Source organism: Erinaceus europaeus, chromosome 4, assembly GCF_950295315.1.
Source record: "Erinaceus europaeus chromosome 4, mEriEur2.1, whole genome shotgun sequence".
NCBI lineage: Eukaryota > Metazoa > Chordata > Mammalia > Eulipotyphla > Erinaceidae > Erinaceus > Erinaceus europaeus.
The window spans coordinates 35,911,240-35,983,328 of NC_080165.1; the positions used below are offsets into that span (position 1 = coordinate 35,911,240).

Genomic DNA, 72,089 nt, shown 5'->3' on the forward strand with positions numbered 1-72,089 from the left:
CTTGTACCTCAGTCTTCATCCATGGTGTACTGAGACCTCCACTCACTACCTTGCCAATACATAGAGTTTTCCTGTGTGACGTAATTGACTGTTGCTGACCATTTGTCATTTCAGGTGGTAAAATACAGAGTAAGAACCGGGACTTGTCTCCAGATGGGGAACATCCAGAACAGGACGAAGGTCAGACACAATGCCCTCTGGGTGAAGACATTGCCCAGATTTCTGAACAAGAGGCCAGGTTACAAAGAAAGCAGAAAAATGCCACAGGAGGTAGGCGGCACTATTGTCATGAGTGCGGAAAGAGTTTTACGCAGAGTTCGGGTCTGACTAAGCACAGGAGAATCCACACTGGAGAGAAACCCTATGAATGTGAGGACTGTGGCAAAACCTTCATTAGGAGCTCAGCACTTGTCATCCATCAGCGAGTCCACACTGGTGAGAAGCCATATGCATGTGATGAATGTGGCAAGGTCTTTAGTCACAGTTCAAACCTTATCAAACACCAAAGAACTCACACCGGAGAAAAACCCTATGAGTGTGATGACTGTGGGAAGACTTTCAGTCAGAGTTGTAGCCTCCTAGAACATCACAAAATTCACACTGGGGAGAAACCATACCAGTGCTACATGTGTGGCAAATCTTTTCGGCGGAATTCACATCTCCTGAGACACCAGAGGATCCATAGTGATAAAAGTGTTCAAAATCCTAAACCTGAGGAGACTTGGGAGTGTCAAGGTAGAAAGGGAGGTCAGGAGGAAAATGCTGAGGTTCCCATGTCATATAAATGTAGTGAGTGTGAGAGAAGTTTCACTCAAAAAATTTCTGAGGTTCACTCACTGAACCTCAGAAAATTCACATGGATGAGAAACCTTATCAGTGTGATGCATGTGGAAAAGGCTTCACCCGAACTTCATACCTTGCCCAACATCAGAGAAGCCATGTTGGGAAAAAAGGTCTATCACATTGATTCATATCTTCTTATATGCTAAAGTTGGTGCTCATTCTTCATTGAATGGATGCCTTCTTCAAGCCCTTCCTGACTGAGAAAGTGTCTGCTTGGGCGAGCTTTACATACCACTTACACTTCCTCAGGTTTTAAAAAATGTAGAGTCTGACTGAGAGGAGTTAGTCTCAACATCCTAGAAGATGAGCAGAAAACTTGTTTGATAGAAGGCTGAGAGTTGTTTGGAAGAGGTATAAACTTACATAATTTGTTCTTACTCATTACACATCAGTTGGCTTTAGGACTAGCTAATTACCCTCAGTGTGCACTTAGTGGTGTCTTCTGGTTAATGGCTGCAGTGTTAACAATTCATTTTGTCTACAGTAAATCCTCTACCAGTTTGAATGATGGAACAATGCCACTCCACTTTGTGCCTTGCTTATAGGTGCTACTAACACTTATTAAAAGTGCTAGTGAAATGATCTTTGTAACTCTGAAAATCCAATGTTTTCTTGACTTTGGAGGAACTTTTTTCTTTTTTTTTTTTTAAATTTCTTTATTGGGGGTTAATGGCTTATAGTCGACAGTAAAATACAATAGTTATTTTAAATGGATAACATTTCCCAGTGGAGGAACTTTTTTTTTAATATTTATTTATTCCCTTTTTTTGTTGCCCTTGTTTTTTTTTTTTTTTTTTTTACTGTTGTAGCTATTGAAGTCGTCGTTGTTGGATAGGATAGAGAGAAATGAAATGAGGAGGGGAAGACAGAGAGGGGGAGAAAAAGATAAACACTTGCAGATCTGCTTCACTGCTTGTGAAGTGACTCCCCTGCAGGTGGGAAGCCAGGGGCTCAAACTGGAATCTTTCTGCTGGTCCTTGCACTTTGTGCTACCTGCGCTTAACCCGCTGTGCTACCGCCCAACTCCCTAGGAACTTCTCATTAAGGCCATTTGTGTTTGTATAAGTACCTTGTGCTAACCGATCGCGCCACTGGAGCTCCAAGCCATTTGTATTTGTGTCTAGTTATCCGAGGTTTTAGATTTTTGGGTCAACCTGCATTTATTGCCAGATACATATATGATCATTAGGATTTAAGGCTACTTTATCCCTAGAAGTCCATTCTTTAGTGTTAATCACGTTATTCTACATTTATTTTCTTACTCTGTAGGAAATCTTTCATATTCTGGTAAGCAAAAATCAATTCACTAACTCAAGAGTAAAATGACTATGAGTTTTTGTTATCACAGACCCAGTTTTGCATTGTGTACCTGATATAAAGTTGAAGTTAAATAGTAGCAGAGAGAAAGAGAGAGAGAGAGAGAGTTAATATTTACAATTGGCCAAAAATAAGAATGGGAGACCAAAATCTCATATCCACTATCTAGGGGAGAACAAAAGCACAATGTTTCATAGGGCTAGGAAATGAGGAAGGTGAGCTTTATGGAAGAAGGGAAATATATATATATATATATATATATCACATCAGACTTTTTACATCAGCTGCAGTGAGACTGTATTATATGTGAAATCAGATCTCTTGACATCACCTTCACCCAGAACTAGTTAATGTGAATGTCAACCATAAAAGCCTAATGACTTTAGTGACATCTGAAAGGAGGTATTAAACACCCATCACTGGGACTCAGTTACATTTTGATATAATAAGTTCTGTGATGCTCAGTGGCTTCTCACCTAACTATCCTGGGCCTAACCAAGTGCCAAGACATCACCTGTGTTGCTCTTCTCCAACTTTGGTTATTTTTTATTTTTTACTATTTTCTCTTTATCTTTATTATTTATTGGATAGAGACAGTCAGAAATCAACCAGAAGGGAGAGATAGAAAGAGACAGAAAGACACCTGCAACCCTGCTTTACCACTCGTAATGCCTTCCCCCTGCAGGTGGGGCCCGGGGACTCGAACCTGGGTCCTTGAGCATATTGCAACATGTGCTCTCAACCAAGTGCGCCACCACCTGGCCCCTCTTCTCCAACTTTGAACCAGTTGTGAATTAAGTCTTTATTTTTTATTTTATTATTTTTTTGTGAATTAAGTATTATGCCAGCTAAGAATACACTTCCTAAGAGATGTTTATAATAAATATGATTCATGTTGTCAGAACTTACGGGTTAAGAGTAAAAAGATAGGATCAAGGGAAAACAATGAGGTTAAACACCAAGTACGGAGTGTAAGAGAAAAAAGCTAGGACATGGGAACCCTGAATATCAGACAAAAAATTCTACAATATCCAGATTACCAATGTGCCATTAATATATGGTTTGAGTTAAAAGTAAGACTTTTGTGAGGTTGAGCAGCTGGCTTAATGCTGGAATACATGCCTTGCATGTGTGAGGCCCTACATTAGATCCCCAACACCACCAACAATGGCATCGTGGTACTCTGATTTCTCTCTCAAAATCAAGCAAGCAAACAAACAACAACAAGAAAGCCAGCAACAAAACAGTCTACTGTTTTCACCCAAATCACCTTCTACTAAGTTAACCAAAAACTAGTATTTTCTTCATAGGTGCCTGAGTGCCCACTGCCAACTTCCAGTTTTTTTTTTTTTAATTTGCTCCCCTAAATGGATTTTCCTTCCAGTAAGATCCCTGACAGCTTTCTGTTCTGTCACCAGCATAGCTATCTCATCTATTTTAAGCACCTTTTCTGGATTCTTGCATTGAAGCATCGCAGGGATAGTGCAAGGCTTTTCCTACATCAAAATCAGTTAATTAATTCAATTTTAGCTCAAGAAATCGAGAGGGGAAGGGGAGTTGGGGGGAGAAAAGAAAAACATCTAGAGCACAGCTTCACTGCTCATAAAACTTCTTCTTGCAAGTGGGGACCAGGAGTTTGATCCAGTGTTCATGTGCACTGCACCTGCTTCCAATTCCCTTCAGGGTTTAATTGTTTTCATTCTTGCTGCATTGCAGTCTAATTGAAAACGTCTTCATAGGCTAGGAGTTGGCTCATTTGGTAGAATATATATTTCTCACCATGTAAGAAATAGGTATGTAGGGGACTTCAGTGCTAGAGCAGGGAGTTTGTCTTTTTTTTTTTTTTTTTTTTAGTTTAAATTGTATTCAGCCAACACCATAGCATCTTAGACATTTTATGATCAAAATGCTGTCTAGAAAACCATCTGCAATATTATGTGATTTCATGTATTTCTCTGGAATAGGAAGTGCAAGGGATTAACTTTAGGTCCTGATGCACACAAATCCTGATCTCTACCTCTACCTTCCAGGCCACTAAATCTCATATATTCCTATGGGATCAAGTCTACCATTGTGTTTAACTTCTCATTAACAAGTTAAACAGACCTGGAACACATTCTCATACAGTGGATGAGCCATATTAAATTATTCCTTATTGTAAATAAACCCGGTACTCAGAAAAGAAAAAATAAAGACTTTCTTTAGTACTTAAGAATGAAAAGCTGAGTAAAAGCAAGTACAAATGTCACACAACCTGACTGGGAATTTGATGAAGTTTCAATTTCTGTCAGCATAACTCCTCACACCTGGGGAAGGTCCACAAGAGGGAAGTGTTGTTAAGGATGCAGTTAACCTCAGGGTGAGCACTGAATAGAATCATCTGACATCATAAAAAGTTTAGAATCAAACCTACAATGCCATTCTTTAACAGTTACCAAGGATACCATGAAGACGAAGGAGTAGATATTCATAAAAAGGTAGAAGTGTCTAGTTACTATCTTCAATGTCACAAATTTCCTGCAGTGAAATTTCATTTTTAACATCCAGCACACAAATCAGTAAAACCTCTGCTGTTAATTGGGAGACTGAGGTTGCTGCAGTGGCTATCTTTTGTGGGTGGGTGGGTAGGGTGGTCTTCCTGATCAAGTGCTGACTGTTCACCCATGAAAGATACATTATTGATTAATCTCTAACCAGGGATAAACCTTTTCTCCCCTTCTTTCCCCCCCTTGCTATGGGCTATTTAGATATTTATAACATCAATGGTGAGTCATAAAAAACTATCAAAAGTAGCACTTAGTAGTTTATGAAAAGAGCTCCTAATCTGTTAAATTTTGAGTCACACCTGCAGTTGCCTTGGCAGGGCCAGACCAAATGATTTCATGGGCCATATATGGCCCATAGGCCACATGTTTCCTAACCCTGAATTAGAGGATCTTTCTATATAGAGAGTAAAGTCAATCTTTTTGGTTTATTATTTTATTTTATAGTAATCCACACACCACATAATAAGGGTGATGTGTCTTTTATCATACAATGGAGACTTAAGTTCAAAAACTAAATATTGTTCCCTTTTCCATACAGAATCTTCCTGGAAGGTATAAGTGTTTTTGTCTTAAATGTTGAATTTCCTGAGTTCAGGTAATTCACAAAATGAGAATGTACTTCAATAAAAATGGATGTTCATATTTTTATTGGCATAAGCTGCCTTTTAAATCATACTTTACATAGTTATTGTTTTCAAATATTTCTAGTAAATTTCCATGTAAATTTTGTATGTGTACACACATAATTAGTCATGTCTATATATTATATATATCTATATGGCATACCATATATATAATACATAACATACATATGTATATGAATTCCATATTATTTTGCATCAGCTGTCTTTTTGGCAGACATCACAAACACAAATAGGAAGTTAATAAATTTTTTCATCCATCCCTTTTTCAAAGTTGTATTTGCCAAAAATTAGCACAATGGCTCAGTTTCTATGAAGTCTCTACTGAGTCGTTCAGTTAGAATTAACATGCCTTAACATTATTTGGACCTTCTAATTACTTGTTACCAGTTTATGAAGCCTATTCTGCTTCAATAGATTACATCTTTGAAATGCAATTTTATTTTCTCGTCTCCACCTCTGTTCATTATTGCAAACTGAAATGATATGTGCATTGCGCGTGCACGCACGCACACACAGACACACACACATACACAGAAAAGATGTCTTCCCTAAATTTAAATATCATATTTATTTCCCATTATTTGTAGCTTCTCTGGTTTTTTTTTTTTTTGCCTCTAGGGTTATTGGTGGGGCTCGGTCCCTGCACTATGAATCCACTGCTCCTGGAGGCTATTTTTTCCTCTTTTGTTGCCCTTATTTATTGCTATTGTTGCTATTATTATTGCTGTTGTTGTCGGATAGGACAGAGATAAATCAAGAGAGGAGGGGAAGACAGAAGGGGGAGAGACTCCCTGCAGGTAGGGAGGCAGAGGCTAAAACCAGGATCCTTACATGGTCCTTGCACTTTGCACCACATACACTTAATCCTCTGTGCTATCCCCTACCCCCCAGCTTCCCTCTTTGTATAGGAAGGTTAGCTGAGGGTCTGGTGGGCAATGAAACCGAATATAGGGGCCAGGTGATGGCGCACCTGGTTAAGTGCACACATTACAATGCACAGGGACACAGGTTCAAGCCCCTAGTCCCCACCTGCAGGGGGAAAGCTTCATGAGTGGTGAAGCAGGGCTACAGGTGTCTCTCCCTCTCTATCTCCCTTTCCCCTTTCAATTTCTCTGTCTCTACCCAATAATATTAAAAAAAAAAAAAAAAAGAAACCAAATATACAAGAGTACATAGTCATTCTGGTTCAGTAAAACTCTGAAGATCGTAAGAATGAGTGAGGTTACTCTAAAGAATGGAGCAGTTCTGCTTCACCGCTCCAGAGCCCTCCCTACTTGACTAGGGAAAGACATAAGTAGGCTGGGGTATGGATCAACCTGCCAATGCCCAATTTCAGTGGAGAAGCAATTACAGAAGCCAGAACTCTTACCTTCTGCACCACCAAAGTAACTTTGATCCATACTCCCAGTGGGGAAGAAGTGATAGGAAGAAGAGGATAAGAGGGCTCTGAACTCCATCAGGTCCCAGAGAGAGGAAACGAAAAGGAGAGAATTATTTGGATGTAGTAATAGGGTAACGTGCGGCTTAGAGGGGAAGAGAGGATTGAACCTGGAAGAAAAAGGGGGGCAAATATGCACAAATGTAGACAGTTGCAGAGATGACAGTTATCCTCTATCTGCAACCTTTGGAGAACTGTGGTGATTTACAATGGAGGGACCTGGGATTCATAACTCTGGTGGTATGAATGTTGTGGAATTATACCCCTATTGACATGTAATTTTGTAAATCAATATGGAATCACTAATAAAAAAATAAAGAGATGGAAAAAAAATGGAGCAGTTCTGAATGTGAACACCAGCAGTACTGAATATCAAGGACAAACCCTTTCTTGGGAGACTGTATTTGAATGTAATGAAAATGAAGGGGCTTCCAGCACATATTCTACTCAAGGAACTGTAGCCTCCCAAGGCCTGAATGCAGGTCTGTCTGCAGGAAACAATGATAGCTTCTTCCACACCTCCTAATCCAATGCATGGCGCCTCTGGTAAAACTACAGGAGTTGGTACTCTACCTGATTTAACCTCAGGCTAGTATTCAGTGGTCACCACTTGTTTCAGTTTAGGAATTCCTGGACCATCTATTTCACTTGGGTTTTCATATATGTACATAAATATATATTTATTTTCCTTTTTTACTGCCCTTGTTTTTATCATTGTTGTGGTTCTTTATTGTTATTATTGATGATGTTGTTGCCAGACATGACAGAGAGAAATGGAGAAAGGAGGGGAAGATAGAGATGGGGAGACCTGCTTCACTGCTTGTGAAGTAAACCCCCTGCAGGTGAGGAGCCAGGGGTTCGAACCCGGATCCTTACTCCAGTCCTTGAGTTTTGTGCTATGTGCGCTTAACCTGCTGTGCTACAGTCTGGCCCCACTTACTTGGGTTTTCTATGTCACCCTATGGAAGTTGATTTTTGCATCCTGATTTTGTCTAGGGCCTTGACCTGCCAAGGGCCACCCTTGAATCCTGAAATTTAAAGATAATGTAGCTAACAAAAGAAAGTTATCTTCAGTGTGGGCCCAATAGGATGTCTAAAACTGACCCATGGGTGGGACAACAAGAACTCAGATTTTCATTAATGTCCTGAAAGTCAACTGCATATACTATGTGTTATCTTTAAGACTAGGAACTAGACCCAACAGAGAAGGACTTTCAATGTTACAAAATCTTTTGAATTACTGTCATTTGCAAATGGTTTTGATTCTAACCATCAGTCTGTATACTGGTTTGACTACACAAGCTGACATATAATTCCTTAAATGAAACATTACAGGTAGAGGCACTAAGTATATTTTCAACTTAAGGCAGAAAACCTAGTACAATATAGACTGAATAACTGAACACAACAGAACTATGCAGTTCTCTGACATGACATTTTGAAATTAATTTTCTTTTTTAATATTTTATTTATTTATTCCCTTTGTTGCCCTTGTTGTTTTATTGTTGTAGTTATTATTGTCACTGTTGGATAGGACAGAGAGAAACGGAGAGAGGAGGGGAAGACAGAGAGGAGGAGAGAAAGACAGACACCTGCAGACCTGCTTCACCGCCTGTGAAGCAACTCCCCTGCAGGTGGGGAGCCGGGGCTCGAACCGGGATCCTTATGCCGGTCCTTGTGCTTTGCGCCACCTGCGCTTAACCTGCTGCGCTACAGCCCGACTCCCTGAAATTAATTTTCTAAAGATCTGTTGAAAGCACCACTAAGCTGAAAAAGACTAGTGTTTTTTTCTTTTAAGACTCTAAGCTCTTACTGTATACAAATATTTATTTCTAATAGAGAAAGAAATTAAGAGGGAAGGGGGAGATAGAGAGGGAAAGAGGAAGAGGCACCTGCAGTACTGTTTCACCACTTGTGAAGTTTTCCTCCAAGTGGGGACTATGGCATGAACCTGAGTCCCTGAACACTGTAATATGTGCACTCTACCAGATGTGCCGCCACTCCTCCAGCTTTTATTTTTTTATTGCCTTAATAGTGTTATATAAGATTATAATAGGGACATAATTCCATACCACTCTCACCATCCAAGTTCTGTGCCCCCGGCCTCCAATGATAAGCATCATAGTACTCATAAGGTTCTAGAAATCATTTTTTTTAAGTTTATGTCTTAAAAAAAAAAATATATATATATATATATAGCCTTCAGTTGCTTGGGCTTGGAGCCAGAACTATGAATCCACTACTCCTGGTGTTTGTTTTTCCTCCCTCTATTTTATTCAGTTGGACAGAAAGAAACTGAGAGGGGAAGAGGAAATGGAGAGAAAAATAGACACTTGCATTCCTGCTGTAGGTGGGGAGTGGGGGCTCGAACCCAAATCCTTGCACATGGTACTACTATGTGTGCTTAGATGGGTGCATCACTGCCAGCCCCATGTCTCAACTTTTTTTTTTTTGCCTCCAGGGTTATTGCTGGTGCTCAGTGCCTGTACTACGAATCCACTGCTCCTGGAGGCCATTTTTCCCATTTTGTTGCCCTTGTTGTTATTGTTGCCATTGCTGTTGTTGTTGTTGGATGGACACAGAAATGGAGAGAGGAGGGGAAGAAAGAGAAGGGGAGAGAAAGACAGACATCACAGACCTGCTTCACCGTTTGTGAAGTGACTCCCCTGCAGGTGGGGAGTCGGGGGCACAAACCAAGATCCTGATGTAGTTCCTTGTGCTTTGTGCCACATGAGCTTAACCTGCTGTGCTACTGCCTGGCACCCATGTGTCAATTTCTATATTCCACATATGATAGAAACAATCCAATAGCTCTTTCATCTTCTTATTTATTTCAATAATCATAATCTCCTCTTGTCCCATCCATTTTCCCCAAAGGTTATATAATATCATCTTTTTAAGTTACTGAGTAGTACTCCATTGATATATGTCCTGTAACTTCTTTTTCAAACTATTTTTACTGGGGGGATTAATAGTTTACAGGGAGTATAGCTGTTGGTACATGTGTAAAATTTGTTTTCTGCAAAACACTCACCCCTACTCTAGGTCCTCCTCTGCCATCATGTAGGACCTGAAAGTGCCCCACCCCTCCAGAATCCTTTACTTTGGTGCAATGTCCTGTCACTTCTTTATCCAGTTGCCTTGTCAATGGGTACTGAGGTTGCTTCCATATTCTGGCTATTGTGAATAATGTAGTTATGAACATGGGCCATGGTGCATATGTCCCTTAAAATTAGTGTTTTTGTGTAAAAGATGATAGTGCTTTTAAAGATTCTTTGCAAACTATTTAATTTAGCAAATCAGATTTCCCCTTACCTATTAACCTGTTTTCCTAAGGACTAACTGAACATACTAAAAAATGTTTTAAGTAGGAATATGCTACTTGGCAAACTGATAAGATTCTGGCTTGTGGTTTACTTGGAAAGTTGGTAATTATTCCTGTCAAGTTGGTGTCTAAGGGATGAGCTGTGCTGTCCTTACATGCTGTCTTCAAAGAGAAATATCTGATAAGAGATAGTTCTGTTAAGAGATAACCCCGAGAGGCTGAGTGGTGGCGCACCCCGTAGAGTGCACGCTACCAAGCACAGGACTTGGGTTTATGCCCCTCATCCCCACCTGCAGGATGGGAAACATGAGGGTGAAGCAGTGCTGCAGGCATCTCTCTTCCTTCCTCTCTATGCCCCCTTCCCTCTTAATTTCTCTATGTCCTATAAAAATTTTTTAAAATAAATGTAAAGAAAAAGTTAACCTTGTGTTTTATATAATGAACCAAAAATGTGGCAAATTAAAACTAGGTTTGTGGGAGTCGGGCAGAAGGATCCCGGTTCGAGCCCCCAGCTTCACAGGTGGTAAAGCAGGTCTGCAGGTGTCTTTCTCTCCCCCTCCTCTTTCCATTTCTCTCTGTCCTATCCAACAATGGTGACATCAAAAACCACAACCATAATAATAATAACGACAGCAATAAAAAACAAGGGCAAAGGGAGTTGGGCAGTGGCACAGCGGGTTAAGCGCCCATGGCACAAAGCGCAAGGACCGGCATAAGGATCCCGGTTCCAGGGCCCCGGCTCCCCACCTGCAGGGGAGTCCCTTCCTAGGTGGTGAAGCAGGTCTGCAGGTCTGTCTTTCTCTCCCCCTCTCTGTCTTCCCCTCTTCTCTCCATTTCTCTCTGTCCTATCCAACAACAATGACATCAATAACCACAACAATGTTAAATAACAAGGGCAACAAAAGGGTAAATACTTAAAAAAAAGGGCAACAAAAGGAAATAAATAGTAAATAAATATAATTAAAAAAAAAAACAACTAGGTTTGTGTTCCTGTAATACCTTCCATTTAGTATAAGGATGTAGGCAAAAGCAACCGTAACACATCAGTTCTGTTTTTTTTTTACTATTACCCTGACATGGGTAGTATTGTGAACTCCACACATTTAAGACTTTTTTTTTCTTTTTTCATTTTTACAAACTACAAGGTATATATATATATACACACACACACACATTTAGGATTCTATTAAGGCTCAGCATCAGTGATTTTTCTAATAGTAAATTATAATTCATGTCTTCTTTTCCTTGTGTGCTTTAAATATATCTAGTATTTCTCAATCTCAGTACTACTGGACATGAAACTGGCTATTTTTATTGTGGGGACTGTCACATTTATATAGACTGTTTAGCAGTCTCCCTAATCTCTTATCTAATAGGTGCTAGTGATAATGTAACTGTCTACTGATGGTACAACCAAAAATGTCTTTGGACACTGCCAAGTTTCTCCATTTGAGAATCACTATAATTTCCGATATACAATCTATTTTGAGTTCATTTACAACAATAACTTTAATAGCTACATTTAAATAGTAACATTTCTATTTGTTTCTTTTGTATTATTGTTTTTAACTTATTTTGTATACAGATAGAGAAATTGAGAGGGAAGGTGAGATGGAGAGGGAGACAGACACCTACAGTACTGGTGCTTGAACCCTGGTCCTTGCACACTATAATGAGTGCACTCAAGCAGGTATACCACCAGCTAGCTCCTTTTTCTTTACTTTTAACTAATAAGTAAATCTGGCCAAACAAATGGAGTGCTTCAATGCCTGGGGAAGTAGATCTGGTGGAGTGCATAAGCTGAACATGTGAAGCACTGGACTCAAATAAATGATATTACAAATGACTTTTAAAAATCTTCAAAACAAAAACAAAGTAAATGGATAGATTCATATTTCAGTTTTCCACATACCATCCTGAAATTACTTTTTTTGGTCTTAATCTTAGATACTTGAAGTTACTGATGAATATGAAAACAAATCTGTGAACACATTGGTAAAAGAGACATATTTCTTCAGAAAAGCTCAATAATTCCCATAAATAACACCATAAACAATCCCATAAATAATTCCCATAAATAACACCATAATACAATAAAGTGACAAGCATTTATTAAATGCCTACTGTGTGCTCAGCACTGCACTAGGCACTAGGGGGTGCAGAGGTACAAATGTAAAAGTTGTTCCTGCCCTCAAGGAGCTTACAATTTAATTTTAGAAATAAATACAAATGTGACACTACAGTGCAGAATTCTAGAAAATAACTATAAAGCAAGATATTAGTAACTGCATGGGCCACAATACAAACTCAAAGGATAGGTTCTGAGGCAGCAAAGAATAAGGGAGGTTTCAATGTGAAGTGGCTTGACTCAGGGAGAGCTCACTCAGAATATACACAGAAGTGGGGTTTTGAAGAGAATGGTGAAAGTGAGCTGGGGTCTGAGCATGGGGTCTGAGCAATCTAAGTGAAAGGAATAGCATGAGAAAGGCACCGAAGCAAGGGCTTATAAGACCATAGTGGAAGGCTGCAAGAAGTTTGTATGTGATGAATCAAGTTGGACAAGCTAGAAAGTAAGGTAACTGAGGCATCTTGAGAATGAAAGGCAAAATAATGGAGAACCTGGAATACCACTGCTCTGGTAAGAATTATGAGGGAAATGGCACAGTGGACAAAGCATTGGACTCTCCAACATGAGGCCCTGAGTTTAATCCTGGTCATTTTTGTACCAGCTTGATCCTCTGGTTCTTTTTATCCTACTCATTACTACTAAATAAATCTTTTTTTTTTTTTTTAAGAGAAGAAAATGGTGGATAGTCATGTGAAAATGAAAAGTCATGAAAACTGAGTTGAGCAGAATCATTTTAGATGCATATAAGATGAAGATGCAGAATGCAAGCAAATTGGAAAAGACTCACAATGACCTTGACTTCATATGCTATGTATGGACTAACACAAAAGGCTATGAGGGACAAGAAAGGGGGAAGAGAGGATGGCAGGAATGTAAAAGATCCAGCTTCAAGAAAGACTTACAGTTTGGAACAACTTAGCAAGACTGGGATAAGAAATTCATAAGATGGCTTAGGATGACGTAAAAAAAAAAATAAAAAAGAAAGTGAAACAAAAATAGAAGAGTGATGAGCTCTGTTTTCAAATACCATGTCGAATAGGTACCTATGGAAAGTCTACACATTGAGCAATAACCTTTATGTTGGGAAATATTACATTATTAAAACACAGAAGATAAGTATAAATAATCAAAACAGGAATACAGAACAAACAGTGAATAAAGTCAGGATAGAGGACTATTCTGAAGAAAGCAAAGAAAACAAATGTTAATAAAGAAAAGCTAGAAACTTGAGAAAAAAAAAAACCCAGATAGGACTCCATAAGCTGAGTAAGAAGAGAATTCCTGAGGTGTAGAGGAAACTCAACAGTATGAAAGATAGCTCAAGAAGGACAAGAACTAAGAAAAGAACTTAATATTTATCTACCAGTGGTTTTGAGAATATTACATTGTGGTGCCAAATACAAAAGTCAGGAAGAAGTTTTAAGAATAGATTAATGAAGAAATAGGGTTGATCTGTTTGAAAAATCATGAAAGACAGAAAAAAAAAGAGAGTGGGAGTTGGAAACGGGCAATGAGGCTGAAGATTTGTTCCACTTTATACTGTAAATGAACTTAATACTGACATCTTATCTATCTGCCTGGTGTGTTGTATGGATATCTTTCCACAATACTATTTTCACTTGTCCAATTAAGAGAGAATTGCATTTGAATCTGTGTTATTGCCTTATCCTCCCAGTTAGTGGATTAAATGTTTTATGTGCACAATTTATCTTATTCCAAAAAATCAACATGATTGCAGATTAAAGATGATAAAATTATAAGTCAAAATGTCACTTTCAATCAATTTTCCAGTAATTTTAATGGATTTAACACTTTACTGCACTTTCCCTTCCCCCAAATCTCTTATTATCAGGGAAACATAATTTTTAAACAGTCAGTGGTAGGTATTCATTAGATACATGCATCACTGTGCTCAGAAGCACTGACTCAAGAATCATACTGAAGGTTAGAATTCCTGATCTATCACTTCACCATGTGATTTTGGTGAGCTCCTACAACTTTCTAATTCTTCTTTCTTCATCTGCAAAATAGGGGATATACTACCATTTGTCATAAACACAAGAAATACTTAATATAGGGTTTGATACACACAGAGTGCTCAATAAATGCTAGCTATTATTGACTAGAACCTCAGAACCAAGAGTAAAGTTAATTGCTCTGTATGACAATCAACTACCACATTTGAGTACTGCCACTTTGATCCATGAAAGAAGTCTTCAAAACCAAACATGTGGGGCGGGGGTAGATAGCATAATGGTTATACAAAGAGACACTCATGCCTGAGGCTCCAAAGTCCCAGGTTTAACCCCTTTTACCACCATAAGCCAGAGCTAAGCAGTGCTCTGGTAAGGGGGAAAAAAATTAACAAAACAAAACAACCTAATATGTCTGTCATTAGACAGCAAAAGTTACAGAAAAATCACTTTATCATTCCAGGTCCTAAAACAAGAAGCTGAGGATAGTAAAAAAGAAAGTATTGGTAAATAGTTCATTTTAAGAATACAAAAATAGTAGCTGCATTATAAAGGAATCTAGTGCATTTCACTTGTAGTTAGGGGCTTAAAATATGGTCCACTACCAGAAGTGGAGAACAAGAATGAACTTCTAGTTATGTCTCCAAATGACAGCCATATCTACTATTTTACTCAGCATGTTACTTGTGCTGAATCAACCTTTACAGTTCTTTTGAGTCACAATCTTTTCTCATGTTCAATCCAGAATAATAATAATCTTTATACTCCTATTGCTTTTCTTTGAAATTTTTCCAGATGTTTAGTAAATTAGTGAATCTGATCATTCTGGGTAGAGAGATGTTAGTTGTTATCTCTCCAGTTAATTAAATATATACTCTACCTAAAGAATTTTCTGTGGAAATGGAGATAAGTGTGAAAGGGTAGCATGTGTGAGGGTACATGTATATATGTAGTCTCATGACGATGTAACTATCCTGTGTGACAGTTATACCCATCATAGTACTGGCTTCAGGCAAAGTTACTACCTTACATGGGGCAAGGCACAATGAAACAGAGAACAAGGATTTAGAGACAAAGAGATTTACATGTCCTTGGCTTTTTTTTTTTAAATCTGATGTACAGGTGGCTTAGGAACAATACTCTATGGGGAGAAAGAGAAATTACTATTTTAAAAAGTTAAAAAAATAAGGATGATAAATGACAGGTGAGACACAATGACTCAAAGAAATAGGTGTAGATAACCTTGATTATGGCATTAAAGTGGGTAATTAGCACGCGGGTGTGTGTGTGTGTGTGTGTGTGTGTGTGTGTGTGTTTCCCCAGAAGTTATAGGGAAGAAAGTTGTGATCCAAACGGCAGATCTCTAAAATGTAAGACTATTTTTTTTTTTTTGCTCACTTAAATCAGTAAAAGAAAATCATGATTATAAGCATCGTTCATTTTAAGATAATCAGAGTTAAGCTGTTAACTTTTTCTGGAGTTTTTTTTTTTATTTTATCAAAATGTATATCATATTATCTGAGTAGGGTTAATGGACTGAATTTCAATTCTGAAAGTCAATTTGGAAACAGCCAACATAATCAAATAAGTCTGATGGAAAAGTGCATAATCAAATGGTAAAATGGTAAAAAAATTGTATATAGGACAGGTGAAATAGGTCACTTGGATAGTATGTTGCTTTGCCATGTATGTGACTCAGGTGAGAGTCTGGTCCCCACCACATTAAAGGAAGCTTTGGTGTTGTGGTCTCTTTTACCCTTTCTCTTTGTCTCTATCTTAAAAAAGAAAAATGAAATCAATAATAGTTTATAAGAAACTAGTAATTTTGTCATTTATCAAATCTAATAAATGTCAGATTTGTTTATATATGGTCATAAATAGGACCAAAATAAATCAAAATTTCAAAGTGTTTGAATAATAAAATAAAGAGAAAAAATTATATGTGATTCAAGCGTAATAAACTTATCTTGTATAGTTCATTATAAACAGAAATTCTGAATGTTCCAAATACTTGGAGGAATGGTAGCATTGTTAAGATTAACAGCACTACTGGCTAACTAGAAATGCTCAATGTAAATAACAACCTACCTTCTGGTGTGCTACCTTAAACCAGACTCGTTACTTTATACAATGTCTCACTATACTGAAAGTTTCAACGATAAAACACAGTGCTTGGTAATAACTTTAGCATTGTGTCTAATGTATTACACCAAAGTTCAGAAGAATAAGGGATTATGAATTGTATACTTTAACACAGCAGATTACCTTTGTGCCTATTAATGCTATTAATGTCAGAAAAAAAATGAGGATAAGGGAGTTGCTGAATCATCTATGGTAGTGGGTGCAGGGTAATGATGAAAATCAGAAACTACTTAGAGAATGTGCAGATAGATAAGAACCTAAGAGAACAGCACTATAATTGGTCAAGAGGAATGTGTATACATTTTTTGTAAGGGCTTTTATGTCTTCAAGTACCCATTTCCAATTTCTCCCATGGGATGCAATAACGAGGGTAGTGTAAATACTTATAGTATATAGTGAGAAGGTGGAAAGGAGAGCCAGAAGTCACCGAAAGGTATAACCATCCAAGCTCAAGAGCAGCCAGGCTGGGTCTCCACTCACCTCTTTCTCTGCATCATTCCCACAACCATCACTAATTCGTCCACTTCCTTTGCTGACACAGGTACTGAGACTGGGAGTGGTGAAGAATACGTATAGGCGCTCAGTGACTCAGTGGAGTCAGTGAAGGTGACTTATGAAGAAAAATTCTGGAGTTCTGTTAAAAATATAGCATTCTGAGTTTTGCGTGGGAACATGAATTTCCACTTACTATAAGGAACATTAGTATAAAATAAAATGCACACTTAAGCATAAATGTTAAGTGCCTACAAAATCTTAGACCTAGGATCTTAGAAAGTTAAATGCATGCAGTCCAGGAGGTGGTGCAGTGGCCTGAGCACCAGACTTACAAGCCTAAGGTCCCAAGTTGATCCTCAGCATTGCATGTGCCAGAGTGATGCTCTCGTTCTCTCTCTTCCCTTCTATCTTTCAATAAATCTTTATTAATAAAAAAGAATATTAAATTCAAATGGAGCTTCATACACAGAGGTTTTTCCTAACTCCAAAGCAGCTTCTTAGACCAAATTATGAGCACAAACACATCTTTATGGGAATATATGGAAGAAAGGGATCAAAGAATATGGGAAGAAGTAGAGGAACTAAGTAAAGTACCCTCTCAAACTTAAAGCTACTCACCCAACAAACAAAATTAAGTGCCATAAGTCACAGTAAGCAGCCTTCTCCAATACTATTTAAGTTCCAAAATGATACATCAGGCATTCCACTCCATCAGATAACTCCAAGATAGTTAATTAACCTCCGTCAAGGCACTCGGCTAAAACTACTGAAGTCTAACCTTGCCACCACAATTGATTGTGACACTAGGTAAGGTTACAAATGATGATCAACTTTCTGCCTTTTTACTACACTGAAAACTCTCTCACCAGCATGTGGTTTCTCTAATGTAGAATAATGCCCTAGTAATTACCAAAGTCTTTTCTTATACTCCTGTGGATTCAGATTTTTCTCCACTGTGGATTCTCTGATGTCGAATGAGACTGGACCTCTGTATAAAGGCTTTCCCACACTCATTACACTGATAGGGCTTCTCCCCTGTATGAATTCTCAGATGCTGAATAAGGCCAGTGTTCCCATTGAAAGCTTTCCCACATTCTTTACATTTATAGGGTCTTTCTCCAGTGTGAATTCTTTGATGTTCAATAAGGCCCGACTTTTGACTGAAGGCCCTCCCACACTCATTGCATTTGTAGGGTTTCTCCCCTGTATGGCTTCTCTGATGGCCAATAAGATGTGAGCTCCTCCTGAAGGTTTTCCCACACTCATCACACTCATAAGGTTTCTCTCCAGTGTGGATTCTCTGATGTCCAATGAGATGTGAACTATGACTGAATGCTTTCCCACACTCATTACATTCATAGGGTCTCTCCCCACTGTGGATTCTCTGGTGCAGAATAAGGCCTGCACTCTGACTGAAAGCCTTCCCACATTGGTTGCACTGATAGGGCTTCTCCCCGGTATGGATTCTCTGGTGTAGAATCAGGCCTGTGTTTTGACTGAAGGCTTTACCACATTCCTTACAGTGATAACGTTTTACTTTGTTGTGGATATCCTGATGGGAAAGAAGGGCAGACCTATAACTGAAGGCTTTACCACACACATTACATTGATAGGGTTTCTCCCCAGTGTGGATTCTCCAGTGACGAACAAGGCCTGAACTCTGAGCAAAGCTCTTCCCACATTCATCACATTTATGTCGTCTCTCTTGGGTGGGATTTCCTCGCTGCCTCTCTAATCTGCCCAGAAGGTCTTTAGATTCTCCTTGCTCAAGACCCCTGATAACATCCCCGTTGCATCTGACAGCTGCTTCTCCATGTGGTTGGATTCCAGTAGATGTTACCTGTTTTGAAGCTATTTCCTTGTTCTCATTCCTGGTTTCACCACCTGAAACAAAAGTATAACAAACATCAAGCTAACATTACTTCCTACATTTTATACTAGCACAGGGGGTGGGGGGAGGAAAATACAGTTGGTAAAGTGATAGGAAGTTTCCACCTGGCTCTAAATTATCTTCATAATATGTGGTGATATGGACAAGGTCAAACAGAAGTGACCCAGGCTAACTAGAAGTGTTATGAAGAGGGCTACTGGAAGAAGAACTAAAGTAGGGGTAATTAAGAGAAGCAGAAGTTATGGGGTGGGGCCAGATGGTGGTGCACTTGGTTGAGCACATGTTACAATGCACAAGGACCTAGGTTCAACCCCTGATCCCCACCTGCAAGGGGAAAGCTTTGTAGGTGGTGAAGCAGTGTTGTAGGTGTCTGTCTCTCTCCATCTCTATCACCTGCTTCCCTCTTAATTTCTGGCTTGTCTCTATCCAATAAAGATAATACAAAATAATAATAAAAAAAGAAGTTGTGGGGTGGGGGTAGGAAAGAATATGTTGGATAGTATGCCAGCTCCCCCCTGGATTCTGCTTAACCATATGCCTATATAGGGATAGATTTAATCCCATTCAAAGCTTTGGTCTATTTACATAAATCACTTTTACATTTACATAAAGCACCACACTCCCTCCAGGGCATTGGTGGTTTAGTGGTAGAATTCTCACCTGCTCCATCCCCTCTCCTTGTCACACCCTGATCCTCTCCTTGTCACACTCTGATTTTCACCAGTCACTTTTCGCTCCATCCTCTCTATATCACATCCTGTTTCCACCCTACTTGGAGAGTATAAAAACAGCTGCTCTTCTGATTAAAGACACTTGGAAATTGCTTTCCGGCTCCGAGAGTTCCAGAGTGTATCTCCTGCGAAGTTAGTGCTGCACGAGTTCCTGATCCCTCTCCCACACAGCAGCCTAGATCGGCTCCAGTTGAGTTCTCTCCAACCCAGAGAGCACTAGCTCGGGGGAAAAAGTACCCTCAGGCTATCCCGGCAAGAATACAGATCAAATGAGTGGTATAGAAATAGGCAAAAGCCCCTAGTCATTAAAGGGAGGAGTGTAAAAGATCTACCTGAAGAAATCTACGTAAAGGTCTTATGGGAAGTGAAATCAGATAAAACGAGTGAACTAGAGCTAGAGACATATTTCAATTTCCAACTAGCAAACAGACCAGTAACATTACAGATTGTATGATAAATCCTGGAAAGAATAACAGAAGTTTCATTTTAGACCTCTAGATGTCTTAACATTATATCTGCTTGGTGGATCCTGTTTTTAAACTAGACTACATCTTTTAGAAAGCTGAATGCTACTATGAATCTATAGCAAGAAGACAAATGGACAATTATAATAATAACCTGAGTTCTGCTTACCCAGGGAGAACACACTTCTTAAATTCTCTGGCCTGTTGTCTCTACTCAGATCCTTCTGTGATGAATTAAGAAGCCATTCTTCTTGAATTAGGGACACAGCCATGTCTTCAATCTTCTCCAGGGTCTGAAACAAAACAAGATAATCATTTCAGTGCTGGGATTATTCCACAGCCTCAAACCAGAGTATCAGCAAAAACCATTAATATTGAAGAGGATCAAGAGGTATGAGACTACCATGTAAAGAGAAGGAATAACTGGGAAGAAAAAAAATTGCACTAGGTTTCTTAAAGGAAAACTAAGGGTGGTTCTATCTCTATGCAAAATAATTTTGAAAAAGTTCTTAGGTGAGTATGACTATTGATGGTTCAGATGCCAAAAATACTACCAAGCAGAATAATGGGTCTTCATGATGATATGGAACAAGCTCACCTGGAACCCTGCCGTGAGAAGTGTAGCAGTCATCTCCTGGTCTCTAGGACTTCTTTCCTGGGAAGGAGCTGAACTTTGAGAAGTAGATATGGCTGAAAGAGAAGAGAGAAGCCAATGAATGAGACAAGTTCATGTCCGGTGGTCATGAAAGCCAAAATCCATTATAAAATTATTTGTGCTTCAGTATGTTGCATGCCAGGGATTTTACGTATGAAATGCTGATATCTTGAACAACAGGTCTATTACCTGTTTTTGTCCACAAAACACCTATACTTTGAAGTCCTACTTAGTTAGAAATTACAAGTCAAAGACATAAGTATACTGGTTTCTTCCTATGAATTATTTTATTACAATTTCTTCTTTACCATCAAGGCCATATATTATATATATGCTGTGGATGATATTCCTTTAGATATAGATTCCTTTAGATCTCCTGGTATACTAAATGAGAACCAATGCACCTGAATTAGCACGATTACATTTATGAAATGTCTGCCATGACTGGCAGCATTTAGACCTTACAGATTCCAAACAATACATTACCAAATTAACATAGATTACTGTGTCTTTAATAATAGGATTCAGAACTTTAGACAAGAATTATAGTCATGCGCTGAATAACATTTTTGGTTAGTAGTGGACTCACATACAACAGTGATCCCTAGATATACACCTAGTGTGTTGTAGGGGATACCATCTAGGGTTGTGCAAATATACTCTATGATGTCTACATGACAAGCCACTTAAAAAGCATTCCTCTGAACATATCCCCATTGTTGAGTGGCATGATTGTAATTTAAAATGTTTCTGGGGCCAGGTAGTGGCATATCTAGTAAAGTGTGCAAGTTACCATGCCCAAGGACTAGAGTTTAAGCCCCTGGTCCTCACTAGCAAGGGAGGTGGGGGGGGGAATTGTGAGCAGTGAAGCAATGCTGTGGATGTCTTTTTATCTCCCCCTTCCCTAAACTACTCTTTGTCTCTATTCAAAAATAAATGAATAAATTAAAAGAAATCTTAAAACAAAAAATCAAGGCAAGGGTCTAAAGTCATTTGTATACAATTCTAGTTACCTTGAAAAATAAAAACATTAACAGGGAAAAAAATAAAGAAAATAATGACAGTAAGAAGTAAATACAAGGGCTGGGCAGTGGTGTACCGGGTTAAGTGCACAGAGTATGAAGCACAAGAATCCCTGTTCAAGCCCTGGGCTCCCCACCTGCAGGGGAGCTGCTTTACAAGCGGTGAAGCAGGTTTTCAGGTGTTTATCTTTCTCTCTCCCTCTGTATCTTCTTCCCCTCCTCTCTCAATTCCTCTGTCCTACCTCCAAAAAAAAAAAAAAAAAAAAAAAAGACCACAGGAGCAGTGGTTTCATAGTGCAGGCACTGAGCCCCAACAATAACCCTGGAGGCAAAAAAAAAAAAGGGGGAAATATAAATGTGACTGGGGAAATATCCAATGGTTAGGTCATTAGACTTTCATGACTGAAATTCCTGTTTAATTCCTGACACTGAATGTATTGTAGTGGTACTCTTGCTTTTCTCTCTTTCTCTCTTTTTTTTTTCCCTCTTCCTTTCCTAAGTGAAAAACTCTCTTACACATGTAATAAATCTTAAAAAAAAAAAAAGAAAAACAAGATGATATCTTTGTAAATAAGCACATTTTATAATAAACTTATGGAAAAACTGAGTTGGAAGAAAAACATTTTAATTATACATGACAAATAATAGCAGACAAGGTGTTGTAGCAGATAGTGTTGGTAGAGTTCAATAGCCAGTACTGCATATGCCAGTGATATTCTAGTTCTCCTTCCCCCTATAAATAAATAAGTTATTTAATAATGGAAGAGAGACAAAGAGACATAACTAGAGCATCATTGGCCCATATTATACCAGGGAGTGACTTGGGTGTCCAACATTTTATCCACTTCCTGGGCCACTAAATAAACACATCTTAATTAAAAAAAAAAAAAAAAAAAGCAGGATTGGGGGAAATAGTAGACTGTTTATACAGAAAGACTTTCATGCCTGAGGCTCCAAGGTCCCCAGTTCAATCCCAAGAATTGAGCAGTGCCCTGGGGGAAAAAATAATAAAACAAAGTAAAACCCAATCAGGGGATGAGGACATGGCACACTCATTTGAGCAGACACATTACCATGTGCAAGTACCTATGTTCAAGTTACTGGCTCTCTCCTGCAGGGGGAGAATCTTCTCCAGTGATGAAGCAGTGCCACAGGTGTCTCTTTCTCTCTTCCTCTCTATCTCCCACATCCCCCAGTTTCTTCTGTTCTATCAAATACAAGAAAAAAAAAAAGACAAGTCAAATCTATGTATGTAAAACAAACGACCACAAGTTGTATAAATTAAAAAACATGAAATATTTTGTTTGCCAAAAGAAATTTTCTAAAAAATGAAGAAATGTCAAAAGAACACAGGAGCCAAACTGAGAGTCCTCTGGCTAAATCTGAGAAAATTTAGACATCAAAATAAAGATAGTGGGCCTGCAAAATATCTCTTTTGGAGAGAGCACTGCTTTGCCATGTGTGTGACCCAGGTGTAAGCCTACACCCATTGCACTGAAGGAAGCTTCAGTGGTATGGTCTCTTTTCTCCCGGTCTTTCTCTCTCTGCCTCTCCATTTTTGTGTTAAAAAAAATCTCGGGATAGCCCGAGTGTCTCCCTATTGTTTTGAGAATTGAACAGTTTTTCGAGGAACTTAACACTGACCAACTATATATATATAAAAAAAAAATCAAATTAATTTTCAAATAAAGACTGTAACAGAATATTTATGCAGTAAGAATCTATGGGTCCATACTTATTATTTCTTTCCTTTCTTTTTTTATTTTTTAAATTTTTATTTATTTATTCCCTTTTGTTGCCCTTGTTGTTTTATTGTTGTAGTTCTTATTGTTGGATAGGACAGACAGAAATGGAAAGAGGAGGGGAAGACAGAGGAGGGAGAGAAAGACAGATACCTGCAGACCTGCTTCACCGCTTGTGAGGTGACTCCCCTGCAGGTGGGGAGCCAGGGGCTGGAACCGGGATCCTTATGCTGGTCCTTGTGCTTTGTACCGTGTGTGCTTAACCTGCTACGCTACAGCCTGACTCCCTCTTTTTATTTATTTATTTATTTATTTATTTATTTATTTATTTATTTATTTATTTTTATCAGAGCACTGCACATCACTGGCTTATGTGGTACTGGAGATTGAACCTGGGACCTCGGAGCCTCACGCATGAAAATCTTGCATAACCATTTTGCTGTCTTCCCTGTCCACTCACAAAAATTTAAATAGGACAAAGAGAACATGCTCTTGTGCAGTAAAAATTAATGAAGAACAAATGACAGAATTAGAAAATCATTTTGTTATACTATCTTAGTAAGCACTGATTCAATTAAGATGCATTAATGAATGTTAAAGCTGGTGCTTTAGCAATAAAAGCTTGACGAGAACCAGAATATTTTGAAAAGACTCAAGAGAATCTTCCTACAAATTAATTGCAAAGGGCAAATGGTAACTAACTTCACAACAGATAACTTAACAGGCATAATCTAACCTAAATCTACCACTTTTTTTTTCTTAACCAGAGCACTGCTCAGCTCTGGTTTATGATGATGTGGGGCATTGAACCTGGGGCTTTGGAGCCTCAGGCCTGAGAGTCTCTTTGCATACCTATTATACTATCTACCTGTGTCCCCTAACCTAAGTCATCAAATATGACATTATCAATAATACAGCAAATTCCAGCTGCATTCCTGAGGACACATGATCACTTCTGGACTATTGTGCCAAACATAACACAGACTTAAATTACAAACCCATTCTATAAAATACTGAATATGTATTCTTAAAAAAAAATGTGAGGGAGTTGGGCGGTAGCGCAGTGGGTTAAGCACAGGTGGCGCAAAATGCAAGGACCAGCATAAGGATCCCAGTTCAAGCCCCCAGCTCCCCACCTGCAGGGGAGTCACTTCACAAGCGGTGAAGCAGGTCTGCAGGCGTCTATCTTTCTCTCCCCCTCTGTCTTCCCCTCCTCTCTCCATTTCTCTCGGTCCTATCTGACAATGACATCAATAACAACAACGATAATGACTACAACAATTAAACAACAAGGGCAACAAAAGGGAATAAATAAAATAAATATTAAAAAAGATGAAAATCATGAAAGATAAAAAAAAGGCTGAAAAACGAACCAAAATTAAAAGAAATTAAAGTGCCATGACAATTTCAAAGTGATTTTTTAAAATTAATTTTACTTATAAAATGGAAATATTCACAATATAGGATAAGAGGTACATTTTGATACACTCCCCCCCCCCCCGCCAAGAACTCCGTATCCAATCCCCTCTCTTGATAGCTTCCCTATTCTTTCTCTCTCTGGGAATATGGACCCAGAATCATTGTGGGGTGCAGAAGATGGAAGGTCTGGCTTCTGTAATTGCTTTTCTGCTGAACATGGGCATTGGCAGGTCAGTCCATACTCCTGTCTCTCTTTCCCTAGTTGGTGAGGGATCTGGGGAGGCAGGGCTCTAGGACACATGGTGGGGTCGTCTGCCTTCAAATTTTTGACTAGACCCTGGAGCCAGAAAGAATATCTTCGGGACAACAGGCAAAATATGAACTATGGACTAGATTAGTATTGTATAGATGTAACATTGCATAATTGCAGTAGTACTATAATACTAGCAAAAACTCCAAAAATACCTATGTTGTAAATATTGCTTGGAAATTGTGCAGATGCAGTCACATCTGCCATGTTGTCCCCTCAGGCTACTGCTAGTTCCCGTGAGAGTTGGGACATTCTCGAGAGTTGGGACATTCTCGGAGTGCCTGTTTTGCCATGTTGTGCCCTCAGGGCACTGTCTATTTCCCCTGATATTTGGAGTGCTTTGGTCATTCCTCCCCACTCCCATTCTCAGGAGAGTTATTATCCTATCCTGGAGTGCTATGGTTACTCCTCCCCCTTCCCATTCTCGCGAAAGCTACTCCTATAAAAGCCCTTATTCTTTTGCACCTCGCTCTCTTGCCAGCGCTTCACTTCAGTATTCAGACGCAGGAAAGGTTACTGCGTGAGGCGGCCATTTTCGCTACCTCCACGTGGCCCAACCTGCTTCTCTAGCACCCAACTCTGAGGTGCCAGCGCAAATAAAGATTTGTGTTCCCTCTTCGCTCCGGACCTCCTCTCTCTCTTCTCCGTAGCACACAACAACAAATATGACAAGATACACACATTTCTTAAATTCCTTTTATCTGGCAATGTGGGAACAGCCTGTATTTGAAGCCTAAATAAAGATTTAAATCTAGATCATAGAATTGATTGATAAACAGTGACTAGTTACTGGTTTTACACTTAAGGAATAAAACAGGTGTCCCAAATAAATGGACTTTCTTTTCTACTTTTCCTCCTCAACTTTAATGCAATTTTAGTTCTTACCTTTCTCTGGTGGTCCTTGGAGCAGTGACGACTTATATTGGGCTGCCAATGGTTGGAGCTGAGTATCTGGAAGTTTGCGTACAGATTTTGAATGTGCCGCTTCCTCCCAGAGTACTCTGTGTCCATGTGCAGCAGCCGGGACCTGAAAACAGTTAGATGGCTGCATTACAAGGAATTCCTTTGAGCAATGATGTGATCACAGAGGTTCAAGAACAAAACTATAAGAATATATGCTTGGGAGAAAGGTAGAGAATGCCATTTACTTCCCAGAGGCAGAAAGAAACAAAAATGCTAATTAACATAGAAAGGGATACTTTCTGTGCAGGAAAATTTCTGCTGATGATTCCCCTGCTATATAAATCACCAATATTTTGCACTCCTGAGACAAGAGAAGAATGATTTCAAACAGTACAGTTTAGTGGGAAAAACTTTATTTATTTTTTAATATTTTATTTATTTATTCATGAAGAAGGCAGAGACAGAAAGAATCAGATTACCACTCTGGCACATGTGCTGCCAGGGGCTGAACTCAGGACCTCCTGTTTGAGAGTCCAGTACTCTATCCACTGCATCATCTCCTGGACCACTTTTTTTAAAAAAATATTTTATTTAGTGGGAAAAACTTTTTGTAAGAAAATAGAAAGTTGGGAGTCAGGTGATAGCACAGTGGGTTAAATGCAGGTGGCACAAAGCGCAAGGACCAGCATAAGGATCTGGGTTCAAGCCCCTGGTTCCCCACCTGCAGAGGAATTGCTTCACAGGCAGTGAAGCAGGTCTGCAGGTGTCTGCCTTTCTCTCCCCCTCTGCCTTTCCCTCCTCTCTCCATTTCTCTCTGTCCTATCCAGCAATGACGACATCAATAGCTACAACAATAAAAAAGGGCAACAAAAGGGAAAAAATATTAAAAAAAAAACTAAAAAAAAAAAGAAAATAGTCTTATAGTCTCAGATCTTAATTACCTGATGACCCCAAAGAATAATTTAAACTCTTTACGTATCAGTTCCCAATCTGGCAAAAAGATTACAGTTATATGGAGATTAATTAGATTTAAAAAGATAGGACTTATTGTATATCCTTTAATAACATTGTTTCATTATAACTCTGATGAGAGAAAAAAAAAATACAGGCCTCATATGACTATCCGAGGACCTGATTTTTTTTTTTAATATAGCCATTTGCCTAGTCAATTTCCAGGGTTCTACTGACAATATTAAGTGAAGATTAATTGCTATATATCTTTTACAAAACCAAAAAGAATTCTACAAACATAAACCGTTCTATACTATATTATTTTTCTCATCTGCATACAGAAAGTGATCCTCAGTATTGATTCTCCCAATGTTCTTCCACCAGCTCCCAGGACTTTTTTTTTCCTCTGGGAATCTTTTAAATAGCATGCTTATTTCCTACTTACTGGCCGTCCTAATATGTCAATCTGCTTTTCCAAATCTTCCAATAGGGTCACCACCTCTTCTCCATTCTCTAGCTGATGTTCTTTAACTAGAGTCTGGAGCTCCTCAGGCAGAATGGTCAAGAACTGTTCAAGCACCAGTAGCTCTAAAATCTGCTCCTTGGTGTTCAAATCTGGTCTTAGCCACTGATGGCAAAGCGCTCGGAGTTGGATCAGAGCTTCTCGAGGACCTAGTGTCTCCTGGTAGCATAATTTTCTGAAGCGCAAGCGGAACAGTTCTTGGCCAGGAGGGTCATTTTCATGTAGAGTAGATTCTTGGTCCCAGCTCTGGTCTTCCTCTACCTTGACAATTACAAGGTCTTCAGGAGGCTGGTCTAGTGGGGCTAGGGCTAAAGATTTTCTTGCTTCTGCAGCCATTTAGGGCAAGGAAAGTTCAGGATGTTTGTTTCTACCACTTGAAAACAGAAGAATTCTTTATCTCTGGAACAGAAGAATATTTTGAGGGTCTTTTCTCTAAGAGTACTTCTTGTGGAAAAAGAAAATAACACAATGGTGTTAAGTCAAAGGTCACAGTAATTTACTGAGAGAGCTTAATAAGCTCCCTACCACAATATGGACTTCTTGGCTTAGTCACTTAAGTGAACCTCTCCACTGCTGCAGAAGTCGTTTCTAACCTTTTGTCCCCGTCATATTAATTAACTAGTGATTTATATGACTACAAGTTAATAGGAGTGTAATATGGTGTACATAAACACCATTCCCACCACCAAAAGACTGTGTCCCCTCCCATACCCCCCAATTTTTTTTAACTTGTCCATGTCAAGCCAATCTTGGGAATAACCTTCTTATACTTTCTGTTTCACTAAACAAAGTTTTAATCAGCAAAACTGAATTCTGTGTTTAATTTCAGCTCAGTGCTTCTCATTGAACTCCTTACAAAGGTCAATATCCTAGCTTTTGAGTGATTCAGCTTTCAGCCTGTCCCTCATTTCATCATTAGATGGAACTACTTCACTTATAATCTAGCTCGTTATTGTCAATGTCTTAACCCTCCCTTTTCTTAGTATTTATTATCCTATCTGTGATTTCGATCTCCCAGACTACCTCAATGCTAACTTCTTTCATGGGCTTTATTTCAAGGACTAGAATTCTCTTTGGTGTACTGATTGTACTATTTCGAAAGATTTGGAAGGTCTATCAATATTCGCAACTCAAAAGTTTAGTTGAATACATTAATGACCTCACATAACGTTATATAAGTAAAACTACATGTAGTGACTGCCATAGATATACCACTGGACTCTTGTATAAGTACCACATGCTAACTGATTGCACTACTGGAGCTCCTTTTTTTTTTTTTTTTTTAGTTCTTTTTATTATTTTTATTTATTGGATAGAGGAAGGGGGGGGAGAGACAGAGAGACACCTGCAGCCCTGCTTCACCATTCATGAAGCTTCCCCTTTGCAAGTGGGGACAGGGGGCTTGAACCTGGATCCTTACACATTATAACATGTGCGCTCAACCAGATGCGTCACCACCTGGCCCCACCACTGGACTCCTGGACATGAAGTCCCAAGATGATCCCTGGCATCACCTCTGCCATAGTAATGCTATCATTTTCTCATGAAAGAATCAACATTAAAAACAAACAATAACAACAACAACAAAAATCTACATAGTATGTAGCCTTTTGAGGCTGACATCTTTTACTCATTTCATTTGGGATCATCAATGTTACTTCATGTGTTAAGTTTATTCCTGATATAGATATACTTGTTTTTCTATTTCCCAAATGAGAGATAGGAGTTGTTACCAGTTTTTGATCACAAATAAAGCAAATATGAAGATCTGCATGTGTTTTTGTAAACAGATATTTCACTTAGGTATACATTGATAAGTGAAACTGCTAAATCATATGGTAAGTGCATGTATAACAATCTGCCAAACTGCTTTCCAGAGTTACTGTAACACTTCTCAGTGTGTGAAATACACAGCTGCTCCAAATCCTGACCAGCACTTGCTGTTTTTATAATTTTAGATGTAATAGGTGCATAGGGGGCATCTCATATGGTTTTAATTTGCATTTCCTACTGGTTAATAATGTTAAACACCATTTCATGTGCTTATTTGCACCATTTTATTTTCTTGTATCTGTTTTCGTAACTGACCTATTTTAAAAATTCAGGCTATCTTTTTTATTATTGAGTTTTGAGAATTCCATATATATTTGGATACAAGTTCTTTTTACATGATTTACAAATATTTCTACCATTTCATTTCTTTGACACTGATTTTTGAAGAACAGAATTTCAGAAAATTTTAAGTCTAGTTTTTATCAATTGTTTTAATTGAGGGAATCCGTGCCCTTGGTGTACATCTAAAAAAATCTTTGCTTAACTCAAGGCCACACAGATTCTCTTGTTATTCTAAAAGCTTTTTAGCTTTAGATTTTACAGTTAGATTCATGATCATTTGGTGTTAACTTATGTAGAATCTGACATAGGGATTTTTTGGGGGGAGTTTACTGATAATTGTTCCATTAACATTTACAGAAAGATCTTTACCCACTGAAGTGCTTGCACTTTTTTTGGGTCAAAAACCAACTGACTATATCCATGTGGTTTATTTTTGGTACTTCTATTATCTACACATCTCTCCTTCCACCAATACAAAACTTAACTTTTAATATTTTTGAAAGCAAGAATTAAAATTCCAGCAGCTTTTTTTTTTCCTGAATTGAATTTGGTTACAACCCCAAAGTTGTTTAAAGCGTTTCTTTTGTACAAGTATCCAGCCAACACATAACCATTTTCTGAATACAGTTGAAAGAACAAAATAATTTAACAACAAAAAATGTTTTCTATGGATATTGGGACTCCCCTAAACAAAATATCCTTTTTCAAAACGTTATTCTATTATGATAGAAATGCAAAACTGCTAACTGCAAATTCAGATCATTGGAAATAGTTGGATAAGCTATACACCGAAGGGAGCTTTTTAAAAAAAGAAATAAAAAGAAATATTGCAATGATTAGCGGTGATGAAAGAGCATCTCTACATAAGGTTATCTTGCAAAAAGTTTGGGGATGCGCACTTGCTGTCATTGCGGGGCGCGACCACGGCTCAGGGCCCTTGTCCAGATCCCGGAGGCCTGTCCTTGGCGACGGTCAGGCCTGGCCACAAAACGCTGGCTCCCTCCCGCCAGGAGCCACAATCGTACTCACCGAGAGCTCCAAGGGCTGCCGGGGAGGGGAAGGAGGTTACAAAAGGTAGACAGGCAAGGAAGAACAGAAAGGGAGAACCAACAGTTGTAGTTTGACCAGGTACTTGCAACCATTAACTTGCAAACCTACGGAGGCCCAACACCGGCCACCGAGCATCTTGCCCCCAAGGCACTTCCGGGAGCTCTCTAGGAATCCTGGAGGTCTGAAAGCTCTATGGTCCACTGATGGTGTGGTCCCTGGCATCTCCCTGGCATGGACTGGGAGCTTCATTTTCCATTCTTCCACTGTTGCCCTTTATAGGGGTACGCGGCTCTGGGGCTCAATGAGTGCCCTTAGCAATACCAGACCTTAACGTTACCTCTGCCTTGCGCATGTCATCTCTGAATGCTAGCCTGCAAGGGTGACGCTTGATTAATCTAACGATTAATTGACAAGAGTGACAGAGCCCACCTCCCACCCCCTACGCCCTGCGTTATGGAGGCCAGGGCTGGGAGAGCAGGAGGAAATTGGGAGTTATATTTGCTGTCATATTTGTTCTTCAAGTTGGCTATTAGCTTCCTCAGTTTATTCGTCAAGTAAATATTTATCAAAAGCTTACCACCTGCCAGGCTCCAAGTGGGGCGAAAGTGTGAAGAACACCTATACGAAGCTCGCAAAGTCCTCCAAAATCAATATTTTGTATTCTTTGTGGCTTCTCTCACATTAAAGTTCTGTACATTGTTTTTTCTTTAGAGGGGAAATTGACATTTGGCTAATTAGTACCACCCCCCCCCCCACAATGCATAAGAGTAATGAAAGAGTAGCAGAAGAAAATTAGTCTTTTTTTTTAAAGCTTTTTTTAAATTAGTGATTTAATTATGATTAACAAGATTGTAGTATAAGAGGTGCTCAATTCCCACCACCAGAGTTCCACATCCCTTCCACTCCACTGGAAGTTTCTTTATTCTTTATCCCTCTGGGAGTATGAACCAAAGATTTTTATGGGGAGCAGAAGCTGGAAGATCTGGCTTCTGTAATTGCTTCTCTGCTAAACATGGGAATTGACAGGTTGATTCATACTATCAACCTATTTCTATTTTTCCCTAGTGGGGCAGGGTTCTAGGGAGGTGGAGTTCCAGGACACATTGGTGAGGTTGTGTGCCCAGGGAAATCAGGTTGGCATCATGGTAGCATCTTAAACTTGGTGGCTGAAAAGCATTAAGGTATAAAACAGAACAAATTGTTTGATAATCAGGAACCTAAAGGTAAAAGTATAGCAGATGAAATTTGGGGTCTTCCCACTGGCAAGAGCTAGGAAGTCTATTTTAGGTATGTTCCAAAGGGGCCATGACTTTACTAATTTTGGACTGAACCCAACAGTTAACATGCAGGTGAGCTAGGAGTATTGTCTAGGAAAATGGTGTCAGAGTTGAGGATAGGACTAGAAAGCTGGATGAGGGCAGAGAGAAGCTCCCAAATATGGGGAAAGTATATAAATACAACTAACTGTAATCCCCATCTATATGACCTCAGGCCCATGTCTATTCATATTCAGCACTGGAGTCTGTGTAACCTCCTCATCCCTATCAGTCTGAGCTCGAATTCCATGGCCACAGCTAGGAACATTCTAGGCTGCACTCATTTCAGGACCAGTTTTCCTTAAGTGGCAGTGTATGTTGATCCAGCCTTTCTCTGCAGAGTGGGGGCAATTTCTACTACAATGATGTTCTACATTGAGGGCAATATCCTGTAGAGGCTCACAAGAGGGCTTATGATCTTGTTCCTGATGGAGGTGACCAGTGATGGCAGAGAGAGGGATCTGTTAGAGGCCTAGGCCCATCATATCTATATGGGAATCTCAGGATTCCCTGACTAGGGGTCCAGATGATGGGGTTGCCTGGTAGTGACCAAATAGGCCATCATTTAAGTGTGCCTGTCTCTTGCCCTTATCCAGCTTTTGTAGTCCTTACTTTATCTGGCAAAGTTGGACTTAGAGTGATTGAGGGAAATGAAACAGGGAGTAAGTGAGAAGGGTATCTAGTTCTAAGTAGAAAATATTTGATTAAGAAGCTTATGGTCTCTCTCATATATATACATATGATGGAGACAGAGAGAAATTGAAAAGGGAGGGGGAGGTAGAGAAGGAGAGACAGAGACAGAGAGATACCTACAGGTGGGGACCAGGGGCTTGAACCTGGGTCCTTGGGTACTGTAGTATGTGTGCTTAATTAGGTGTGCCACTGCCTGCCCCCTTTTTAGATCTTTCTACTTGCTTCCTGCACTTACTTCCTGCACTTGTCTCTGGATACAGTCCAAAGTGAAACATGTTGAGGTGGCACTGGTTGCATTGATTTGGTTGAGATCAGCAGATGCAGTATCAGTTGATGTGGATCAAGAGAAGTATATGAGACACACCCCAGAAGTTCCAGGACAGGGAAAAATATGGGTTTATAAAGAATGAGGAAGGTTCCTTGCTGCCTTAGAGTTTAAGAAGGCAATAGATAATTGTTATTATAACCAGGTTATTTGGGAACTTGATTTACTTGAAGATCTCATGGTTTGGATTTACTGACAAGACTTTACTATGATTTGTGTGATTTAATGATATTTACAAATAACTATATCTTTTATACTGATAAGACTGGTTACTTCTGGTCTTCCTTGTCTAAGATTATAGATGATCTAATACTTCAAAACTAAGTAATAGAAATGCATTAGCAATTTAAGCCCAATGTTAAAACTCAATCACTTTACTCTTTTGAAGCCTCAAGTGCTTAGATTGAAGGAGTGTATACTCAGAACTGAAGTTGGCATTACAAAGCTTGAGAAATTTAATCTATTTTTTTCCCCTCTCATATTGATGAATGATTTATAAAACTGTAGGTTAATTCCTGAGGCCAAAGATGTGTGTCCCTACCTCCACCCCCTATAGTGAAGCTGAAAATCTACCTTTCCCACTCCACTCAGAGTTTTTGCTTTGGTGAAATACTCCAAACTCAGTTAAATTCTGCTTTGCATTTCCCTTTCTGTTCTAGTACCAAGGTATTTTTATTAAGATGGCCTTATAATATAGTTTGAGATCTGGGAGTGTGATGCCTCCATTTCTGTTTCTTTTCCTCAAGATTGTTTTGGAAATTCTAATACCCAGCCAAAAAGATATATGTACAATTATGTTCATAGCACAATTCTTTTTTTTAAATTTTAAATTTTTTATATTTACTTATTTTTTCCTTTTGTTGCACTTGTTGTTTTTCATTGTTGTTATTGATGTCATTATTGTTGGATAGGACAGAGAGAAATGGAGAGAGGAGGGGAAGGCAGAGGGTGGGAGAGAAAGACAGACATCTGCAGACCTACTTTATAGCCTGTGAGGTGACCCTCCTGCAGATGGAGAGCTGGGGGCTCCAACCAGGATCTTTACGCCGGCTCTTGTGCTTTGTGCCATGTGTGCTTAACTGGCTGCACTACTGCCCGAAGTCCCCCCCCCCCCCCCGAAAACACATTTCTTAATAGCTAAAACCTGGAAGCATCCCAGGTGCCCTACAACAGATATGAATGGCTGAGAACCCTGTGGTATTTATACATAATGGAATACTACGCAGCTATTAAGAACAATGAACCCACCTTCTCTGACCCATCTTGGATAGAGCTAGAAGGAATTATGTTGTGTGAGCTAAGTCAGAAAGACAAAGATGAGTATGGGATGATCCCACTCATAAGCAGAGACTGAGAAAGAAGAACAGAAAGGGAAACTCAAAGCAGGATTTGATTGAATTTGGAGTAGGGTACCAAAGTAAACATCTCTGGCTTAACGAGGTGGGGGGGGAGGGATGGGACATAGTCTTTCAGTGGTGGGAATTGTGTTTATGTACATTTCTATTAACTTGTAGTCATACAAATCACTCCTTAATTAATATGAGAGTGAAAAATTGATTGAATGTCTCAAACTTTTTAATGCACATAGGCTAAGTCTTGGAAATGTTTACTCTCTTAAAAGCTTAGACCAGGGAAAACAGAAGCAACTGGTGGCACAGCTATATACAAATAATGTCAAAGGACATAAATTATGGTGATGTTGTGTATGATACAGCAAATCCTAACAGAGGGATTTTCAAAGTTAACCCAATTGCCAAATATTTGATTACAGTAATGACTATCTATTGACTTCTTAAACCCTAAGACAGCAGGAACCTCCCATTTCCTCTTTAGAGTCGATGTTTCTCCCAGTCCTGGGACCTCTAGGGTGGGGGTCACTTTCCTGAATGCTTCTGTCAATTAATACCAAGTGATATTGCATCTGCTGATCCCAAACTAATCAATGCAACGAGTACCACCCCAACATGCTTCACTTCACACTGTGTTCAGAGGCGTCAGGCATGGAATGTCAACCCTTCAGCCTCACTACTCGGGTGAGACCTTTACTTTCATAGGATTCTTTAATTCCACTTCTGGTGGTTCACTTCCTAACAAAGTCCCAAAACCTAGATATAGACCAGGTCCCATGAAATAGGGCATATGTTCACATGTATCCATAAATTAGGGCAAAATATATACCTGAAAGTGAAAGTGCACAATAGTCTGCAGTGAGTCAGTATACGCAGCAAGTAGAAAGACCTAAAAAGATACCATAAAGTTCGTAATGAAATAGAATCTACTTAGACTTAGATACCCTCCTCACCTACTTCCTATTATACTTCCCTCAGTCACTCCAAAGCTAACCTTATTAAAGTAAGGACTGCAAAAGCTGAATAAGGGCAAGAGACTGGCATACTTTAATGATAACTCTTTAGTTACTATCAGGCCACACCATTACCTGGGCCCTAGTCGGGGAGTCCTGAGATTCCCAAACAGACATGATGGGCCTAGACCTCAAATAAATCCCTCTCTCCATTGTTATTGGTCATTCCTCTCAGGAACAACACAACAGACCCCTTTGTGGGCCCTCATAGGACCTTGCCCTCAATGTGGATCAACAACAGCAGAGAATTTTCCATCCTCCTAAGGGAGGCTGGACAACATACTCTATGCTCCACCTGAAGAAGATGGGTCCTGAAATTGAGGCATCTTGGAATATTTCTACTCATGACCACAGAATGTGAGCTTAGATCTACAGGGATGCAGAGGTCACATAGGCTCCTAAGCTGAATATGGGCCCCAGATCACATCAAATCTATGGGGTTTACCATCAACAATATTTATACCTTTCCCATATTTGGGAGCTACTCTCTTCCCTGATGCAACTTTCTGGTCCTTTTTCCAGCTATGACATCATCTCCCCAGACAATAACTTGGATCCACCTGCATATCAGATGTCAGGCTCAGAAAAAACAAGCAAACAAACAAACAAGTATAGTCATGGGCCCTTTGGAATATAACTAAAATAGGCCTACTACCTATCTACAAAATGGAGACCCCCCACTCATCATCTGAACTATTCTAGCCTTTAGGTTCATGACTAGTCAACAATTTGTTTGGCTTTATATGTTAACTCTTATTTCAGTCATCAGGTTCCAGATGCCAAGATGATGCCAACTGGACTTCCCGGGGCAGAGGACCTTACCAATGTGTCCTGGGTTCCTGATTCTGCAGAACCCCACCCCACTAGGGAAAGAGAGAGAGACAGGGTGTGAGTATGGATTGACCTGCTAACGCCCAAGTTCAGCAGGGAAGCAATTACAGAAGCCATACTTTCCACCTTCTGCACCCCACAATGACCTTGGGTCCATACTCCCAGAGGGATAAAGAATAGGAAAGCTATCAGGGGAGGGGAGGGGATATGGAGTTCTGGTGGTTGGAATTGTGTGGAGTTGTACCCCTCTTATCATATGTTTTTTTGTCAGTTTTTTATTTTTACAAATAAGAATTAACAAAAAAAGAAACAGTGCTTGCTTCTTTTTGTTTGTTTGTTTAAGACAGAGATAAACTTGAGTGAGAAGGGGAGTTAATAAGGGAGAAAGACACCTATAGGATGGCTTTACCACTTGTGAAGCTTTCTCCCAGTAAGTGGAGACTTAGGTTTGAACCTGGGTTTTTATTTCATGGTAGTGTGTGCACTCAACCAGATATACCACTACTTGGTCCCAGAATAATCCTGTCAGTCTTGGAAAAAGATCTAAGAGGTGTTGTAGGGCATTCAGTACAGGATAATACTGGAGATATTATATTTCTGTCTTTGTACTTAGGTCAAGGGTATATAGTCTATGACCATTCAAATACAGTGTTTCTAAAATTTGAATCAAGGATAGGTGACATGGAAATGAAGTTGTGGAAAAATTCTCTGATGATGGTGGCAGTGTGAGAAATACCTAGTTTTATCAGTAGTGTCAGCAGGCTAGTATAATCATTTAATTTCCAGGGCATGTAGCACCAATGGGTAAAGCTATTACATTGAGTTTTAAAATTTTCTTTTCATTTGAAATTTTTTTAGTATTTTATTCATTTTTATTTTAATGAGAGGAAGGCATAGAAAGAAACACAGAAATAGCAATGCATTGCACAGCTCTGGTTTAAGATAGTGCTGGGGACTGAATCTGGGACCTCTGAACCTCAGTCAGGGAAGTCTTTATGCATAATCATTATGCTGTCTCCCCAGGCCCAGTTTTTAATATTTCTAAGAAAAAATTTTAACGAGGCTCTGCTTAGCTCTGGCTCATTGTGGTACTGGGCTTAAACACACTGAGTGTCTAATTACAATGATTTTGGTCTACTCACATCATAGTTATATATATTGTTTTGACTATAGTATGGTCGTGAGCCTCTAAGTCAACTTTTCTAGCGCTTTTGAGAATTTTATGATCATACTCTTTCAGTAAATTTCATTTCTTTTTGTCATAAAGCTATATGATGCATACAAAGTTAATTCCACATATATACAATCAGAATCAGATTGGTTCATTTTTGCATCGATTTTCTCCTCTACTCAGTATTATTTACATTGGTCTTTACATTCTCCAACAAAATTTTCTGATTTCTCTTACAAAGAAGAGTAAAAACTATATAGTAATTTGTATGTTTTTTTATTACAAATAAACCAGTAAATATACATTGATTGTAGGATGTCTTAAAATATCTTTCTCCCATTTCTACCTTTTATCTTTATTTTTGTCTGTTAATTAATACATCAATGAAAATGATTGAGCTTTAAAAACATTATTTTAATTTTGTTTTATAGAACAGAGAGAAATTGAGAGGAGAGGGGGAGATAATGAGAAAGAGAGAGACACCTGCAGCATTGCTTCACCACTGATGAAGCTTCTCTCCATAGGTGGGGACCAGAAGGCTGGAATTCAGGTCCTTGGCTATGGTAACATGTGTCTTGATAGTGTGCACCACCCTTTGCCCCCTCCAAATTATTGATGTTTTTTTTAAAAACCAGATTTTAAGATATATTTGTGATGTGTGACTTAAAATATGGGATATACTAAATAGATAAATGAAGGTCTTTTGGGTACTTGTGGACACAGAAAATAATCTGTTAGATCAGATATGAATTTTAAATCAAAAGTCACGAGGGCAAATGCTTTCTATTGCTGATGTGTAGGCAATTCTGCATATTTCAGACCAAATAATAACATAAAATAAAAAAATTTAAATGAAAATCAATAACCTCCTAGGCAGTTATGTGTAGACCTCTATGAAGATTTATACAAATATGTACATGGACATAAATAGAATTATACTTTTTACACAAAGGTAATAAACACAGATTATAAGATATGCATGCAGTATAGTCATGAAATAAAAATGTACAACAGGGGGTCGGGGGGGTAGCGCAGTGGGTTAAGCGCACGTGGCCCAAAGCGCAAGGAAAGATCTGGGTTGGAGCCCCCACTCTCCCCCCCCCACCTGCAGGGGAGGCGCTTCACAGGCTGTGAAGCAGGTCTGCAGGTTTCTCTGTCGTTCTCTCCTCCTCTCTGTCTTCCCCTCCTCTCTCCATTTCTGTCTGTCCTATCCAACAACAACGACATCAATAACAACAATAATAATAATGACCACAACAATGGTAAAACAACTAGGGTAACAAAAGGGAAAAAATGGCTTCCAGGAGCAGTGGATTCGTAGTGCAGACACCCAGCCCTGAAAATAACCTTGGAGGAAAAGAAAAGCAAAACATTAGGGTGAAAAATAGTCCAGCCTTGATTCTCACAAATCTCTAATTTGTATACTTTACTACATTCAGTTTAATTTATTCAACAAATTTACATTTATGTCATGATATTTAATTTTAATTTTTTTTGCCACCAGAGTTATCACTGGGACTGGTGCCTGCATGATCCCAGCAGCTGCTTATTCTATAGAGATGAGAAACAGAAACAGAGAGAAGGCGAAACCCCTGCAACACAGTTCCATCACTTGTGAAACATCCCCTCTGAGGGCGTGGTGGGGGGGCATGAACTTGGGTCTTCATACTTGGTAATGTGTTTGCTCTACCAAGTGAATCACTACCCATTTTTAAAATATTTATTTATGGGGAGAGAGAGACAGAGAGAGACAGAATACAAGAATAAAAACTAGAGCCTCACTCTAGCATATGCCAATACCAGGGATTGAACTCAAGACCTTATGCCTGAGAATTTAATGTCGTATCTACTGCCCTCTCTACCGAGGTGCACCGCCATGATCTTTTTACCTCCAAGTCTTCATTATATATTTTGAAGTTCTCATTATTCTTATGTAAAATTCATCATTGCTCAAGACTTACGTTAAATGCTATCTTTTCCTTGAGCCTGTAGTTGGCTTTCTGAACCTTTACTGAAATCTTTGATTTTACATTTGCAATTATGATTTGAACATTTCATTACACTGTGACTTTATTTTCTATAGTTTTTCATGTGTGACAGTGTGACTACATAGTCTGCTCTAGAATGACAGCCCTGGGTAAATGCTTTTTTATTGCTCTCCTCCTGCTATCTTGCTATACTAATCTGAGCTATATGTAGTATCCTGATGATGCATTGAAATAATGATTTCATATTTGCATCACAATTTTCAGGGAATTTGCATAAAATATCTGGTCCCATTATTAATATCTTAGTGAGCTAAAATGGCTAAGACCTGTCATTATGTCACTAATAGAGCTTGTGGAAAGTTGGTAGGTGTCAACTTTAATTATTCCTTTAATAACAGCTTTGTGATTATGATGAGAATGAAAGCAATATCATTATTACTTACTTCTTGTTGAACTCTTTTCTTCCAGTATAAATCACTGAGAGATTTTTCTCTGGCCTAGAACCTTCCTTAAAGCTGTCTTCAGCTCATTGTTCCTTAGACTATAAATAAAAGGATTCAACGCTGGGGCTATGACCATGAAAATCACTGATGCAGCTGAATCTTTCTTGGTTGGATGATTGGATGAGGGGCTCATATAGACACCCGTAATTGCTCCATAGAAAAGAATGACCAAAGCAAGGTGAGATCCACAGGTGGAGAAAGCCTTGAATTTTCCTTGGGTAGAAGGGATTTTCATCACAGCAGTAACAATAAGGCAGTAGGATGCCAGGATACAACCTGAAGGTATCACAAAGATCAACCCTATGACAGCCAGAACCATGAGCTGATTAAGACTGGTATCAGAGCAGGATAGAGGGAGGAGAGAGTTGATATCACAGAAGAAATGGTGGATGACATTGTCAGAGCAGAAGTGCAGACGGGCCATCATAAGGGTGTGCAGGAGAGGGTTTAAAGTGGCAACAGTCCAAGGTACAGCCACTAGAGAGGCACAGAGATGCTGGCTCATAATTGTGGAGTAGTGCAGGGGGTGACAGATAGCCACATATCTGTCATATGCCATCACTGTGAGAAGGAAATTGTCCATGTTGGCAAACATCATACAGAAATACATCTGAGTTAAACAACTGGAATATGAGATAGACTGAGTCTGTGTTTGGATGTTTAGTAGCATCTTGGGAACGGTAGCTGAAGGAAGGCAGATGTCTACTAAGGACAGATTGGCAAGGAGGAAATACATGGGTATATGAAGGTGATGGTTTGAGCCAATGGTGAGCAAGATTAGCATGTTTCCAAGTAGCCCTACTAAGTAGATACACAAAAAAAGTGCAAAAAGAAGTCCCTCCTGTCCTGGCCAAATTGAGAGGCCCAGGAGGAGAAATTCAGACACATTGGTTTGGTTTTCCTTTTCCATTTCTTGGATATATCTACATGAAGATCCAGAGGGTAAAATTATTTTGACCAAGAAAAAATTTCCTTTGATATTTTATACACTAATCCCATTTGTTAAGTATTTTCTCTTTACATTGTCATTGCCTTTCTCTCACGGTTTCTCCCAAGCTTCATTGGACCTTGAATGTCTTTCCATTTCTTTGGTTGTCTTTTTTTTTTATTAATCTGCTGTTACCATCCAAAACTTTTAAGGAATCTATCTTTTAATAGGGAGAAAATTTCTTCCTTTTTATAATGTTAATACCAACTTGTTACATTCTGCACTGTGTGTGGCTGATTACTACTATTAAACAAATACATTTTTAACATCTACCACAACTAAGACATCATTTTAGACATTAGGAAGTAATGGTGAATAAAGGAGATGTAATACTCTTAGGGAGTTTTATTTACTGTCATTTATTGAGAAAATACAAAAAAAAAGAGAAAAAAATAATTTGTAGAAACAAAAAAATATAATAGTGGTTACCAGAGGGCTGTGTGGCATTGGAAAATGGAGTAATATTGTTCTAACAGTACAAAGCTGTAATTGTATAGAATGAATAAATCTAAAGACCCAATGTATTTGGTCTGATGCTTATACTTAATGTTATATTAAGCACAAGGAATAAATTCACAAAGTATAGTTCAAATGTACTCATTACACAAAGAGAGATGATGACATGGTAACTATTTAAAGAGATAATTTAGCTTAACTATAATAATAAGTCATTGCTCTATACTTTTATGTATTTTATATCCACACACCTATATGCATGTACATATCTATGAAGTTGTCATATTGTATACCTAAGTACACATATATTTTAAAAAATAATTCTTTTTTATTATCTTTATTTATTTATTGGATAGAAGCAGCCAGAAATTGAGAGGAGAGTCTAGTGGTAATAACCAAAAGAAATGAAGTAGCTTTAGCAGACTATTTTTAGTGACTGAATAATAAAAATGTGAGACTGAATAGATGAGACGTATTTGGTATATGTATATTTAATTGGAGAGAGACATTGGACTCCAGAGAACATAGACCATAATGAGAACTCCCTGGGGATTCACAGATATAATTAAGTATCTTTCCACAGGCTTCAGACATTTTAGTATTAGTTAAAGTAACGTCTATTTGTTAACATTTCTTTGTCTAAAGCTGATGTGATTCCTGAAATGGAAGTTAGAGTTGTTTATTATCACTTGGAATAGCAACTGCAATGTAATAGGCTGAATAATATTCCATTTGTATACATATAAACATTGCCCCCTTTTTTTTTTTGCCTCCAGGGTTATTGCACTATTAATCCACTGCTCCTGAAGGCCGTTTTTCCCATTTTGTTGCCCTCGTTGTTGTTGTTGGTATTGGATAGTACAGAGAGAAATTGAGAGAGGAGGGAAGATAGAGAGGGGGGGAGAAAGATACCAGCAGACCTGCTTTACCCCTCTGCAGGTGGGGAGCCAGGGATTGAACCCGGATCCTTTCTCCCATCCTTGTGCTTCTGGCCATGGGCACTTAACTTGCTGCACTACTTCTTTTTTAACCATCTTTTTCAACTGCAGCTATATTTCCTCCCTAGTTGTCTTTCATTTTCATCCAAATTCTATTCTTAACTGTTACCCTAAGTTCTTTATATGACTTCTTTTCTTTTGCTCTTTCTCTCTCACTCTATTCCTTTTCTTTTCTTTTCTCTTCTTTTCTTTTCTTTTCTTTTCTTTCTTTCTTTCTCCCTTCCTTTATTTCTTCCTCCCCTTCTCTCTCTCTCTCTCGTTTCTTCCTCCATGGTTATTGCTAGGGCTAGTGCTTACACTACAAATGCACTGATCCTGTGGCCTTTTTTTGATTTTTTTTTTGGATAGGACAGTGAGAAATTGAGAGGTGAGGGGAAGATAGAGAGGGAGAGAAAAAGATAGACACCTGCAGACCTGCTTCACTGCTTGTGAAGCTACTACCTCTCTGCAGGAGAGGGGCCGCAGACTCAAACCAGGATCCTTGTGCGAGTCCTTGGGCTTTGTACTATGTGCTGTTAACCCAGTGTGCCACCATCAGGATCCCATCACCCTTAATTTTCCGTAGCTCAAAATATTTTCACTCTTATAAACATGATGAAATAATAAATAATACAAGAAATCAGCTGAGTAAATTCTATAGCTGTGTGGAAATAATAAAATTTTTACTACTAGAAAAAAAGTAAAGATAAGACTTACCACTATCAAGTAATCTATGCCACACTAAATTTCTTATAGTTTATTACTCCTCACAATAACTCTATAATATAGGTTATATATTATCATTAGATAGACACTAAATTTGTCAGAGGTGGGATTTAAATTAAGGCTTCTTGATTTTAAATCTAGGCTAATTTTCTCTAAACCACTGCTGCATATAGGATTTTACACATTTGCAGAGAGAACTCTCATTAATTTATCAGTTATTTCATTCCACAAATAGTTTTTAGCTTCTATGTATTAGACAATGCCTGGTGGTCTTAAGTGAAATCTGAATTTGTTTTTACTTATTTCAGTAAAAATTTGCTTTATCTTTTTCCCTCAAACCTCCTCTGTCCCCCAAAATTGTACTTACCAGATGCTCAGATCAAGAACCTTCTGGGAAGACTTTCTCAAGGGTCAAGGGAAGAAATGAGAGAGGCAGACTGCTACTCTTCTTCCAGTATGTACAAAGATAAGGAATAAGGTCATTCTTGGGGAAAACATATCTGGTTCAGTGAGAACAGGAGTGGTCATAGACTCCCTTCTATAGAAATTTATAGCTTTTTTGCAACCCCTGGGAATTTAATCTTGGTAAGTTTCCTCTACTTCAATAATCACTACTTCATCTCCCTTGTGAATTTCTCAGCTCTAATCCTAGGGATAATGTATCTACAGGGAAATTAAAAAATTAAAAGGTCTAGAAGTTGTTCATAAGCTTCCAGGAAGGGTTATTGTACATCCCTATCTCCACCTTCCAAAAGAACCCCAAACAGCAAATATCAAATATTGCATAAATAACATTTTCTGACAAGTTGATTTATACTTTAAGTATATAGTCTCTCTTCTGCCTGAAGACCTCTCCCAGCAACAGCATCCTTGAGTTTATAAATGTTCCATCTCCAGTGTTATCCAAAGTAGAGATGTTTTGTGACAAACAAGGTAAGATAATAGGTACATGGTCAGGATTCACTGGTTATCATAACTATATATTCCATTCCCATGAAAAATAGCCTGATACAACGTGTTAATGACCACTTAAAGCCTTTACTAATGTATCAGTTTGGGGAATAAACATAGGAATTTTAGGATACTAATTTCAGAATTCTGATAAATGATCAATATATATCATAGTAGCCTCACAGCTAATGTATGTTGGCAAATGCCAGAGAGTGTATATGGGTTCATTTTCAGCTAATGTAAAGCTTAGTGGCTTAAAACCACATCTAACTACTAACCTCGTCATTATGTGGACAAGTAATTTGGGTCCCCCCCTCAGCTAGATAGTTCTTCTGGTTTTGACTAGACTCAATTAAATGCATGGCAAGGCATTACCTTAATCAGTGAGATATCTCTTGGTTGTCTCAGTATAATTCTTTAAATTAAAAAAAAATTTTTATTTATTTTCCCTTTTGCTGCCCTTGTTTTTTTATTGTTGTAGTTATTATTGTTGTTGTTATTGATGTTGTCATTGTTAGATAGGACAAAGAGAAATGGAGAGAGGAGGGGAAGACGGGGTGGAGGAGAGAAAGATAGACATCTGCAGAACTGCTACACCGTCTGTGAAGCGACTCCCTTTCAGACGGGGAGCTGGGGGCTCGAACCGGGATCCTTAGCTGGTCCTTGAGCTTTGTGCCACGTGTGCTTAACCTGCTGTGTTACTAACTCCATCAGTATAATTCTTAGTGTCTTCTAATATTTGAGAATTGGCAGAGTCCTGCTGGTGAGCCTAAAAGGGACACCTCAGTCAGCACCTAGGAATAGACTTATTAGAAGTTAGGCCATCAGACAACAGCTTTAAAGTATAGTATGGTGGTGGGGAGATAGCTTAGTGGTAGAGTACAGTACTTATAAGCCTGGAGATCCTAGGCTTGATCCCTGACGCTGCACATGCCAAACATGGACAGTGTCTTAATAACTTTCTTTTCCTCTTTCATTAAATAAGGAAACAAACAAAAGCAAATGTGTGATTTTTTTTTCAGATTAAGATATGGAAATGGGCATTTCTGCTCTCCTGTCACTGAGTCCTGGACTGATAGCAAGTTTAGAACTGTTTATTTTTTTTCTCTTCTCCCACTGAACCAATGGACACGAACCATGCCACATTGCTCCCAAAATGTGCCCTCTGGTCAGCAGTCATAAAAGTGAAGTGCCAAGTGTATATACAAGCTAATTTTTTTTTTGGTTTTAGCATTTCTTTTATTTTTCTTTTTTTCTTTTTTATTTAAGAAAGGATTAATTAACAAAACCATAGGGTAGGAGGGGTACAATTCCACACAATTCCCACCACCCATTCTCCATATCCCACCCCCTCCCCTGATAGCTTTCCCATTCTCTATCCCTCTGGGAGCATGGACCCAGGATCATTGTGGGTTGCAGAAGGTAGAAGGTCTGGCTTCTGTAATTGCTTCCCCGCTGAACATGGGCGTTGACTGGTCGGTCCATACTCCCAGTCTGCCTCTCTTTTTCCCTAGTAGGGTGGGTCTCTGGGGAAGCGGAGTTCCAGGACACATTGGTGGGGTCTTCAGTCCAGGGAAGCCTGGCCGGCATCTTGATGACATCTGAAACTTGGTGACTGAAAAGAGAGTTAACATACGAAGCCAAACAAATTGTTGAGCAATCATGCACCCAAAGACAAGCTATATTTATAGAGCTATTTCACTATCCCCATTCTATGACATTTAATTTTTTTTCATTGATTACCACTGGAGACATAGGGTAGAACAGAAGGGCAATTGTATTTCACTGATCTCTGTTCTTGTTTTCATTCTATTGAGTTTTTTTTTTTTTTAAGTCACATCATGTTTTCCTATACAAAAGTATGAAGATAATGCTGGCTCCCCATGGGTCTTTGAAAAAGGATTTCATTCCACTCCTGTATGTACATTAAATTAGAATCTTATCTCTTAGATAGCTTTTCATGGCACAGTTGGGTGTTTCTATTTGCTGCCTCTATACTATAAGTTGGAGGCCACCTTGGATCCAGGTGAGTCTATCAAGCATTACATATTTACTATCTCATCTTCATACCATCGGTATCTTTTAGCTTGTCCTTATTTTGTGTTTTTGAGAATGCTATATAAATGGAATCATATGGAAAATTATATAAATATTTAATCATTGGCATTTTACCTCTCTGAGGCGCGCTCGCGCACACGCACGAGAGAGAGAAAAAGAGAGAGAGAGAGAGGGAGAGAAAGAGAGGGAGAGAGATGGAAAAGCAAAAAGAAAGTGAAAAAGACCATGGCACAGGAGTTTCCTTCTGTGCAGCAGGGGCCAAGCATGAACCTGGGTTGCTCACATAGCAAAGCAGTGCTGTATGCAAGTGAGCTATTTTGCAGCCCCCAGTATGTGACATATAACCAGTAATTTATTTTTTCATAATGCCCTCAAGATTCAAGATGCTATGTGTAACAATTGTTTTCTTTCTTTCTTTCTTTCATGAAATGGTAGTCCATGGTATGAAAGGATCCCCATTTATTTAGAGACTTTTTAAAATAAAATTTTGTTTTGCTTCCCTTTGGTATAAATTAATTGCTCATATATTTGAGAGCTCATTTTAGGGTTCTCAATTGTATTTCACTGATCTCTGTTCTTGTTTTCATTCTATTGAGTTTTTTTTAAAGTCACATCATGTTTTCCTATACAAAAGTATGTCATGACTTTTGTGACAACCCAGTAGCACCTTGAAAATTTGATTGCTTGGGAGTCAGGCTGTAGCGCAGCAGGTTAAGCGCAGGTGGCACAAAGTGCAAGGACCAGCAGAAGGATCCCGGTTCGAGGCCCCAGCTCCCCACCTGCAATGGAGTCGTGTCACAAGCAGTGAAGCAGGTCTGCAGGTGTCTTTCTCTCCCCCTCTGTCTTCTCCACCTCTTTCCATTTCTCTCTATCCTATCCAACAACAACGACAACAATAATAACTACAACAATAAAACAACAAGGGCAACAAAAGGGAATAAATAAATAAATAAATAAATAAATTTAAAAAAAAGAAAGAAAATTTGATTGCTATAGTCCTATAATATACGATATTGAAGTCAGGAAGTGTGAAGCCTTCATTCTTGTTCTTTTTTTTTCTTGGGATTACTTTAGTAATTTTATGTTTTTGTAATTCCAGATAAATTGATGTAGCATTTATTCTATTAATTTAAAGAAATTATTTGAGATTTTGATTGGGTTGCACTGAATTTGTATAGTGTTTTGGGAAACACAGTCATTGTAAAGATGTTAATTCTTCTAATTCATGAGACTGGGATATCTCCTCATTTCTTTGTGTCTTCTTCTGTTTTCTCTCATAGTTACGTAGTTTTTTTTTATAGTTTTTTATATTTAATTATTTTCCCTTTTGTTGAAAGCAAAAATACACAATAGTCTGTAGTGAGTTAATATAAAGTTCCCAATGAAATAGTGTCTACTTAGACTTAGATACCCTTCTCACCTACTTCCTATTATAGTTCTCTCACTCACTCCAAAGCTAACCTCATCAAAGCAAGGACTTCAAAAGCTGAATAAGCTCAAGAGACTGGCATACTTTAATGATGAATTTTTTAAAATTTATTTAAGAAAGGAGACACTAACAAAACCGTAGGATAAGAGGGGTACAGTTCCACACAATTCCCACCACCCAATCTCCATATCCCATGCCCTCCCCTGATAGCTTTCCCATTCTCTATCCCTCTGGGAGTATGGACCCAGGGTTGTTGTGGGTTGCAGAAGGTGGAAGGTCTGGCTTCTGTAATTGCTTCCCCACTGAACATGGACGTTGACTGGTCGGTCCATACACCCAGTCTGCCTCTCTCTTTCCCTAGTAGGGTGGGTCTCTGGGGAAGCGGAGCTCCAGGACACATCGGTGGAGTCTTCAGTCCAGGAAAGTCTGGTCAGGATCATGCTGGCATCTGGAACCTGGTGGCTGAAAAGAGAGTTAACATACAAAGCCAAACAAATTGTTGAACAATTATGGACCTAAAGGCTGGAATAAGAGTTGGGGGGGGGGTACTCACTGCAGACTCTTGTGTACTTCTGCTTTCAGGTATATATTTTGTCCTAGTTTATGGATACATGTGCAAATATGCTCTATCTTGGGGTACCTGGTCTATATCTAGGTCTTGGGACTTTGTTAGGAAGTGAACCACCTGGGATGGAATTAGAGAATACTATGAAAGGAAAGGTCTCACCCAAGTAATGAAGCTGAAGGGTTGTCATTGCACACCTGAAGTCTCTAGACACAGTATGAAGTGAAGCATGTTGGGGTGGCACTCGTTGCATTGATTAGGTTGCAGTTGGCAGATGCAATATTATTTGATATGAACTGAGAGAAGCATGAAGGTAAGTGCACTCCACCCTTAGGTTCCAGGATTGGGGGAAATATATGCTCTATAGTGGAAATGTGAGGTTCCTGCTGTCCTAGGGTTCAAGAAGACAATGGATAGTTATTGTTTTTATCACATTATTTGGTAACTGGGTTAACTTTGAAAAGTCCCTTTGTTAGGGTTTGCTATATAATACCCAGCATCTTGTATATAGCTGTGCCACCAGTTGCTTCTGTTTTACCTGGTCTAGGCTTTTGAGATAGTCCACATATCAAAGACTCAGCCTATGTATTAAAAAGACTCAGTCTGTGTTTTAAAAAGTTTGAGACATACAATCAATTTTCCCCCCTCATATTAATTAACTAGTGATTTATATGACCACACTTTACTAGGAGTGTACATCAACACCATTCCCACCACCAAAAGACTGTGTCCCATTCCCCCCCTCCACACCCCCCTTTGGGAAGCCAAATGTCCACCCTTACCCTTACCACAGGGTTTTCACTTTGGTGCCCTACTCTCGATTAGTCAGATCCTGCTTTTGGTTTCACTTTCTGTTCTTCTCTCTCAACTTCTGTTGATGAGTGGGATCATCCCATACTCATCTTTATCTTTCTGATTTAGCTCACTTAACATAATTCCTTCTAGCTCTGTCCAAGATGGGTCAGATAAGGTGGGTTCATTGTTTTTAATAGCTGCGTAGTATTCCATTCTGTATATAACACCACAACTTTCTCAGCCACTCATCTATTGTTGGGCACCAGGGTTCCTTCTAGGTTTTAGCTATTATGAATTGTGCTGCTATGAACATAAAAGTACACATATCTTTTTGATTAGGAATTATGGAATCCTTGGGGTATATCCCCAGGAGAGGAATTACTGGGTCATATGGAAGGTCCATGTCTAGCCTTGTGAGAGTTTTCCAGACTGCTCTCCACAGAGGCTGGACCAATTTACATTCCCACCAGCAGTGCAGAAGGGTTCCTCTGTCCCCACAGCCTCTCCAGCATTTGTTGCTGCTGTCCTTTTTGATGTATGACATTCTCACAGGAGTGAGGTGGTATCTCAATGTTGTCTTTATTTGCATTTCTCAATCAGAGACCTGGAGCAGTTTTTCATGTGTTTGTTACTCTTTAGGATCTCCTCTGAAGTGAATGTTTTGTTCATATCCTCTGCCCATTTTTGGATGGGGCCATTTGCTTTTTTGGTGCTAAATTTGCTGAGCTCTTTGTATATTTTGGTTACTAGTCTCTTGTCTGATGTATGGCATGTGAAGATCTTCTCCCATTCTGTGAGGGGTCTTTTGTTTGTGTGATAGTTTCTTTGGCTGTGCAGAAGCTTTTCAATTTGATGTAGCCCCATTGGTTTGTTTCTGCTTTAGTCTTCCTTGCAACTGGGTTTGTTTCACTAAAGATGTCCTTGAGGTTTAGGTGGGAAAGTGTTCCACTAATGTTTTCCTCTACGAATTTGGTAGTTTCTGGTCTAACATCCAGGTCCTTGATCCATTTGGAGTTGATTTTTGTTTCTGGTGAGATAAGGTGGTTCAATTTCATTCTTCTGCATGTTTCAACCCAGTTTCCTCAGCACCATTTATTGAAGAGAGCTTCCTTTCTCCATTTAATACTTTGGGCCCCCTTATCAAAGATTAGATGTCCATAGGTGTGGGGTTTAGTTCTGGGCTTTCAATTCTGTTCCACTGGTCTGTGTGCCTATTTTTGTTCCAGTACCAGGCTGTTTTGATGATGATGGCCTTGTAATATAGTTTGAGATCTGGGAGTGTGATGCCTCCATTTCTGTTTCTTTTCCTCAAAATTGTTATGGCAATTCTAGGTGTTTTCTGGTTCCAGATAAATGACTGTAGTTTTTGTTCTATTCTCTTGAACAAGCTTGGTGGAACTTTGATGGGTATCACATTAAACTTGTATATGGCTCTGGGGAGACTATTCATTTTGATGATATTTATTCTTCCAATAAATGAGCATGGGATGTCTTTCTATTTCTTGGTATCAATTTCTATTTCCTTCAATAGTGACTCATAGTTTTCAGTATACAAGTCTTTTACTTCTTTGGTTAGCTTTATTCCTAGGTATTTTATTGATTTTGCTGCAACAGTGAATGGGAGTGATTTCTGGATGTCTTCTTCAGATTTAGTGTCTGCATAAATAAATGCCACTGATTTTTGTACATTGATTTTGTAGCCTGACACCTTGCTATATTGCCTAATAACTTCCAGTAGTTTTCTGCTGGATTCTTTAGGTTTTTCTATGTATACTGTCATATCATCTGCAAATAGTGAGAGCCTGACTTCTTCCCTTCCAATCTGTATTCCTTTGATTTCTTTCTCTTGCCTGATTGCTATGGCAAGCACTTCTAATACTATGTTGAAGAGTAATGGTGATAGTGGATAGCTCTGTCTAGTCCTTGATCTGAGGGGGAATGCTTTCAGCTTCTGTCCATTGAGTATGATGTTGGCTGTAGGTTTGCTATATATGGATTCCACTATCCTGAGGAATTTTCCATATATTTCCAATTTTTGTAGAGTTTTGAGCATGAATGGGTGTTGAATTTTGTTAAAGGCTTTCCCTGTGTCTATTGAGATTATCATGTGGTTTTTGGCTTTGCTTTTATTGATGTGATGAATGACATTGATTGACTTACATATGTTGAACCAAACTTGCATTCCTGGGATGAATCCCACTTGGTCGTGATGAACAATCTTTTTGATGTGCTGCTGTATCTGGTTGGCCAAGATCTTGTTTAATATTTTGGCATCTATGTTCATCAGAGATATTGGTCTGTAGTTTTCCTTTTTTGTTGTGTCTCTATCTGCTTTTGGTATCAGGGTGATGTTGGCTTCATAGAAGGTGGAAGGGAGTGTCCCTGTTTCTTTGATCTTATGGAAAAGCTTTAGAAGTATGGGTATTAACTGTTTCCTGAAGGTTTTGTAGAATTCAGTTGTGCAGCCATCAGGTTCAGGACTTTTGTTGTTGGGGAGATTCTTACTAACTGTTTCAATTTCTTTGTGTGTGATTGGTGTATTTAGGATTTGTAGTTCTTCTTGGTTCAGTTTTGGAAGGGCATATGTTTCTAGGAATTCTTCCATTTCTTCCAGATTTTCTAGTTGGTGGAGTATAGTTCTTCATAGAAGTTTCACATGATTTTCTGGATTTCTGTGCTGTCAGTTGTGATATCTCCTCTATCGTTTACAATCTATTAGTTTGAGTCTTCTCCCTTTTTTGTTTAGTGAGTCTGGCTAGTGTTTTGTCAATCTTGTTCAATTTTTCAAAGAACCAACATTTGGCTTTATTTATCTTTTGTATGCTTCTCTTATTTTTGATGTTGTTTATTTCTGCTCTAATTTTAGTGATTTTTGTCCTTCTGGTTGTTTTAGGGTTCCTTTGTTACTCTTCCTCTAAGTCCTTAAGGTGTGTAGTAAGGTAGCACCTGGAACTTGGTGGCTGAAAAGTAGTAAGAAATAAAGCAGAACTAATTGTTAAGTAATCAGGAACCTAAAGGTAAGAATATAGCAGATGAGATTGGGGGGGGGTCCTTCATTTTGGAAAAAGCTAAGAAGTCTATTTTAGGTATATTCCAAGGGGCTCATGACTTCACTAATTTTTGCTTGAGCCCAGCAGTTCACATAGAGGTGTGTGGGAAATGGGCCCACTGTCTGGGTTTTCCAGGCCATTGTTTCCGTGAGAGTCTAAGCTGGTTGACCCCAAGTTCTCCCCGCTCCCTGGCAGAGGCAATGGCAGGTTCCTCCTAACCTCATGAACTAATGATGGATGGCTTCCCCAGATGTGGCACCCTTTCTGTACATGACACTCCGTCCTCTTAAAACAAAGGCCATGAATTACTGTGTATTGTGTGTCACCAACTTGTAACCCACCGCAGATATCCTGGTTTTATTCAGCTGTTCCCTTCCCCCCTGCCCGGAGGTGCCTGTAATTTACCCCCAGAGAAAATTGCATTGTGAGCTCATGGCCAAGCATTATACGGTAACTTTCCTGTTGTGGTAAAATACTTTGTAGGTCAAGATGTAACTATGCATTGTGTTTGGGTTAATGATGACCTCAACTTTCTCTCTGGACTATGGGTGTATCTGCTTGCTTGTATCCCCCAATAAATGAGTCAACCCTCAGAGGCTTCTCTCAGAGCTGACTGTGTTTGTCTCTCCATGCACTACACCCTCATTATGCAGAGCCACCCCAGGACTCTCAGGAGGCTGTTCTGACCTTCACCGCCAGTGGCCAGGGAGGTGGGGGACCTGGAGTGACCTGCACAGGTGGACCAGAGGTATTGTCTGGGGAGATGATATCAAAGTTAAGAATAGGACTACAATAAAGCTGGATCAGGGAAGAGAGTAGCTCCCCATTATGGGAAAAGTATGTAAATACTGTTAACTGTAAACCCCATCAATTTGATCTGGAGCCCATATTTGTCACAGGAGCCTGTGTAACCAACCTCTGCATCCCTGAAGGTCTGAACTCACATTCTGTGGTCATGGCTATGAACATTCTAGGCTGCACTGATTTCAGTACCCATTTTCCTTGAGTGGTAGAGTATATTGGTCCAACCTCCCTTTGGAGAATGGAGCTATCCCTACCATTGTTGATACTCATATGGGGAAAGGTCCCATAGGGGCCCACAAGGGGTACACTATGTTGTTCCTGATGGAGATTATCAGTGACAGTGGAGACAGAGACCAGACAGTTTTTCTAAAGAAGAGATACACATGACATGTGAGGAAATGCTCTACTTTACTTATTATAGATATGAAAATTAAAACTACACTGAGAGTCCAGCTCTCACCTGTGAAAATATCTTACATCAACAAAATAAGAAATGACATGTTGTGGAGAAAAAAGTACTCTGCCACACTGCTGGTGTGAGTGTGAACTAGTGCAGACCCATTTGGAAGATTGTTTGGAGAGTCTTAAAAAATAAAAATGGCTTACTATATAATTCATCAGTGCAACTCTTAAACATTTATACAAAGGACACTAAAATAGTAATTCAAAGGGTCATATGAGCCTCCTTGTTCATAACTGCATTAGCAGTCTAAATATCCATCAACAGATGACTAGCTTTATAATATATGCTTCAAGGAATACTACTCTACAGTTAAGAAAGATGATATTGCATCCTTTGGGAAAAAATGGATGGAACTGAAGGTGACTATGCTTAGAAAAATAATAAGTAAGTAAAGAGATGAAGGACAGCTACCAGATGGTTTCATTAGTATGTGAAATCTAGAGAACTGATACACATGAACTTACAAAAACAAACAAAAACAGAAACAAAATTACAAACAAAAAAACAGAAGCAAGCAAACTGTTTTTAAGACTTGTAAGAACTATGGTGGTTATCTTTGGGAGGTGGGAGGGTATGATGTGGAACTACACTGTAATATTACAATCTTGTAACCACTATTAATCATAAATAAAAATAATTAGGTAACTGGATGAATTATTATATTTTATAGTTGTATGTCAAATATTTTTATAATTGTGTGAAGAGAGATATTTGTGAAGAAAGACATTTTATACAATGTCTACATATTAAAAATGATAACTAAGGCAATGAGAAGTCTAGGGAGTTTTGTGTTCTTTGTCAAATATGTGAAATAATACAAGAGGGGTTAGGTATCTTTGGCACTTTCTTTAATACTCATTTTTCCCTGAGGACTATCATTTCTGGATAGCTCAAAACAACATCTAATTCACTTATAGGAGACATATTCCCAGAGGCATCTTCCATGCAAACATTTGTTTCTTTCTATGCAGCCCAGTTACAGCTTCATACAACTCTCTCTTCTTTGACAAATAGTTCTGTCACTGTATTTGGGAATAATATACAGAGTTCAAAACTGCTTTTCTCCATCTCCCTACCATTTAGAGTGTAGATCTCAAGGATTATGTGAAGATAAGTGCTGTCTTTGTGTGAAAGTATCCTCTCGTGAAGAAAAATTCCCAATCTACTATTGGTATAAGCAGCTCTTGTGTATTCTACACATTCTGCTTTCTGATTTTCATGTCCAAGCTACAATTCCCAATACTATACTAAAGGTAGGGATGATGTAAAAAAAAAATGCTATAGTGAAAGAACTTTGGATACATTGATTTGGTGAATAAAGGTGTGTGGGCTTTGTCTGTTGCTTTAGTAACTGGCAGGTTAGTTTAGTTTCAGTTGAAGTTGTTCATAAAATAAAAAGCTTGATTGGTTTATGTTATATTAGTTGGTCAAAGGAACATACCACAGAGATTAACCAAATATGAGAAATAAATTTGGCCATTAATGTGAGAATCCAACAATTTCATTGTAGAGATTTTATCCTATTGTGGAATATTTCTCTCTCTCTCTCTCTCTCTCTCTCTATATATATATATATATATATATATATATGAAAAATAATTTAAATACAGCATATTTTTCTATGATAATATATGTCCTTTAGTAATGAAAAAAATAGCCTATGCATGAATGTAAAGATACTTAGCTATTTGGTGCTATGTTACCCCTTAGGCAGTTTTTGATTATTATATTTAAAAAAATTTATTTATGTATTTTTTTATTGCCACTAGGGTTATTCCTGGGGTTCCATACTGGTACTATGAATCCATTGCTCTCAAGAGATAGACACCTGCAGACCTGTTTCTTTTTGTGAAGTTTCCTCCCTGTAGGTGAGGAGCAGGGACTCGAACCTGGGTCTTTAAGGATGGTAATATGTATGCTTACTTGACTGTGCCACCACCTGGCCTCCCTAAATTAAATTTTTATTGTTAGCATTTTAACTTTACAAAATTAAAAGATTTTGGGGTATTGTTTCAGACCCATACTTGTGTACATGTGACTGCATCCTCCACCAGTGTTCTACGAGGCCTCCTTCTTTTACTATCAGAAAAGTTCTCAAAGTCTGAGAGACATTTTTTATTATTTATTTATTTTCCCTTTTGTTGCCATTGCTTTTTTTAAAATTGTTTTTGTTGTTATTTCTGTCATTGCTGTTGGATAGGACAGAGAAATCAAGAGAGGAGGGAAGACAGAGAAGTGGAGAGAATGACAGACACCTGCAGACCTGCTTCACTGCCTGTGAAGTGACCCCCCTACAGGTGGGGAGCCAGGGGCTCAAACCAGGATCATTATGCTGGTCTTTGTGCTTCGGGCTATGTGTGCTTAACCTGCTGTGCTACCACCCAACTCCCCTGAGACACATTTATTTTTTATCATTTTTTCTTTACAACTTTGTTTGTTTTAGCCATCTTTTATTTCACATATGAGTGAAACTACATGTTTATCATTCACTTTTTTCTTTAACTTCTCTCTTTGGATTTTTATTCTCTGAAATTACAGTTTTATTCTTTGTGGTCAAATTTATTTTTAGTGACTGTAGTTTTCTTATAACTTCTTTTTCTTTCAAATTTTATTGGGTGGGGTTAAAGAATTACAGTACATCTGTTTAAACATGTATATAATCTCTCCATTATATGTAATAGGTGTCTGCTACACACTTTTATTGCCCCCAACCCCATCAGGGGCCTCAAATCCCACCTTCTTCCAGACACCCTGTTCCTTTCCCTTGTTGCAGTACCCTTCCTCCATCAAAATTTCACCCCGTGCTCCCCTGTCCCAACTCTCTACCAAGTTCCACTTACATGCAGAGTTATCCTGTATTCATTTTTTTTCTTGACTTATCCCACCCAACATTTTTACTGTTACCAGCAAAGGTGAGGCAGAGTTTGAGATTTAAGATTTTCTGTTCTGAAGAAACACAAAAGGCCAACAGATATATGAAAAATTGCCCCAAGTCACTGGTTGTCAGAGAAATATAAATAAAGACAGCAATGATATACCACCTCACCCATGTAAGTATGTCATACACAAGAAATGACAGCAACAACAAATGCTACAGAGGTTGTGAGGGCAAAGGAACCCTCCTGCACTACTGGTGGGAATGTAAATTGGTTTAACCCCTGTGGAGAGCAGTCTGAAGAACCCTCACAAAGCTAGAAATGGACCTTCTATATGAGTCTGTAATTCCTTTCTTAAGGATATATCCTAAGGAGTCAAACACACCCACTCCCCAAAACAGGTAAACACCTATGTTCATAGCAGCAAAATTCATAATAGCCAAAACCTGGAAACAACCCAGGTGTCCAATAACAGATGAGTGGCTGAGAAAGTTGTGGTCTATATACACAATGGAATACTACTCAGCTATTAAGAATAATGAATCCAGCTAGGTCTTGAGATTCCTTAATTTACATTTGTATGTTATGGTAGGAGTCATGAATGGTCTTCATACTTAGCTTTCTGAAACCACACTCAGACATGTCTTCATAATCCTTATGGAGATGAATATTTGTATTTTTTCCCCCCATGTTTTTGCTGGGTGCTGTTTACCTGGCAGGTGGAGCTGTGGTTGTGTTTTTGTAGTGGTGTGGGGGAGGGAAGAGCATCTTGCCTGTTAATTTAGATTCAGTTGGAAGTAAATCCTCAGTAGGTAGTTGTGACTATTTTCCATGGCTTCTTTTCCCACTCCCATTCTGAGTTGTTATCCCAGGCTCAGGATCTTGCTGTGTCTACCTTTTGCAGATGGCACTGCAGTCTCTGACGGCTCTATTGTGCATTCTCCCCTGCACAGCTGCCCCAAGCTTAGTATCTACAAATCAAGATGGGTTCCCCAGCTGTAGCTGTAGCTCAGGAATTGAGCTGCCTTTGCTCCACAAAGCCCATCACTTTTCATTCACCGCATCCTCAGACTTTGTAGGCTGTGCTGTGAGATTCTGTTTTTTTTTTTAAATTGTTTTTGTATTTTTATGTTAGTAATGACCTTTAAGTTGCTGTTACTCTAGCCATGCCACTGGAATTCTCCTGTGAAATTTTTAAATTTTCTTTTTATCCATAATAAGTACAAAATATGTACACCATGCTCAAGATGCTAGTAATCTGAGTAAAGAGACAGACACACAAATGTAAGGATCTCAGAGAATTCCAAGCAAAATAAACCTAGACAAACACACACCAAGACTTATTTTCATTAATATGTCAAAGTTTGCAAAAGAATGAAACTGGACCACAACATTTCACTATATACAAAAGTTAACTCCAAATTGATCAAAGACAAGGACATTAGATCAGAAACCATCAAATACATAGAAGGAAACATTGGCAAGAGGCTGGGCGATAGCATACCCAGTTGAGCACACACGTTACCATGCTCAAGGATCCCGTTTCAAACCCCCTAGTGCTTACCTGCAGCCAAGTTTTATGAGTGGCAGTGTTGCAATTTTCTCTCTCCTTCTCTGTTTCTTTTTCTCCTCTGAATCTTTATCAATCTTGTCAAATAAAATAAAATGAAAAATATATGAAAATGTAAACTAATACTGTGTTTAAAAACAACAGCATTAGCAATATACTCTACAATGATTGCCTCAGAACATCTTTGAAGAATCAACAAGAAAAACAAAAACAAAACTTACTTGGTTGTTGGGTAGTATGCCACCATTGTTCAAAGGTCCTGATAAGGCTTATCCCCATGTGGGGTCCTTTGAACAATGGGTGGCCTTAACTGATTAGGTCCTGCTTATTCAAGGGGGAAGGGGCAAGGAATTTTACACCTCATACTACAAGCAACTCATACTAAAAGCACTTAACAAACAACTGCATAAAAAGGGAATTTCAAGGCTACTGCCTTTTACAATATGAAAATGTAAACTAATACTGTGTTTAAAAACAACAGCATTAGCAATATACTCTACAATGATTGCCTCAGAACATCTTTGAAGAATCAACAAGAAAAACAAAAACAAAACTTACTTGGTTGTTGGGTAGTATGCCACCTCCCCCTGGCTTCTGCTTAACCATATGCCTATATAGGGATTTACTGATCCAAAGCTTTGGTCTATTTACATAAGTCACTTTTACATTTACATAAAGCACTCCAGGGCATTGGTGGTTCAGTGATAGGATTCTCGCCTGTTCCGCCCCCTCCTTGTCACACTCTGATTTTCACCAGTCACTTTTCTCTCCACCCTCTCTATATCACATCCTATTTCCACCCTACTTGGAGAGTATAAAAACAGCTGCTCTTCTGATTAAAGACACTTGGAAATTGCTTTCCGGCTCCGAGAGTTCCAGAGTGTATCTCCTGCGGAAGTTAGTGTGGCACGAGTTCCTGATCCCTCTCCCACGCAGCAGCCTAGATCGGCTCCAGTTGAGTTCTCTCCAAGCCAGAGAGCACTAGCTCGGGAAGAAGTACCCTCAGGCTATCCCGGCACTTGGTGTTGGAAAAATTGGGTTGAAACATGGAGGAGAATGCAACTGAATCACTATATTTCAACAACAAACACAAAAATAAATTCCATGTGGATCAAGGACTTGGATATTAGACCAGGAACTATCAAATACTTAGAAAAAGTTTTGGCAGAACTCTTTTCTGTCTAAATTTTAAAGACATCAATGAAGTGAATCCAACTGCAAAGAAGACTAAGGCAGGAAAAAACCAATGCCACTACATCAAATTAAAAAGCTTCTGCACAGCAAAAGAAACCAATACCCAAACAAAGAGAACCCTCACAGAGTGGGAGAAGATCTTTACATGTTATACGTCTAACAGGAGACTAATAACAAAAATATATAAATAGCTTGCCAAGCTCAACTATAAGAAAGAAAATTACCTCATTCAAAAATGCAGAGAGGACAAAGAAGACTATGGCAAGCATAAACCTATGGGACTACATCAAATTAAAAATCTTCTGCACAGCAAAAGAAACCATTACCCAAATCAAGAGAACCCTCACAGAATCGGAGAAGATCTTTACATGCCATACATCAGACAAGAGTTTAATAACCAAAATATATAAAGAGCTTGCTAAACTCAATAACAAGAAAGCAAATAACCCCATCCAAAAATGGAGAGATGACATGGACAGAATATTCACCATAGAAGAGATTCAAAAGGCTGAGAAACACATGAAAAAAATGCTCCAAGTCTCTGATTGTCAGAGAAATGCAAATAAAGACAACAGTGAGATACCACTTCACTCCTGTGAGAATGTCATACATCAGAAAAGGTAACAGCAGCAAATGCTGCAGAGGTTGTGGGTCAAAGATACCCTCCAGCACTGCTGGTGGGAATGTCAATTGGTCTAACGTCTGTGGAGAACTATCTGGAGAACTCTCAGAAGGCTAGAAATGGACCTACCCTATGATCTTGCAAGTCCTCTCCTGGGGATATATCCTAAGGAACCCAACACACCCATCCAAAAAGATCTGTGTACACATATGTTTTTAGCAGCACAATTTGTATTAGCCAAAACCTGGAAGCCACCCAGGTGTCCAACAACAAACAGATGAGTGGCTGAGCAAGTTGTGGTCTATATGCACAAGGGAATACTACTCAGCTATAAAAAATAGTGACTTCACCATTTTCAGCTGATCTTGGATGGACCTTGAAAAGTTCATGTTAAGTGAAATAAGTCAGAAACAGAAGGATGAATATGAGATGATCTCACTCTCATGCAGAAGTTGAAAAACAAGATCAGAAGAGAAAACACAAGAAGAACCTGAATGGGAATTGGTGTATTGCACCAAAGTAAAAGACTCTGGGGTAAGTTTGGAGGGGGGAGAATACAGGTCCTAGAAAAGGATGACAGAGGACCTAATGGGGGTTGTATTGTTATATGGAAAACTGGGTAATCTTATGCATGTGCAAACTATTGTATTTACTGACGAATGTAAAACATTAATTCCCCAATAAAGAAATTTAAAAAAAATATGGAGAGGACATGGACAGAATATTCACCACAGAAGAGATCCAAAAGGCCAAGAAATATGAAAAAATACTCCAAGTCATTGATTCTTAGAGAAATGCAAATAAAGACAACAGTGAGATACCACTTCACACCTATGAGAATGTCAAGCATCAGAAAAGATAGCAGCAACAAATGCTGGAGAGGTTGTGGGGACAAAGCAACCCTACTGCACTGCTGGTGGTCCAGCCTCTATGGGAAGCAGTCTGGAGAACTCTCAGAATGTTAGAAAGGGACTTACCCTATGACCCTGCAATTCCTCTCCTGGGGATATATCCTTAGGAACCCAACACACCCATCCAAACAAATTTGTGTATACCTATGTTCATAGCAGCACAATCTGCAATAGCCAAAACCTGGAAGCAACCCAGGTGTACAACTACAGATGAGTGGCTGAGCAAGTTGTGGTCTATATACACAATGGAATACTACTCAGCTATTAAAAATGGTGATTTCACCATTTTCAGTTCATTTTGGGTGGAGCTTGAAGAAATCATGTTAAGTAAAATAAGTCAGAAACAGAAGGATCAATATGGAATGATCTCACTCATAGGTAGAAGTTGAAAAACAAGATCAGAAGAGAAAACACTAAGCAGAACTTGGAATGAAGTTGTACTGCTCTAAAGTAAAAGACTCTGGGGTGGATAGGTGGGTAAGGGGAAAGTTCAGGTCCTGAAACATGATGACAGAGGACCTAGTGGGGGTTGTGTTGTTGTGTGGAAAACTGGGAAATGTTATGCATGTACAAACCACTGTATTTTTTAAAACAGGGTTTAAAGAGAAAATGGCACCTTTTCACTCATTAAAGATTTCTTTTTCCCCTTTATTGGAGGATTAATGTCCTACGTTTGACAGTAAATACAAAACTATTTTATTTTACTGTCTATTGAAAAACATTAACCTCTCAATAAAGAAAAAAATTTACTCAATAGGACTACATCAAACTAAAAAGCTTCTGCATAGCAAAAGGAATCATCACCAAAGTTTAAAGACACCAAATGGAGATGTGACAATATCTATATACTATATACCAAAGGACTAAAATATATAGAGTTCCAAAAACTCAGTAACAAAAAATAACCCCATTAAATATGAATATAGGGCATAGATAACATTTTTACTGAAGAAATGATCCAGATGGCCAATAGATAGGAAAAAATGGTCAGTATAACTGATTATCAGATAAATTAAAATATAAATAATAATGAGATATCATTTTACACCTGTAAGAATGTCATAGATCAGAAAGGATGTATTTAAAAATCTAATAGAATGCTGATGAGTATGGGAGATAAAATGAACACTTCTACACTATTAATGGGAATGTAACTTGGTTCAACCTTTGTGGAAAACAGTCTGGAAGTTCCTCAGAACAAAATCACTGAAACAGAAAATATGTGAAAGGAAATGACTCTAAAAATCAGCAGGAGATTACTTGCTTTCAATTAGAAATAGCCTATAAATGCTGATCTCTAGATCTAGCTAACCACAAAACAAAGTTATTTAAAGGATCAAGCACTGAAACATGTTAAATGTGTTAAGGGAGATAAGCCAGAAGGAGAAGGAGGAATAATGGATAGCCTCATAGGATTTAAGAAACAAAGAAAGGCAAAATTTAGGGTCAAACAGTTGAGTTTTGGTTTATTGCAGCAGATTTAATGACTCTAAAGAGTGGAGGTACCAGGAGGTAGAAAAGGATTGAACATTCAATACACTAAGTGGAAGAAAATGTCAGTTGGTAGTGGGTGCCTTGTGTAAACACCTATCACTTTTGGCTAGGGTGGTACTGGGAATTGAACCTGCAATCTCAGATTCTCAGGTTGTTTCTTTTGCATAATCACTATGCTATTTCCACCCACAAGTATTATTTGAGACAATATTATCCTCATAAATTAATGAACATCAGATTACTAAATAATCCCAAATTATTATCCAAAGTAATTTTACCAAATAATGATTACAGCAACAAGAATAAATTGTAAGAAAGGAGTTTGTTACAGATTTATAATCTGATCTCCTTTATAATTCTGAGTAATACTGATCATTTTTATGCCTTCAAATAAATGTTATTATATTATCTAGTAGAGATAACTGAGAAAATTCTACTCTAAAGATTTTTTTGTAAGCAGGAGACTAGTTTGTATTAGTTGAACATTATAAATAAAACTGGGATTTACTTATAGCACATGGGAAATAGCTGGGTACAGACTGGAAACTATATTTGCAAATATTGATTGCTAAGGTATAAAATGATTGAACGATAAATTTATGTATTTACACCAAACATTAACCAAATGGATTTTTATTTATTCTTATATAATCACTGACAAATAAATTTTACAGTTGTGAGGCAAATTGTGTTTGTGAAACAACTAAATAATTCAAAATGAGAGGTAAGGTAACTCCAGGGAGTCTTCTGAGTTCTATGCCAAATACATAAAATAAGAAAATATTAGGTATCCTTGATATTCTTTTCCCCTGATGATTATTATCTCTGGACAGCTCAATACAGCAGCTAATTAATTGTATTGGAGATATATCCCCAGATACCTTTCTGTGCAGCCTAGCCACAGTTCATACTACCCTTTCCTGTTGTCCAAAACCTTCTATCTGACATTGCCAACTAGCTCTATTTGGAAAATACCACAGAGTTCAAAATTACTTTTATTTATCTTCCCACTGCCTTGGGTGCCCATATGTGGTACTATATAAAGCTAAATTAAGTTACCATATGATCACATCCTCTGCTGAAGAAAAACTGTCAGATAATACAGTGCTGCTATAATCAGACTTTGTACTCATTTTACAAACTCTGCTTCTTGATTCTCTACACCCAAGCAACAATTTTCTCAGACTGTATTAAAGGTTGTGGCTTGGGAGTCAGGTAGGGAAAGAACTTTGACTTTAATTATATGGAAAATAAACATGAGTAGACTGGATCTTGGTCATTATTGCTTTAGGATCTGGCAAGTGAATTTATTTTTAGTTGAAGTTGTTCCTGAAATAATATGAGAAGTAAATTTATTCATTTGAAAATCTAACTGTTCTGTTTTAGGTGTTTCATCTTTTTGTGGTATATTCAAAACATGATAATATGTACACAAAGTGGGGGCAGGCAGTGGCACACCTGGTTAATGCTCACATTCTAATGTGCAAGGACTCTGGTTCAAGCCCCTGTTCTCCACCTGCAGGAGACAGCTTTATGAGTGGTGAAACAGGTCTTCAGGTTTCTTTTTGTCTATCTCCCTCTACTTGCTCAATTTTTCTCTGTCTCTATCCAAAAATAATTAAATAATTTTCCTTTTGTTGCCCTTGTTGTTTTTATTGTTGTAGTTATTATTATTGTTATTGATGTCATCATTGTTAGATAGGACAGAGAGAAATGGAAAGAGGAGGGGAAGACAGAGAGGGGGAGGAAAAGATAGACACCTGAAGACCTGCTTCACCGCCTATGAAGCGACTCCCCTGCAGGTGGGGAGCTGGGGGCTAGAACCGGTATCCTTACTGGTCCTTGCACTTTGTGCCAAGTGCGCTTAACCCTCTGCAATACTGCCTAGCTCCCTTATCCACTGTTTAATTTTGGTATGTTAATATCAACACTGTTGATTTGTGATGATGTGGAACTCAGTTTATATAAGATGTGCCAGTTAAAATGAACACATTAGTATGCATAAATTAATATTTTTGCTATTTATATGTAGTAGACATTTATATATGTATTGGACCATATATGTGACTCAGCCTGTTAGGGCACCAACATACATGATTGAAGTCCCATAGGTTCCAAGTTCAATCCCTTGAACTGCATTATGACACAGCTGAACAATGTTATTATTCTCTCTCTTTCATTTGCCTCATTAACAATTAATGTAAATAAGAAATAGATGTATATATACACATACAATGCATTTGAATACAATAATATAGTTGCATACAAGATCCCAGCATATAGCTATCATCATGAGAAATTACCATTCACTTTATTTGAAGGTACATTTCAGAAATTGATGAATTCTTTGTATTGACAGGAAACATGTACTAACAAATGATGGCACAGAAAAATGGCAGCTCTTTCACTGGATTCATCCTACTGGGTTTCTCTGACAGGCCTCAACTGGAGTTAGTCCTCTTTGCTCTTATTTTGATCTCCTACATCTTCATTTTACTGGGAAACACAGCTATCATTGTACTGTCTTACCTGGACCCAAACCTTCACACACCTATGTACTTTTTCCTCTCCAACCTAAGCTTCCTGGACCTGTGTTACACTACTAGCACAGTCCCTCAGCTTTTGGTTAATCTCAGTGGAGTTGACAAGTCTATCTCCTTTGGTGGTTGTGTGGCTCAGTTGTATAGCTCTCTTGGGTTGGGATGTACTGAGTGTGTATTGTTAGGAGTCATGGCATTTGACCGCTATGCAGCTGTTTGCAGGCCCCTGCAGTACACTGTGATCATGCACCCTCGTCTCTGTGCCTTCCTGGCTTCTGCTTCATGGATCCTTGGCTTCTCCAACTCCTTATTGCAGACTGTGCTGACCTTCCTTATATCACTCTGTGGGAGAAATAAATTAGACCACTTCTTTTGTGAGGTTCCTGCATTGATCAAGCTTGCCTGTGTTGATACCACAAGGATTGAGGCTGAGCTATTCTTTTTTGGTGTCATCATTCTTCTCATGCCTGTTACATTAATCACTTTATCCTATGGACAGATTGTTAGTGCCATCTTAAGAATAAAATCATCAGCTGGAAGGAGAAAAGCCTTTGGCACCTGTGGATCCCACCTCATAGTGGTCTCTCTGTTCTATGGCACAGCCATCTATGCTTATCTCCAGCCCAGCAACAACTACTCTCAGGATCAAGGCAAGTTTACCTCTCTCTTCTACACTGTCTTTATACCCATGATCAATCCCCTCATATACACACTGAGGAACAAGGATGTAAAGGGAGCAATGAAGAAGGTGTTTCTGAAAGGCTATAGCTCCAGATGATTGTGGAGGACAATAATTTTAATATCGGAGTCTTTAAGATGTCCTATCATGGAGGAAGATGTTGCACGGTTGTTGGTGGTGTGTATACATATCTATTATAGGGGAGTATGAAACTGTACATATGTAACACTACCTTATAAAACATTATTCCCTCAAGAAAGATATAAAATGTGTGTTTCTTCATTTATCATACAGAATTTTCTTAAAGGCTCTCAAGGGTTTTTCCTTACCCTGTTTCCTTATGAAAGTCAGAGTTAAAATTCTACCTTCATGAATTCAGTCTAACTTCCAGAAATGCTGGAAATCTGTTCCTGTAATATCTACATACACTTATTAGTTTTAAATACTCCATGAATTTTCTTTTCTCTTTTTAAAAAAATTTCTTTATTTTTCCTTTTTAAAATTTTATTAGTGACTTAACATTGATTTACCATACCATTCCCACCACCAAAGTAGTGAATCCCTAGTCCCTCCATTGCAAACTACTGTAGTTCTCTTAAGGTTACAGACATGGGTTATCTACCATCTCTACAACTATCTGTTTACATTTATATGTAATTGACTCTCCCCTTTTTTTCCAGGTTCAGTCTTCTCTTCTTCTCCAAGCTACATATAGCCCTACTACTAAGTCCAAATATCCCTCCCTTTTTCCTTCTCTTTCTATGGATTCTGATGGAGATGGAGTTTAGAGCCCTCTTCTCTTTTTCCTCCTATCACTTCTCCCTCACTGGGAGTATGGACCAAAATAGTTTTTGGGATGTGGAAGGTAGGAGCTCTGGGTTCTGAAATTGCTTCTCTGCTGGACATCTGCACTGGTAGACTGATCCACACTCTCCCCCTCCCATCTCCGTTTCTATCTTTCCCTAGTTGGGTAGAATTCTGGAGAGGTGAGGTTCCAGGACATATTGGTGAGGTCATCTGCCCAGAGAAGTTAGGACAGAATCATAATAGCACCTGCAGTTTGGTGTCTGGAAGGTGGCAGGATATAAACTGAGATAAAATTGTTAATGAACTGGAACCAAAAAGTAGGAACAAAGCAGACAAAATTAGGGATCTTAGGGTAGAAGGAAAGTAGGAAGTCCATTTTAGGCAAGATTTTAGGGGCCCATGACTATGGTAGTTTTGCTTGAGTTTGATAGCTAACATGATGTCGGATAAAAATAGCATCTGAAAAAATGGTGTAGGAGTAGAGAAAGGGGTTAGAAAGCTGGGTTAGGGCAGAGAGTAGCTCCCATTCTCAAAAAAAATTCTCTGAAAAAGTTAACTAATTACCTTCATCTACCTAATCCAGGATATTTTATATATATATATATATATATATATATATATATATATATATATATATATATATATATTTATATTTAGCACCAGAGTCTGTATAACTTCTAAGTCCCTATTGGTGTGAGCTTGCAGCTCCTGGTCACAGCTGGCAACATTTCAGGTTGCACTCATTTCAGGACTGTCAGGGTAGGCTACCTCAGTCTCCCTTCAGAGATCCAGATTCTCCAACTAGGACTCCAGATGATGAGGTGGTGTGATATTGACCAAAAAGGCCATTATTAAGTGAGCCAGTCTCTTGCCCTTATCCAACTCTCTTTCTTACAATCTTAGACTTTCTCCCAATTGTTTAAGCATTGAATGTCATTTGTTGAACCCAACCAGAATTATGTTTTTGGGATCTGTATTCTTTGAACCTTTCTGCTAGATTGCCAAGCTGCTTTGGTCTAAATCTAGTTGACTAGAGACATATATATATATATTTATTTATATATATTTATATATATAAATTTATATATATTTGATGTTTTACATTCAACAGTAAATACAATAGTTTGTACATGCATAACATTCCCCAGTTTCCCATTTAACAATACAACCCCCACAATGTCATTTATCATCCTTCATGGACCTGTATTCTTCCCACCCACCCACCCCAGAGTCTTTTACTTTGGTGCAATATGCCAATTACATTTCAGGTTCTACTTGTGTTTTCTTTTCTGATCTTGTTTTTTGACTCTGCCTGAGAGTGAGATAATCCCATATTCATCCTTCTGTTTCTGACTTATTTCACATAACATGATTTTTTCAAGGTCCATCCAAGATCAGCTGAAAACGGTGAAGTCACCATTTTTTACAGCTGAGTAGTATTCCATTGTGTATATAGACCACAACTTGCTCAGCCACTCATCTGTTGTTGGACACCTGGGTTGCTTCCAGGTTTTGGTATTACAAATTGTGCTGCCAGGAACATATGTGTACACAGATCTTTTTGGATGGATGTGTTGGGTTCCTTAGGATATATCCCCAGGAGAGGAATTGCAGTATCACAGGGTAGGTCCATTTCTAGCCTTCTGAGAGATCTCCAGATTATTCTCCACAGAAGTTGGACCAATTGACATTCCCACCAGCAGTGTAGAAGGTTTCCTTTGACCCCACACCCTCTTCAGCATTTGCTGCTGTTACCTTTTGTGATGTATGACATTCTTACAGGAGTGAAGTGATATCTCATTGTTGTCTTTATTTGCATTTCTCTGACAATCAGAGACTTGGAGTATTTTTTAATGTGTTTCTCGGCCTTTTGGATCTCTTTTGTGGTGAATATTCTGTCCAAGTACTCCCCGCATTTTTGGATGGGGTTATTTGTTGTCTTGTTGTTGAATCTGGCAAGCTCTTTATATATGTTGGCTATTAAACTCTTATCTGACGTATGGCATGTAAGATCTTCTCCCATTCTGTGAGGGGTCTCTTGGTTTGGGTAGTGGTTTCTTTAGCTGTACAGAAGCTTTTTAATTTGATGTAGTCCCATAGGTTTATACTTGCCTTAGTCTTCTTTGTAATTGGATTCGTTTCATTGAAGATGTCTTTAAAATTTATGCAGAAAAGAGTTCTGCCAATATTTTCCTCTAAGTATCTGATAGTTTGTGGTCTAACATCCAAGTCCTTGATCCACTTGGAATTTACTTTTGTATTTGGTGAAATACAGTGATTCAGTTTCATTCTTCTGCAGGTTTCAACCCAATGTTTCCAACACCATTTGTTGAAGAGACTCTGCTCACCCCATTTAATAATATGGGCACCTTTGTCAAAGATTAGATGTCCATAGGTCTGGGGCCTCATTTCTGGGCTCTCAATTCTATTCCACTGGTCAGTGTGTCTATTCATGTTCTAGTACCAAGCAGTTTTGATGACAGTGGCCCTATAATACAGTTTAAAATCTGGGAGTGTGATGCCTCCGGTTCTGTTCTTTTTTCTCAAGATTGTTTTGGCAATTCTAGGTCTTTTCTGGTTCCAGATAAACATTTGTAGCATTTGTTCTATTCTCCTAAAAAATGTGGTTGGTATCTAGATAGGGATAGCATTAAATTTGTAGATGGCTCTGGGTAATATATTCATTTTGATGATGTTATTTTTTCCAACCCATGAACATGGAATATCTTTCCACTTCTTTGTGTCTGTTTCAATTTCTTTGAGTAGTTACTCAAAATTTTCAGTATACAAGTCTTTCACTTCTTTGGTTAGATTTCCTCCTAGATATTTTATTATTTTTGTTGTTATAGTAAAAGGAATTGATTTATGGATTTCGATTTCTTCTAACTTAGTGTTTGCATAGAGGAATGCCACTGACTTTTGAATGTTAATTTTATAGCCTGATACCTTACTGTATTTCCTGATGATTTCCAAAAGCTTCTTTCTGGATTCCTTAGGTTTTTCTGTGTATACTATCATATCATCTGCAAATAAGGAGAGTTTGACTTCTTCTCTTCCAATCTATATCCCTTTAATTCCTTGCTCCTGCCTGATTGCTATGGCAAGAACTTCCAACACTATGTTGAATACTAGTGGTGATAGTGGGTAGCCCTGTCTAGTACCTGAGCTGAGTGGAAATGCTTCCAGTTTTTCACCATTGAGTATGATGTTGGCTGTAGGTTTGCTATAGATAGACTGCACTATCTTCAGGAATTTTCCATCTATTCCCATTTTTTGTAGTGTTTTGATCATAAAGGGATGTTGTATTTTGTCAAAGGCTTTCTCTGCATCTGTTGATATGACCATGTGGTTTTTGGTCTTGGTTTTATTGATGTGGTGGATCACATTGATTGATTTACATATATTAAACCAACCTTGCATGCCTGGGATAAACCCCACTTGGTCATGATGAACAATCTTTTTGATATACTGCTGTATCCGGTTGGCTGGAATTTTGTTCAATATTTTCACATCTATGTTCATCAGAGATATTGGTCTGTAGTTTTCTTTTTTGGTTGTGTCCCTGTCTGTCTGCTTTTGGTATCAGAGTGATGTTGGCTTCATAGAAGCTGGCAGGGAGTACTCCAGTGTCTTCATTCTTCTGGAAGACTTTTAAAAGTAGAGGTATTAGTTCTTCTTTGAAGATTTTGTAGAATTCATTTGTAAAACCATCTGGTCCAGGACTTTTATTTTTGGGAAGACTTTTGATAACTGTTTCAATTTCATTAGCTGTGATGGGCCTGTTGATGTTATCCACTTCCTCTTTACTTAGTTTTGGAAGTTGGTAGGTATCTAGGAAATCGTCTATTTCTTCCAGGTTCTCTAGCTTGGTGGCATATAGTTGTTCATAAAAGCCTTGCATGATATGTTGAATTTCTGCGGTGTCTATTGTGATATCTCCTCTTTCATTTAGTATCTGATTTATTTGGGTCTTCTCCCTTTTTTGTTTTGTGAGTCTGGCTACAGGTTTGTTGATTTTGTTTACTCTTTCGAAGAACCAACATTTACTTTCATTGATCTTTTGTATGGGTTTCTTATTCTCAATGTTATTTATTTCTGCCGTAACTTTAGTGATTTCTGTCCTTCTAGTTGCTTTAGGGTTCCTTTGTTCTTCTTCTTCTAGGTCTTTAAGATGTGCAATCAGGCTGTTTATTTGTGCTTTTTCTTGTTTCCTAATGTGTGCTTGTATAGCTATGAACTTCCCTCTTAGTACTGCCTTAGCTGTGTCCCAAATATTTTGATAGCTTGTGTCTTCATTTTCATTGAATTCTCAAAACATTTTGATTTCTTCCTTTCTTTCCTCTTTGACCCAGACGTTGTTAAGAAGTGTACTGTTGAGCTTCCACATTTTGGGACTGTTACTAATCTTTTGTTGATTGTTAAGTGTTAGTTTAATTCCACTGTGGTCTGAGAAGATGCTTGGGATGATTTTAATGCTCTTGAATTGGCTGATGCTGCCTTTGTGGCCTAATATATGGTCTATCCGTGAGAATGACCATGTGGATTTGAGTAAAATGTGTATTCCAGTTTCTTGGGATGAATGACTCTGAAAATGTCCAATAGTTCTAGTTTATCTATCTCTTCATTTAGCTCCCTTATGTCTTTATTGATTTTCTGCCTGGATGATCTGTCAAGTTGAGAGAGTGGGGTGTTGAAGTCCCCTACTATGATTGTGTTGCTGTTAATATATTGCTGTAGCTCTTTCAGTAGACATTTGATGTATTTAGATGGCTTCTCATTGGGTGCATAGATGTTAATAATTGTTAAGTCCTCTTGATTGATCCTCTGAGCATTAAGTAGTGTCCATTCCTATCTTTTTTAATCTTACCTATTTTAAAATCTATCGTGTCAGATATGAGAATAGCTGTTCCTGCCCTTTATTGTGGGCCATTGGCTTGTATGATAGTTTTCCATCCTTTCACTTTAAGTCTGTGTTTGTCTTGTTGAGTTAGGTGGGTTTCCTGTAGATAGCATATTGTTGGGTTGTGTTTTCTGATCCATCTTCCTACTCTGTGTCTTTTAATAGGTGAATTCAGGCCATTGACATTTATTGATATCAAAGATTGAAGATATTTTAACGCCATTCTTGTAGAGATTTAGAGTGTTCTGATATATTTCCTATTTATGATGGTCTGACTGTTTATAGAAGACCTTTCAGAACTTCTTTCAGTGCAGGCTTGGTGATAGTTGATTCCTTCAACTGTTGCTTGTCTGAGAAGGTTTTGATGCCTCCATCTAGTCTGAATGACAGTTTAACAGTATATAGTATTCTTGGTTGTAAGCCTTTCTCATTGAGCACTTGATACATATCTTGCCATTCTCTTCTGGCCTGTAGTGTTTGTATGGAGAAGTCAGCTGCTAATCTTATGGATTTTCCTTTGTAGGTGACTCTATTTTTCTCTTGCAGCCTTCAGGATCCTTTCTTTATCCTTATTCCTTTCCATTCTAAGTATGATCTGTCTTGGTGTCTTTAAGTCTGGGTTAATTCTGTTTGGGACCCTCTGGGCTTCTTGAATCTTTATGTCTTTGATGTTGTCTAGACTAGAGAAGTTTTCAGCTATTATGGCCTGGAGAATGCTTTCTTCCTCTCCTTCTCTTTCTTCCTCTGGTATGCCAATAATGCATATATTGTTTCTTTTGAAGTCATCCCATAGGACTCTTCTGTGTTTTTCAGCATCTATTAATCTCTTTTTTGAGATCTTTTCCTTCTTTTTTAGTTGTCTCTAATTCATCCTCGATCTTGCTAATTCTGTCTTCAGCCTCATTGATTCTATTCTCTCTGCCCTCTACTGTTTTCTGGAGTTCATCTATTTTGTTACCCTGTTCTCATACTGTTTTAGCTTGTTCAGCTAGTTGCGTTCTTAGCTCAGTGATTTCAGCTCTCTTATAACCGTGAGATAATTAGTATTTTCTTCCATAGTCTCATTTGTTGTTCCTGCATTTCTGATTACAATTTCTTCAAATTATTTATTCACTCCTGTTATTATTTCCTTAGCTAATGTTTGGATGTTGAACTCGTTATTTTGTGCTTCACCCTCTGGAGCACTTTTAGCTGGACTCTTTTCCTGGTTCGATTCTCCAATATTTCTTCTTGTTGTTTTAACCATTTTATGTATTATGTTATGAGTTCCCTTTATCAGTACTTTTCAAGTTACTGATCACTATTGCCTGGATTGACTTGTGTCTAAGTAAGTTAATTAAAGGGTTCACAGTGGTTGAAGTTAACAGTTGTTTCAATAGTATTTTAATCCCTGAGTTGGAGCTCAGTGGTTTAAAAGC

At 38.5% G+C, this 72,089-nt stretch overlaps 3 protein-coding genes and 1 pseudogene across 7 annotated transcripts in view; 2 read left to right on the forward strand and 2 right to left on the reverse strand.

Annotated features, from left to right (window-relative positions):
* ZKSCAN4 (zinc finger with KRAB and SCAN domains 4) overlaps positions 1–2,755 on the forward strand; it is an 11,632-nt gene extending 8,877 nt beyond the window's left edge. Inside the window, 2 exon segments of the mRNA XM_016194914.2 lie at positions 115–818; positions 821–2,755. Coding sequence (XP_016050400.2) covers positions 115–818; positions 821–967 — 851 coding nt within the window. The 3' untranslated portion in view covers positions 968–2,755.
* Positions 2,756–12,202: 9,447 nt separating this feature from the next.
* ZKSCAN8 (zinc finger with KRAB and SCAN domains 8) lies at positions 12,203–30,763 on the reverse strand. Of its 5 annotated transcripts, none has more exons than XR_009549444.1 (7): positions 30,607–30,763; positions 27,385–27,861; positions 25,971–26,112; positions 20,536–20,627; positions 20,107–20,230; positions 17,184–18,735; positions 12,203–16,990 (listed from the first exon to the last, which is right to left on the reverse strand). XR_009549444.1 is itself a non-coding variant. In XM_060189223.1 (7 exons), the coding sequence occupies exons 2-7, from the start codon at positions 27,796–27,798 to the stop codon at positions 17,263–17,265; spliced, it is 825 nt and encodes a 274-aa protein (XP_060045206.1). In that variant the 5' UTR covers positions 27,799–27,861; positions 30,607–30,763; the 3' UTR covers positions 12,203–17,262. The 5 variants fall into 5 exon arrangements, 4 of the variants coding, with proteins under 4 accessions (XP_060045206.1, XP_060045203.1, XP_060045204.1 ...); XM_060189223.1 differs by having other exon boundaries at positions 12,203–17,271; positions 18,692–18,735; XM_060189220.1 differs by having other exon boundaries at positions 12,203–18,735.
* Positions 30,764–39,787: 9,024 nt separating this feature from the next.
* LOC103127476 (putative olfactory receptor 1F12P) lies at positions 39,788–41,578 on the reverse strand. Its single transcript, XM_007538377.1, has 2 exons — positions 41,562–41,578; positions 39,788–40,739 (listed from the first exon to the last, which is right to left on the reverse strand). The coding sequence occupies exon 2, from the start codon at positions 40,724–40,726 to the stop codon at positions 39,788–39,790; it is 939 nt and encodes a 312-aa protein (XP_007538439.1). The 5' UTR covers positions 40,727–40,739; positions 41,562–41,578.
* Positions 41,579–64,109: 22,531 nt separating this feature from the next.
* LOC103127475 (putative olfactory receptor 2B8) lies at positions 64,110–65,063 on the forward strand (annotated as a pseudogene).
* The last annotated feature ends 7,026 nt before the right edge of the window (positions 65,064–72,089 follow it).

What these genes read in the sequence shown, in the direction of transcription:
- ZKSCAN8 (XM_060189220.1), bottom strand. Translation starts at nt 27,798, where the DNA reads ATGGCTGCAGAAGCAAGAAAATCTTTAGCCCTAGCCCCACTAGACCAG. An exon ending in CCAAGGACCACCAGAGAAAG is followed by an intron (nt 20,628 to 25,970) that starts GTAAGAACTAAA and finishes CTTCTCTTTCAG; the next exon opens with CCATATCTACTTCTCAAAGT. An exon ending in TTCTCACGGCAGGGTTCCAG is followed by an intron (nt 20,231 to 20,535) that starts GTGAGCTTGTTC and finishes GTTTTGTTTCAG; the next exon opens with ACCCTGGAGAAGATTGAAGA.
- LOC103127476 (XM_007538377.1), bottom strand. Translation starts at nt 40,726, where the DNA reads ATGGAAAAGGAAAACCAAACCAATGTGTCTGAATTTCTCCTCCTGGGC.